The sequence below is a fragment of the Haliotis asinina genome, chromosome 1, assembly GCF_037392515.1.
Source record: "Haliotis asinina isolate JCU_RB_2024 chromosome 1, JCU_Hal_asi_v2, whole genome shotgun sequence".
Lineage (NCBI taxonomy): Eukaryota > Metazoa > Mollusca > Gastropoda > Lepetellida > Haliotidae > Haliotis > Haliotis asinina.
The window spans coordinates 14,027,790-14,094,517 of record NC_090280.1 but is presented as its reverse complement, the minus strand read 5'-3'; the positions used below and the strand labels follow the sequence as shown (position 1 = coordinate 14,094,517).

Genomic DNA, 66,728 nt, shown 5'->3' with positions numbered 1-66,728 from the left:
CTACTGTTGATATACATACTGTAGCCAGTGACTACATGCTGAACCATGTCCACACATCCCCCAGTGCAGGCCCAGTGCAGGATGTTGTTACCATAATTATCTAGTAGTGAAGCATTAGCTCGGTGTCTTATAAGAAAGTCATAGATCATCCCGTGTGCCTCCGATGCTGCCACCATGAGTGGTGTCGTACCATGCTTTTTGTCTCTGCTGTTAACGTCAGAAACACAACAGGCCATGATGCGTCTTACTAGCTCCAAGTCCCCTTTTCTACATGCATCGATAAGTGAGACGACCCCGGAGGTCTCCTGATTGTCAGTTTGGGGGGTCCGTGATCCCTGTGGGTATTTCTGCTTGCCATCTGTTGGTAGAGATGCTATCATGTAAGAATGACATTACTTTGTTAGCTTCATTAACTACAGAAAACATGTTTGCTAACACTACCCGTTTTCTAATGTAAAACGTTATTAAGTTGACAACAGAAGCGGCAGTGTTTTTATCTCACAGTGACGTCATCAAATGTAATGGGCATCGGTCACACTACTTTTCTTGTGAAGATTCACCAGCCTGCTCAAAAACCGTTCTGCTGACATAATATTGTTAGAATATATGAGTCGATTCTTAAGTTAAAACTAAAACTAAAAAAAAAAAGAATCGTAACTTGGTGTAAAACCATTAAAAAAAGCCCCCATCAATCCAGAAAAAAATATGGTATTATTGTCAATTGCAATTATTGTTTACAAATTAATACAAATCGTTAAAACTATTACTGTGACAACAGTCTAAATATACAAAACACCCGTGTCCTTTACTGAAGGGCAACAAATACATGGTATTGCTTCTAGACGATGGTTACATAATGAATGTGATTTTACCATTGATGTAGACACCAGCTTTCACTAGATTGTGCCAGTAATAACGATAATGCCTAAGGCCTTTATGAGCCCAAAGGAGATAACTTTGTGTTTATAAAGTACACCTTTATGACACCTACCAAGATGTAAATAGTACATTTTAGAGAGAGCATTTGCATGTTACATTTTGCTACATCTTATATAACTTCAATCAGGTTTCGTCAGAAGAATACAATTGGAGTCGAATTTCCGTTTTCAAGTCCTCATTGTTTGGACGGTCCTATATTTTGAGTCTGATAGAATCAGATTCATGATGACATGCATAGACTGAACCTTACTTATGCCAAACTGAAGTGTACTGATTTGTACAGTTGAGTGGACCTGACCTGTAGTAGGGGCCTTGGTCTTTCTTAGACAAACCGAACATAGTCATCTGTCCACCCATTATCTTCTTATGCCTTGATCATGCCTATCTGCCGTTCATTTACATAAAACACGTGAGCATGACTAACGACTGGGTTAGTGGTTGTATCATATGCATGGTCGCCCTGGAGTATCCGATCCCCGATACATTAATGTCTGCCTGATAACATAGAACTGTTGCAGAGCAAGACCCGAGAGCACACAGCAGAAAATGTCGAAAATACTAGCCACTACCTTTTACACACACAACATGTCCATATCGGGTCGACAAACATCTTAACCCCACTGTGCAAGTCTTGGATGTACAGCGACTGGTCGTGACCTTCAAACAGAAAAAGGAAGGACCGTGAGAATACTATGTGGGTTTGTTGTCTAACGGTACACTCAACAATCTTATGTCAGACTCCGGACCAGGCAATTCAGTGATTAACATCATCATCAAGTACCGATGTTCCGATGTAAGCAATACACATCGATCCCAGGACATGCATGAGCCAAGTCAGGGAGCCCCCAATACTGTTAGTCACCTTTCATGACAGGAACGACTTGATGGAGATCAAATCTAACCCGGTGTTTCTCCGAGCATTTTGGTCTGTAGGATTCTATAATGTAGAAGAGATTTATGTTCATGTATTACAAAAGTATAACCATATGCTCACTGGGTATCTGTCATTACCTCGGGAACAGCACGAATTACAGTATATACTAAAAGGCAAAAGACACGTAATACGGGAAGTGACCTTTAAGTATCAATGGAGTATTTGGCCCTATTGTTATGAGTGTACTTTCTGTATATTTTTGTTATTAATTCAGTAATAATTATCATTGGGTCACAATGTTTAGTGTTTTGAATAGTAAATATTATGGGTCACATTTCGTTTTAATATCTGGTCAACACTTTCAGCATTCTGATTTTCCGGAATTTACCTGCTCCTAGTTTTCGATGTTTACTTCCGGGAGACTTATTCTAGGGCATTCTACAGTGTTAACGATGTTTGTTTGTGCCCGAACTTTCTTGAATGACTTAGTTTATATATAAATAGGCTGGTTGCCGTTGTGACTTTGTAAACCTTGCTCTCGTAACAATAGAATTTGAACGTAAACAACTTGTCTTTGTTCTGTTTTGCTGGTTTACAAGGGGATTTCTTAAATTGTTGTCACGGTAAATTCTTAACCGTAACACTATGTTTTTCAGATATACACAGTGGGAGTCAAGTTGGAGGAAAACAGGAATGGTGGCCGTATAGTGTGCTTAACCAGGTAAAGAACTGTTTGAGATTTTAGGTTAGGAATGTTTTTGCTTGTGGAAAGGGCAAGTTCGCACAAACGCAACATTGAAATCGACATGCATGTGCATCATGCATCCACTCGGGCATGAATTTGACACACACACTCACACGCATGCTCGCACACACAAACGCACACACACACAGGCACAGACACACACACACACACACACTCACACTCCACACACTGCATAGAAAATACTCTACTGAAACCATGAATATTTTGTTAAGAAGTACACATCCGTATAATTATCTTCCATGATCTTTCATCATGAATACGAGTCGGATTTCTTTTCGGATTAACTTTAACTGCTTTATGGGGTATTCCATAAAAGTCTGATAGTCAATTATACATATATACATATGTACATCTCTGCATCAAGTATCTGACAATTGCATCCACAAGACAGCCTGATAAGGAGGTAACACAAATATTCCAACTGACAACTGTCCCCTGTTGAGAAATGATCACACCTTTTGAACATGCTGTTACGACAATGATTTCAGAGAGCGTTATAACTCAGAAGTTGACTGATCAGGTACCTAGTAGTCCTCAGTGAAATCAGCTTAATGGATATGTGGATGACATTTATAGAATTGACGCAATGGCAATTATTTGATGTCCAGTTCAGTTCTGTACTTTTTACGTTTCAAGATTTTAAGATAATTGACTTGTCTTTCCATTAATCTGAACTACTACATCAAAGGTGTGTCATCAGTATTTCATAGTGATTCATAAACACACGGTTATGGTATTATCTAAAAGGAACGATGGACTCAGAGATACCGGCTGGTTTTGGAAGGGTTTGCCAAAGTTACTTACGTTGGAGTGATTCTTTGACAGACTTATGATTCCAGCCTTCTTCTCGGTTTTCTTTAGTTCATCCCTCGGTAAACGACACGTGAGAGTCTCAATATCATATTCAAAATTCCAACAAGCTCCATGTTGAATGCATTTTAGCTGACACAACTTGACGCCAATGTTCCCGATAGTCATCGAACCATCGTCCACAGATTTAGTCGTCTGATCTACACACTGCCTTGTTTTTGATGTAGAAAATACAAACAGCAAAATAACAAATACTCGTAGGACCTGTTTCATGTCTGGTGACAATTTTTGTAGCATCTTCTGGTGTGCGGAGGCGATCGCCTTAGGCTGCCTTTGATCGACTACGATGGGGTTGCATGTTCATGTCATGTAAATATCGAACAAGAGACAATGGAGGGAGGCTATGTCTAGGACGAAAATGAACATAGTATTGTGAACACAAGATCAGAGGATACTTGTCGATACAGCTCCAGATTATTGGAAAAAATGCTTTCACTGACTTGCACAAACAAACCACTAACACTTTGTTCCGGGCTATCAACGATCAGCAGACATCACGTGACCTCACCCGGAGGAGGTATGTGCCAGAATAGGGAATGAACATAGGGCATAAATCACGAACTCTTTATTCACGTTTCTGACTACCCTTGACAAATGTTTGTGTCATTACTTTGACTTTGTCATTATTTTAACTGTTTCCTGCGACAATGTAGCAGATCATCTGCAAACACCAAACAGCTGTCAGGATCTCACAGCATCTCCTGAAACCCACAATGCATTTCATTTAAGTTTATTTACATCTTGATTACAAGTGGCTGACGACCGCATTTAATGCGTCACCAAGCGTACCTGTTTGGCCACTGCCGAACACCTTAGGTCTCAACACACACATCAAACCATTGAATTGCCGAATCTTATACCTGTACGCTACCAACACGTACTACTATACATATATACAATTGTTGAGCCTCCGAATTACGAAAAACTGCCAATGAATAGTAGTGTGACTATCGATAGTGCGGTAACTGACTTTATCTCTTAGTAAATATTCATGTTGTTTTGTATTTCTTTATTGTTCGGGTACAGACTTGCAGCAGCATTGAGTCTCTGTTTTAACTGTACACGTGATCTGGGTATCAAGTTTGTCAGTTATTAAAAGAAACTGAAACTACTATACTGGCGTCTCCTATTCTCGCGGTACTTACGAATATCAGCGGAAAAAATAATATTAACAGTTCTTTTCGTATATATGCTTGTTGTTTTTAAATGAAGAGATTCCCCCTCTAACATCTGCATCTATCAACAGCTTGATCCATCAAGTGAATTAGCTCACTTGAGCTCGATGAAAAACATGGTCGTCCGCCAATGACTTTTCGAGGCGTCTCCTATTCTCGCCGTACAAGTAACGTTATTAGGTGTAAGGAAGGGGAATCTTATCGGGAAGGGCGGGGGAAAGTTACGATTTTTCCAAGTTAGTTAAAACTCACGAATATTCGTTACACTGCAAAATTTGGATAATTCACAGACTTGGGGCCACTTCCTAGTTACCAGTCAGTGATGTAAACAACCGCTAAGTATCACGCATCGGCGACCTCGGCAGAAAATGTGTTTACCGCAAGAATAGGAGACGGTCCTATACAACTTGTTTTCATTCTATATAAACTGTACATTAATTTGGCAAATGGCAAAATGGCATCATATGAGACAAATCAAGGAGAAAAAAGACAATAGTTGGTTGCAATTGACCATCGCTATCGCAATAGCTGTTTCCCCTAAATAGTCACCCCTGCTTAATACCATTAGTCTAACCAGTACCATGAGCCATCCGTGTTACAGACCCATGACCTACCCACAAAATATTTTTCCACGTTAGATTTACGAAGGCTTTGTCTGAGTGTTGTCTGAGTACAAAACAACAACTGGATCTATTTCTGTTGCAGTTTGTTTAAGGTCAAACTCTAATTCTCATGGAACAACACCCTTCCGGTCTGTGCCATAACATTCTCTTCCCACAGAAGTTTGCTTGTTGTCAACGAGGGTGATGGAGACGCCATTTCATGACTATGTTCTGTCTGGAAGAAACATTTGATCCTCGTGTTTGGGGAAGAGGTTCTAGTTTTCCCGATGCATAAGGTAATTACACGACGCCTTACGAATGATTACTTTTGAATCAGATGGCAAACAGTACGAATCTTGAATCTTGAGTTCATCAGTATAAGGCAGAGATCTCAAGTTTCACATAGTAGCAGGTGTGAGAAAGTAATTGGATTGATTCCTTACACAATCTGGAAATTCCTTACACAGTTAAGTGCCTTTCAACATAAATTCTTAAATTTGCAATGCGTTGTGTTTCGTCAACTTCTGTTCGTAAAACCTTTTATTCTTGATGTGTAACTGCACTCCTAGAGCTTTCTCAGATTAGAAATGGGAAACCTTTTCTTAGCCATTATTGAATCCCCAGGTTCGCAGAGATGTTGCTAATCTCAGGTACTTTTGCTTATGACTGGTACTACCACGCCATAGATCAGACGCAAACGTTCTTACTCAAGCAGGACTAATATCAATACAGGATTTGAAAGCCATATAGGACGTGTAAATGGGGTTTACGAAGGTGCTGCTGGTGTAAGGGTTTGTGGGCTTTCACCTCTCATGACAAGAATGGGTTACTGAAGACCAATTCTAACAGGGATCTTCGGGTTCCAAACGCAGTTAGAGTTTGGATTACTGTTGCTGAGTTGAACGTTGTCATCTGTAGTGATTTATATTGATTTATGAAGTTAGTTTTAGAATACAAATGTAGATTACATCACATTTCTTTGTTGTCTGTTTTGTTTTATACATACTTCTTTACTGCCTCATTCATGATCACCCGTTTCTGTTTCCACGCATAACAGGTTTGAGCCGATCGTCATTATACACTGGAAATATACTACTCTATTCATCCCCAGTTGTGAAGATAAATATTAACTCACTCACTCATCATACGTAACTAGTGCTGAGAGTATTCCTGTCACTTTGTTTGCAGAGGTGATATTATTTGAAGCTGATGTTTCACTGCAAACGTGCTCATCACATTTCCATTACATGAATTATCATTGTCTCTTTCTACATTTGCTGCAGGTCCGGTGACTCGTGAAGATCCCCGATAGAATATTGGTCTTCAGTAACCCATATTTGTCGTAAGAGGCGACTAACGGGATCGGGTGGTCAGGCTCGCTGACATGGTTAAAACATGTCATCTGTTCCCAACTGCGTAGATCGATGTTGATATTGTTGGTCACTGAATTGTTTGGTCCAGACTCAATTATTTACAGACCGCCGTCAGGTGGAATATCGCTGAGTGCTGCTTAAAACTGAGCTCACTCAAATATTTTGCAGAAGTTGTTATCTAGATTATTATTTCATACTAGATGTCACAGTTATCATAAATTATGAAAATTGAATAATATTCACTTAGGATATTCCTGTGGAAACTTCAAGGTAACAATAATTCTAGTCTTAATAGGTTGTCCAGTTACATTTAGCCTTAAAGCTGAGATAGACGCTCGCTTTGCAGAGATAAACTGGCAAGAAGCACATTCTATAATATTTTACTGAACGTAACGTTCTTCAGAAACACATAATATGTTCAGTACAATTGAAGTTTCCCGAGATACAGTTAAGAGCAAGGCAACAGATTTGCCAATATCTGCAAAACTGGATCAGTATGCTGTTTCAAAGCAGGTTTGAATACAATTGGCTCCCCATGTCCATGACCCATATAACAGAATTGGCACCAAAAAGTGTCAAAAAGTAAACAAGCAAATTCATATTAGATAAACTTATGAATTTTAAAAGGTTCGAAAATGGAAAATAATGCAACGCCAGAGTATCAAATGACTCCCTCTGTTCCCAGTTTTAACGACTGTTTTCTTTGTACATGTACGTTCACGCACTGCATTTCCTTTTTTGACAGTTTTCTTTGCTGTAACTGAAGAAACCCAAGGAATCCAAGTTTTATCAACATCTAAGCCTCTCTTCACCTAATAGATCACTTGACTATGAAATGCGTAAATACAACATATGAAAAACGGAATCAAACGAACCCAGTTCACGTTAAGACTTTATGGCGCTAATGATGTATAGGTGATTCAGTCTCCTTCTGTGTTATACAATTGAACATACAACTATACACACATACACAGAAGTCCACTAAACATACTGTGACATCACTATTCGTCACACGAGTGAGTGAGTTAAAATGTATAGCCACATCGGCAGTAGTCACACGAGTGGTTCATACACACACCATTATGATTTCCCTCACTAACTGGCTAAAGACAATGTCTTTGACAACTTGAGGTCATTAAATTCACATGTTGATTAGATCTCCTTAATTACAGAGAGTACTCAAACTAATTCGTTATTAAATGTGATGTGTGAAAAAACCCACAACACATTGATTACACAAGGTGAATAGAACCACCAGTTTATCAAACAAATGAATCACAATATTATAGGTTAGGTGACCACATAGTTAAACATTTTGTAGAAAGTCATACACTGCACGATGTCCATAAAGCTTGGCTAGCATGGCTGCGGTGTCGCCATCGTTGTCCTTGGCATTGATGTCTGCCATGTTATGTGACAGGATGTACTTCACCATCTCCAGATGTCCCCCCATAGAAGCCAAATGTAGTATGTTTTCTCCAGTATCATCAACTGAGGAAATTCGAGAGCCTTTCCTCACAAGCAGGTCCAACATTTTTGTGTTTCCGTAATACGCTGCTCTCATCAACGGTGTCCTTCCATGTTTCCCCTTACTGTTAATGTTCACAAGGTCCTGTGACAGAATGTGCTCTACCATATTGGCATGTCCTCCCATGGAAGCAAAATGAAGTAAATTGTCTCCGTCGTTATCCACCAGTGACACATTAGCTCCAATTGACACGAGGTAATCAAACACGTCTGTGTGTCCATGATAAGCAGCCTTCATCAGGGGTGTTACTCCGATATTTGTTCTGCTGTTGATATACATGCTGTACCGTGTGAGTACATGTTCCACCATGTCCGGATGACCTCCTGTGCAGGCCCAATGCAGGATATTGCGGCTTTTATTATCCACTAATGATGCATTAGCTCCTTTTCTCACTAAAAGGTCAAATATCCGTTCGTGTCCCTTCCATGCTGCCACCATGAGTGGTGTCCGTCCTTTCTCCTCGTCTCTACTGTTGACGTCTACCACACTCAGAGATAGGATGTGTCCCACCCGCTCCAGGTCCCCCACCCGACAAGCACCATGAAGTGTGAGGCTGCTTGAAGATTCATGGCTGTCAGTGCTATTTGATGATCCAATGCAGTTCTGGTTGCCATCTGTAGATTTGACATATTGCTCTGATACAGTGACATCAATTACTTCTTCATTCATTATAACAAAGAGACAATAAAAAATCCGACTAACAACTCGTAAATAAGCATTTCTAAGCTACTAGTAGGGACTGTACAGTGAATATTTGTCAGTTGTACGGAAAACGTATCTAAACCTACTTGAGCTTTCAAGGTCTTCATATGTATACATAGCCAAGGAGTAAAATCCTGTATTAAAGACTGAATAGAATGATAAATACAACATATCTACAAGCGAAACACTTCTAAAATCACCCTGAATTCTTTCCTGGGCTTGTGAACGTATTCAGCGTAGTGCCTGTATTGATGGACTGGTGTGCATACACGATACTGACTGACTTCTGTGGGTTTGTGTTTCGGTGAGTGATCACTACCTGACCTGTCCCCATCATCAAGCAATATTCATGCATATCCTGGGAGGTAGGATAGCCTAGTATTTAATGGCGTTTGCGCCTCACAATGAAGACCCGGATTCGAATTCCTTACATGGGTACAGTTGTGTAAAGAACATTTCTGGTGTTCCCCGATGTGACATTGCTGGCATATTGCACAAAGTGGCGTACAGGACCATACGTATACTCACTCACTCATGCAATCCTTTACGGAGGAGACTATATATCAGGCCCGTCAGTTTTCAGGTCACCCCACGAAAATGTAAAATAATGGCAAAATGAAAACAATAACAAAAAGGGCCAAAACAAAACAAAGCAATACCCCCAAACAGAAGAATAAAGAAAAAAAGGAAAACGTCAAGAAGATTTGGCTGGTTCCATGTGAACCTTCCTCAGGTGAACTGGCGGAGGAGGCAATCACTAGGTATAATCGGTCTGGTCACACTGTAGTCAACAAAACCGAACATGTGAGTTTTTCAGGAATATCAAGGGTTTGTTATCTTATCCTTTTTATTCTCCAAATCATTATTTTCGTTCCCAGCAACACCATAGCTTGCAATGGTACTGTAAATGCCCGTCTGTTGATAATACAAGTATTGTCCTTGATGCTGGCCTCTAAAAGTGAACATGTAACTGAACAGGCATTACCTTGTACACAAACAGCCTTTCCAGACCGAGTCTCTACACATCTAAATCCGAGACCGCAAGTCTTGGCTGCACAGGAACTAGTCGGCAACTTCAAACAAGAGAAAGAACTATGTAAGATTATATTTCGTTTTTAGTATCATACGATTTACATTCTTATATATATGTCATGTATAACCACATGTATATGTTATTCTTCACTAGGTATTTTTCAGAACCTGTCAAGTAACTGAAATGAAAAATATCTCAGCAACGGTCTCCGTAGAACTGTGAAGGACTAGAAACTGTTACGTAATATACCATAAATGGGCTTTTGCTGAAGTATTTTTCTCAAACAGATTCAATTATGCTGAAAGGATTATGAAAACCTTTACCCGAATCACCTAAGGTGTAATCAATATAACAAGACTGTGCATATACAGTATTTGGGGATCCATATTTATGCAACTCCTAGTCATGCCCTTAGACAGCAGGTGTGGTTTCTCCTTGATTTGTTTTGTTATGCATTCGCTCAGTAATTCTATTTCAGAACAAGGGCCCATGCAGGTAGCATAAGTGCTGCAAGTCCCCATGGACTTTAGTAAGGTTATTTAACTTCAGTTATTGGTGATCTATAGCCCGTTTGTATTTGGTACTGTCTGTATTTATTTCATTTTCAGACAGCCTACTACTTTTAAATATATTTCTGAGAAACTCTAACCTTTTCCCTGTAAATTAGCTCGTTCTCGTCGCTCTATGGCAGAAATATTGCCGATGTGAAACTAAATGTTAACTCACTCACTCTCTTCAGAGCGTGGGGATATAGCTGAGAGGTTTTGCTTTAGCTTGAGGTATATCAGCAAGAACTATCATGCTATAAAGTGACAGATCACGTCCATGTCAGAATCAGAAAAGGATCCTGGGTAAATCTTTGAACGCATCTAAATGACAGTTAACCAAATTTGAACGACCTAACAAATTAAACCATGGAAACTTTCTCAAAAAAATGTCCGTCATCCGGAAGTCTGGATAACCGACATTATACCAATTTGGCAACAGTTTATTGGCATGACTCCCACGGCCAAAAGCCATGACCACACAATGGCAGTTAGAGAGCTGTAAAATGTAAAACAAGAATATGTGATATTTGCAGTTTTCTGCTCAGTACAGATTCTACTAGGGTTATCGGGACGGTGGGGTAGCCAAGTGGTTAAAGTCTTCGCCGACCCTGGGTTCTATTCCCCACATGGGTACAATATGGGAAACCCATATCTGGTGTCTCTCGCCGTGGTATTGATGAAAGATAGCTAAAAGCGATGTAAAAGCACACACACTCACTCCCTAGTACGTTTATGTACTTATGTGCCACCCTAATGTGATATGGCAGGGGTTCCAGGACAAAATATCATCAGTCCACAATGTCTCTTATAATTGGTCAGAAGAACCTTGCGCTCTATTTGGGACTTCCCTTCTTTAGTTAAGTGCAAAGACCTTTTCGCTCCTGAATTTCTCCCGGGATAAGAACACATGAAGTCTATACTACAAGCTTGGCGGTCACGATTAGCCACACTTCTTCGCCTTAACTAAGGGTACCTTAACGTAAGGTAGATTCATGCAACGGGACGTCAACCTTAGTAAAGGTAGAAGGTAAAGCGTGAGAAGATATAGTTGTTTTGAATAACGGGGCCCAAGCTGGCATCAATCCAAGAAAACCTATATGGATGGCATGAGCAGGACAATTCCAAACGGACGCCTCATTAAGTATAACGATATTCGATACTGTTTTTGAAGTTTTCTGAGTCTATTAAATGATTGACTTGATTTTACCCACCGGTACTACCATCATCATTCTTAGAACCCATGCTTGCCATAAAAGGCGACTGTGTTTGTCGTAAGAGGCGACTAACGGGATCGGGTGGTCAGGCTCGCTGACTTGGTTGACACATGCCATCGGTTCCCAGTTTCGCAGATAGATGGTCATGCTGTTGATCACTGGACTGCCTGGTCCAGACTCGATTATTTACAGACCGGCGCCATATGGTTGGAAAATTGTCGAGTATTGCGTAAAATTCAACTCACACACTCACTCATTTACTCATTCTTCTTAGAAGATATTTATCGTGATTATTTGCCAATTCTACTTACAATTGAATGATTGCTTGAATGAGAAATATATTGTTCTTTCATCTCAGTCTTCTTCGATTCACCTGTAGATAAGCGACAAGTTAAGGTCTGAATCTCGTATTCGAAATTCAAACATGCTCCATGTTCAATACATTTTAGCTGACACAACTTGATGCCAATGTTCCTGATAGTGACATAACCATCCATCTCAGTCTCACTTTTAGTTCCAGATTCCGCTGTGCTTGATGTTGAAAATATCAACATCAGAATAACAATTACCTCCAAGGTTTCTTTCATACAGTCTGTTAAACATCTTTGTTTCATCTTTTAGTGTCAACAGAGGACAAAAGGAGTCACCTTACACAGGGATTATGTTGTAAGACCAGGCGTTCAGGCAGAATGTAGACTATTAACAATACCCGTGCGGGGAGGTTGCTGGCCTAGGCAGATAGACAATGAGCTCCTTATTGTTGACACCAGCGTCCGGAGACTACATGATATAAAGGGTTAAGACAAGAACATAGAAGACAAGTCGATGACCGTACTGATGTTTCCAGCGATCTCACTGGATACTGTCACCAATATCCGGAGAAAACCGGTCAAGTTGTGGTCCTGAGAATCAGATAAGCATAAGGTTCAGAACACGACATAAAATCAGAGCATAACTCATGACACTATGTTTTCCATTGGCAACTTTTCTTGTTATGTTCGGTGTATTTTCAGTGTATTCGTAAATACAGGTATCAATTGTGGGTCATTGTCATAATTTGAACTCTTTACTGCGTCGTTGTAGTGAGAGAGTGAATAATTCTTACGCCGGGCTCAGTAATATTCCTGCTATGGCGGCGGTCTGTAAATAGTCAAGCCTGGACTAGACAATCTAGTGATCATGAACATGAGAATCAATCGGCGCGATTCGGAACCAATGACGTGTCAACCATGTCAGCGAGCCCGATCACCCCAACGCTCTTACAAAAAGCATGGGTTACCGAAGGCCAATATTGGAACCTAGACCTTCACGGGTCGCGTCGATGTACTGAATTACACGAAAGATCAAGTCGCCAATGACTTGTTTGCGATATTTCTGCAACACAATCACGCAAACCTCTAAAGTGACAAATATGCGGCTCCCTCAGCTGAAATCATGGAATCTCCCACACCTCAGATCACGGATTCTCCCACACCTCACATCACTGAGCCATCTGCCCCTCAGATCACGGAGTCTCCCACACCTTACATCACTGAGCCACCCGTTCCTCAGATCACAGTCTCTCCCACACCTCACATCACTGAGCCAGCTGCTCCTCAGATCACGGAGTCTCCCACACCTTACATCACTGAGCCATCCGTTCCTCAGATCACAGTCTCTCCCACACCTTACATCACTGAGCCAGCTGCTCCTCAGATCACGGAATCTACCACACCTTACATCACTGAGCCAGCTGCTCCTCAGATCACGGAGTCTACCACACCTTACATCACTGAGCCACCTGCTCCTCAGATCACGGAATCTACCACACCTTACATCACTGAGCCAGCTGCTCCTCAGATCACGGAGTCTACCACACCTTACATCACTGAGCCAAATGCTCCTCAGATCACGGAGTCTACCACACCTTACATCACTGAGCCAAATGCTCCTCAGATCACGGAGTCTACCACACCTTACATCACTGAGCCAGCTGCTCCTCAGATCACGGAGTCTACCACACCTTACATCACTGAGCCAGCTGCTCCTCAGATCACGGAGTCTCCCACACCTCACATCACTGAGCCACCTGCTCCTCAGATCACGGTCCCTCCCACACCTTACATCACTGAGCCATCCCTTCCTCAGATCACAGAGTCTCTCCCACACCTTATATCACTGAGCCAGCTGCTCCTCAGATCACGGAGTCTTCCACACCTTACATCACTGAGCCACCTGCTCCTCAGATCACGGAGTCTTCCACACCTTACATCACTGAGCCACCTGCTCCTCAGATCACGGAGTCTACCACACCTTACATCACTGAGCCACCTGCTCCTCAGATCACGGAATCTACCACACCTTACATCACTGAGCCAGCTGCTCCTCAGATCACGGAATCTACCACACCTTACATCACTGAGCCAGCTGCTCCTCAGATCACGGAGTCTCCTACACCTTACATCACTGAGCCAGCTGCTTCTCAGATCACGGAATCTACCACACCTTACATCACTGAGCCAGCTGCTCCTCAGATCACGGAGTCTCCCACACCTTACATCACTGAGCCACCTGCTCCTCAGATCACGGAATCTCCCGCACCTTACATCACTGAGCCATCCGTTCCTCAGATCACAGTCTCTCCCATACCTTACATCACTGAGCCAGCTGCTCCTCAGATCACGGAATCTACCACACCTTACATCACTGAGCCACCTGCTCCTCAGATCACGGAGTCTACCACACCTTACATCACTGAGCCAGCTGCTCCTCAGATCACGGAATCTACCACACCTTACATCACTGAGCCAGCTGCTCCTCAGATCACGGAGTCTACCACACCTTACATCACTGAGCCAAATGCTCCTCAGATCACGGAGTCTACCACACCTTACATCACTGAGCCAGCTGCTCCTCAGATCACGGAATCTACCACACCTTACATCACTGAGCCAGCTGCTCCTCAGATCACGGAATCTACCACACCTTACATCACTGAGCCACCTGCTCCTCAGATCACGGAGTCTACCACACCTCACATCACTGAGCCAGCTGCTCCTCAAGTCACGGAGCACAGAGTCACCTGCTCCTCAGATCACACAGTCTCACACATCTCAGATCACAGACCCCCTACACCCAGATCATGGAGCCTCGCACCTCATATCACGAAGCCTCATACATCTGAGATCTCATATCAGAGAGCCACCTGCTCCTCAGATCACAGAGCCTCTCACACCTCAGATCACAGAGTCTCCTCAGACCTCAGATCACGGTGCCACCGACACTTCAGATCTCTGTCAGAGTCACCTGCTCCTCAGATCACAGAAGACATAGTCTCCCACACCTTATATCAGAGAGCCACCCACACCTCACATCTCATATCACTGATCCTTCCACACCATTCTTAACATCATGGAGCCTCCTACGCATTTTTCTTGTTATTAAATTTGAAAGCCAGTTCAGCTTGTCTTCAAAGGGTATTTTTGCTGTATCAGTAAGATCGACATCATTCATTATGCATGGAACTGGGTGCCACATTTCCGCGTGGTGCATTAGTCATGGTCTGTCAGAAGACTAGTGACAATGTCCTGATTCACAAAATCTGCATTCTTTGGAAAATACAGAAACTTCAAGTACCACAACATTTACTAGAGAAAAGCGGTTCTTTGGAAAATATTATTATTCGGAAGTGAATTTTGATGGATCTAATATCACGTACAGTTCACAAATACGATATAATCCTCCACAACCACACTAGGTCACTATCGCATTCTTGACAGGAATTTTGAAGTTGATGGATATATGAGAAGAGTATATGGATGACAACTTCTTCCCTTATTGTTTATATAACACAAACTTTCAGGGACAGTAATTGCCCCTTCTACCAGAATATCCCTTCTTCAGGTATTCATGTATAACCTTTTCAGACTTGCTTTTCTCAACACCCACTTATAACTGCAAACACTGAATTATCTAATAATCTTGCAACTCGTCAGTATGTCATCACCTTTTGTTGGTTGGAATCAAAGGTAACACGATGGCTGATACTGCAGCTGAAGCAGCACTATACAAATCCGTGACATCACTTCTTATCCAATGAGTGAGTGGGATCAGTTTTACGCCGCACTCAGCCATATTTCAGCTATATGGCGGCGGTCTGTAAATAATCGAGTCTGGACCAGACAGTCCAGTGATCAACAGCTTGAGCAACGACCTACGCAACTGGGAACCGATGACATGTGTCAACCAAGTCAGCGAGCCTGACCACCCGATCCCGTTAGTCGCTTCTTATGACAAACATGGTCGCCTTTTATGGCAAGCATGTGTTGCTGAAGGCCTGTTCTACCCCGGACTTTCACGGGTCTCTTATCCAATACTCTGATTATATAGTAGTGATTAGATTTTACATACGTGATCTGATGTAGAAGAAGCGAGACACCCAAAAAGGAATTTATAAAGTACATGAAAAAAACCCTGCATATACCTATTGTCAGTCCATATTTGAAGAGGCCGCCATGTGACATTGAAAGGCGAGGATCCTCCGTTTTCACACCTTGTGACAAAAGAATCACGGTCAAGCATGTAGTGCTTATAGTTTAAAGTCAAAGGCCCTGCTATTGTGGTCGCTTTACTGTTCTTTGTCGACATTGTAAGGATTTGACTTGTACCAGTCACAATATCGACGAAGTGACTCTAAATTTGATCTTCCTCGTTGCAGCAACACTGTGATGAAGAGCAGGCCGAGGTAATGACAGTGTTGAGCCTCAACAACGATCTCGATCTCGATCTCTCTTTCTCTCTCTCTCTTTCTCTCTCTCTCTTTCTCTCTCTCTCTCTCTCTCTCTCTCTCTCACACACACACACACACATTCACTGACTCGCCTTTACTCAGAATGTTTTAGAGGGTGAAGGAAATATAATCTGGAATATATTTAACCAAAGTCTGTAAAGTACAAAGGTTGGTGGTTATGGTTTCACAACGCTTTAAAAAAAAACTTCAGTTGTATGACAAGTCATTACCTGAGTGTACTATGTGAGTAAATGACGCTTCAGGCTAAGGCACGTATGTTCCACTCAGTAAACGGTCAAAATACTCCATGGATGCCATGGAATGTTGCTGATTGCGGCTTATAAGACAAATATACACAGACAAACACGTATGCTATAATCTCATGCAGTTATGAACATATTTTGAGATGATGTGCATGGCGCTTACAAGAACATTCATGACATTCTCATTGCTGGATGGTAGAACGTTAGACTGGGAGCTGAACGCCAGTTCAACCAAAACAGATATTCTCCCCTTCGGAAACGTACTGTTGACTTTCTGTCTGTGATACGAGGCACTATCATCAGCATCAACGGATTCCAGGCCAAAGCGTCTATTATGTATGGAACTTGCTGTCGCATTTAAGTTAAATGCATTAGTAATTGTCTGTCAGAAGACCGTTGACAGTGTTCTGATGAAGATAAAAACAGTCCTCCTTTGGAAATACCATAGATAGGGAAAAAACCAACACTTTCGATACTTTCGCGACTGACCGTGTGACTGATTGATTGGAATAGCCATTTCTTGTATATTTGATATTTGTAGAATAAATTCAATAATGTCAGAAGATGCGAGTCTAAAGCCATGCGCATTACAGAAACCTGTGCAGTCTTCGTTAATTTCATGTCACTCATGTTGTGACCATTGATACAAACCGACTTATAAATGAAATAATATGCGGTGAGATCAGTGAAACCTGCGAGACCAACCTCTGACAATTCTTTTGTTCAGAGCAGTGAGTGAAGTTTTACGCCGCACTCAGCAATATTCCAGCCATATGGTGGCGATCTGTAAATAGTCGAGTCTGAACCAGACTGTCCAGTGATGAACAGCAAGAGTATCTATCTGCGCAACTGGGAACCGATGACATGTGTCAACCATGTCAGCGAACCTGACCACACGATTTCGTTAGACGCCTCTTACGACAAGCATAGTCGCCTCTTGTGGCAAGCATGTGTTGCTGAAGACCTATTCTACCCCTGATCTTCACGGAGCAATCACACAACGAACGATTGTTAAGTGGATATATTTTATTGCAGAGTACAACATGTTCATATATGACATCCGGGTGATTTTATATACTGTTCCTTCATATATTTCCACTGTTGATATCTAGCAAAGATGTATTAGCAGGTTCAAATTATCCAGTCACTGACACAATCTCACCGTACAACTCACTGTCGATACTGTGCTGCACGCGATAACTGTTCTTTGCACAGGAGCAAATTAACACTAAAATATTATTTATGGAACAATATGTTATCATTGGACATGGAAATGGAACTTATCCAAATTTTAATGTAATCTACTATCTGGATAAACTGACCATTAAAGAATAGTTAAATAGAAACGCTAAAAAGACGAATGAAAAATTGTAGTCCATGCATGGAAGCTAACATGACAAACAAATAACTCATTTTTGTAGTAGGCATGGTGTCGCATGATCTGCATTTGAAACCATGATATTATTTATCAGGTGATTGCTCCATCCCGACCACAGAATTAACATAAGTATCAATAATGGAGCCTAATGTCTGGGTAAGTGCAATAACGCAGCCTCCAACCTCCTCACTGGCTGTATCAAATGGCATTGGACGTTTTGGTATTGCCTTCCACTCTGGATATTGCAAGCTTCTGTTCTGGTGGATCTCTGTGGCGTATTCTGCGACCAATGATGTGCCACACTACTCTAAAGGACACTATGCTTGCATAACGACGGGTACATATGCTGTACCTGATGCTCGTCCTTTGTGGTAGCACGTGTAGGTATCTAAATCAATATATGGTGCGCCCAAAGAACCAGAATAATCATACAAACGAACATGATGATGATATCAATAAAATGTTATATGGCTATAAAGTTAATAAAGGCTATATAGACGCACATACACATGCATGTTTAGAAACAGACATAACATGAATAAAAACTATACTGTTATTATCGTATACTTGTACAAGATTGAGTAAGTAAGGCAACAGCGTTGACTATAAACATTGCGTGATAGGCAAAACAATAACGCGTTCAATTAGTCCATGTATCTACGTACTGCCCATGGGATCCGAAAATCTTCCATAACATTAGCCAAAATGTCCCAACTGCAATTGACTGCTAATGTTTAATGCTAATGTTGTACACGACATTTATGCGACGTGCATGTTGGATCGACATTTATGCGACGTACGTGTTGGAGACGACATTTATGCGACGTACGTGTTGGACACGACATTTATGTGACGTGCATGTTGGACACGACAATTACGCTACGTACGTGTTGGACACGACATTTATGCGACGTACGTGTTGGACACGACATTTATGCGACGTACGTGTTGGACACGACATTTATGCTACGTACATGTTGGACACGACATTTATGCGACGTACGTGTTGGACACGACATTTATGCTACGTACGTGTTGGACACGACATTTATGCCACGTACATGTTGGACACGACATTTATGCCACGTACGTGTTGGACACGACATTTATGCGACGTACGTGTTGGACACGACATTTATGCAACGTACATGTTGGACACGACATTTATGCTACGTACGTGTTGGACACGACATTTATGCTACGTACGTGTTGGACACGACATTTGTGCTACACACATGTTGGACACGACATTTATGCTACGTACGTGTTGGACACGACATTTATGCTACGTACGTGTTGGACACGACATTTATGCAACGTACAAGTTGGACACGACATTTATGCTACGTACGTGTTGGACACGACATTTATGCTACGTACGTGTTGGACACGACATTTGTGCTACATACATGTTGGATCGCGACCCATACATTGCACATTAACTGTAACAGATCATGTTCTTAACGGCGATTATTTTATCTTAATTTACATTTGCAGTGTTCGCAAATATATGAGTGACATTTTTCACATTCATTGTTATCTGACCCGTGAAAGTCCCGGGGTAGAATAGGCCTTCAGCAACCCATGCTTGCCATAAAAGGTGACTCAGCTTGTCGTAAGAGGCGACTAACGGGATCGGGTGGTCAGGCTCGCTGACTTGGTTGACACATGTCATCGGTTCCCAATTGCGCAGATCGATGCTCATGTTGTTGATCACTGGATTGTCTGGTCCAGACTCGATTATTTACAGACCGCCGCCATATAGCTGGAATATTGCTGAGTGCGGCGTAAAACTAAACTCACTCACTCACTCACTCATTGTTATCTGTTGTGACTGTCCATAGGAACAAATGCATCATTGTTAAATAAGGCCAACAAATCTAATGTTTCAATTCAGGATGAGGATGATTGTTTGGAAATATTACGTGCGCTTCCCGAAATGGTGTGTATTTCGCGCACCATTCTGAAACATTATTAATTTGGTTGCACCGTTTTTCATGCAGTATATGAACGGCGATCTAGTTTCAGGAACCAAGAAAACGTTATTGTCGGCTGAAAAAGGTGTGGTTTTACAAACAGTTTAAAAGTGAATAGCATCGTACTGCCGTACCACACAAAGGAAATTTACAAATCTACGACACTTTCCAATAACTGAAATATTGATCAACAGACATAAGAGCTGAGTTTTTCATTGCAATATGATACTGACAAAAGCATGAATACAAAAATATATAAATATATATAGACACATCTAACATATACAAAATAGGACAAAAGTTCTAACGATTAAATGCATTAATATCAAAATGTCATTGCAAAAGCTTAATTTGTATCATGTAGAAAAATGTACCCCTAATCTGTGTAATAACAATAGTAATTCACCACGGCAATTCTTTGACAAGTGGAGCCCCTATGTGACACCGTCTGTAAAATGTAGTATGTCAGTAAAAGTTCTCTTGAAAGTAAATTGTAGACTTTTTTCATTCAATAAGTATTTTTTACACAGATATCTCTGTATTGCAGGAAAATGACTTTTCAAGGTAGTAAGTAGGATTTGACACTTTACTTTACTTTAAAAAACAGGAATTGAAAATGATTATCAGTCAAAAAACAGGTTTTTGTAATAACAAGATTTTAGTATAAAATGAATTTTTTTTATTGTACAATCACACTAGATTAATATTGAAAACAAAATGCTACCAGAGAGTATCAACATTATCTCCAATAAAGACAGCATATCAAAATGAAATTTGAGGAATGGAGATAATTCTTGCCCACTGTTCCCTCAGGATAAATGCTTGCGTGGACAAAATATCATGAAGCATGACAAGAAGCAAGATTAATGGAAATAACTGCGTAGCATTCAAAGAATTAAACAAAGAAACAAAACAAAAAAACAAAAAAAACCCAACAACAACAACAACAAAAAAAACAGGCAAAATAAACCTAAACCCCGCATCAATTTAAATTAAAAGAAATACGCGCTCCTATTCTCATATCCTGCCGCATAAAGCAGACGTAGGGTATCCAATCTCTTTATTTTATGTCTCGATTCGAAATGCTAAGTTCAAACCCCTGTACGGACCCCTGATAATCAGTCGCCAGCAGTAAACAACTCCACAGGGATTCGTTTAAGTATTACACCTCACGTATTGGAATAAAATATTTTCTGATACAGTAAAAGCATGCTGACACAGCATTATTCACCTCAATCACCTAAAATGCTTTGCAAAACATTCATTAGGTTTCAGTATGCAAACATTAGTCTGTTATGAGCGCGTAATACTCTGCATCGTCTGTGTCTGACTTGACGATGTCGCTCATTCGAACACCCTCTCTTGGGATATATCTGTGAAGCAACAATGTACGTGAAATGAACAACCATGTTAAACGACCAGTTTACAACAACATGTACACGCTATATATCATAATAACAATTCCAATTATTATTAATGTAGATGACACAGTCAGTAAGGTTTTCTGTTGCCTCCCTTAGAAGTCATGGTTTATAATATTATGTTATCATATACTATTATTACAGTGAAGTAAACACAATGACTGGAATAAATTGAATGAATGAATGCATGAATGAGTGAATGAATGAATGAATAAATGAATGAGGTTTGACTGATGCTAGAACAGTCACTCTGGTTAGACACCATCTGATAAGGCTTATCCAAACCAGCCCAGACTATTGGGCGTCTTGCATGAAGCGCTGCCTGGTCGAATGTGAAATCTTCCCAACACTGAAGCCTTCTGCAGTACCCAGTGCGTCAATAGTCCCGTCGCCATGGCACCACGAACTATGGGGAGTCTTGGGATGCAAACATGGCGTTTTTTAAGCGACGTCAATCACATTTGTGTTAAGAGGGGCAGAAAATTCAAGATTTCTTTGGTTTTATAAAGGATATGTCCGCTTTGTTGGATTTTTTAACGTATATTGGCCTATTTCCACCAACTTTTGTAATTGCCATTTTCTAAGAAGCTGGCTGCACATTCTGGGACGTATCCAACATAGCCCGCTATATCCGAAACCACAAGCATTGCAAAGGCGGTACCAAAAGGAACAACAGCATCACGTCAGTTACACGGTGTGTAAGGTAACGCTTGGCAGCCACTGACATTGTTGGTTAGTCTCAATATATGTTTTACATAATCTACAATTCATGTTTCCCGAAGCGAGCTGAATTCGACGTCCTGGTGATTTCGACGATTGCATTACTAGCGCTATATCGAGGAAGTATGTGCGTGATCTGAGTGCATAAACAGTTTCATCGGTAGGGCAGATGCCCAGTTCCTGTCGTGAGACGTTTTATTGACAATTGAAATCAAGAAATCAAGTTATTTAAAGAGCAAATAAACAACAATATCATTTACCCTCGATCGTTAATACCACTTCAGATGCAAAATCAATTGTCTGTATAACAAAAAATAGCGAGCAAAATTCAACAAGATCAGTCGTCTGCTAGTGACAGGTTATGTATGAAACAGGAAGCCACGTGATCAAAACACTCTCTCACAGTGCGGAGGGAAAAGTGTGGCTCACCGTCGAAAACACATACAAAAATACCCGGATGTGACAAGCGACTGCAGTTTCGCTGATACGATGTTATAAACGCTATTCTTGTTGGAAACACATGATACGTTTTTGTGAAATAGATGAATATACCTTTATCACTCAAGGTTAGCAAAATCAAAACTTAAAATGATATTAAAAATATAAATTACGTTTTTTTTCTTATATCGTCGAAAACCCCTAACACTGGGATTTATATTTTGACGCAGAATCACACAATGTGAGAAGTGAGCAGTCTCGGGAAGAATGTGTTGCATTTTCGTTATCCTGACCGTGGTTTGTTCTTCTTGAGGACACTCCAGAGACTGTCTCTGCATATTTAAGTACCTATAAACCCTTTTTGACGATATGTCAATAACGCGACAAGAGGATATTTTTCAGAATGGAGTCTCAGTTTACAAGAAGGTCAAGGTCATCCATTTAAAAGGAGGCTGCTAAAAGATGTCACTGTGCTGAGGAGGTCCTAGATGACATCCTTCTTCGTTGTTGAAAGGGACTGAATGCTATTTATGGTTTACAGATTGAACAAAGAGCAACAGAGAGGTCAAGCAACTGTTCCACCTCTACACACTTCCCAGACTGCCAATGGGAGATCTTTCAGTGAGCGCTGGCTAGACAGAGTTTCTTTCATATTACATTTTATCGATTGCGAATGGGTCATGGGCGGGAAAAACAAAGACTTCTGCTTCTCATTAAGACTTCATCCTGAAAAAGGACTCGGTTGGGATGCTGATCTGTTGCACACACTGTATATGTACTCGGTGCAGTGGTTTTCCGAGAAGGCTGCTTCTCCAATGACAGACTCTAAGCTAACGTGTTGAATAACTTCACCTGGGTTGCATCAACTGCTATAACGTCTTCATGAGACATGATTTGCCGCACCAGTACGTCCTCAGCTACTTAAAACATGTGCATATATGTGTGCACAACAAACTCAATTATGAAGAGCCCCCCATTAATCAAACCCGGATCTCCCGAATTAATTAAAAGATATACATGTGGTCAAGCGGTCAAGACTGTGGACAACAAAGGATTATGAAAGGACAGGCACACAAAACTTATGTGTGACTTTGAACTTGTTTGGAGCATTTAGTTCTGAGCTCCAGGTTGCTTCAAATGAGATTTATGATAAACCTAGTGTCTTAAATTTAGGATTGTTGCGTATTTCAAGATAAGTATAGGTATGATCAAATTTTTTAATATCTCCTCCCCCATCCTTGACCTCCCCTGCATCTTGGTAGTTCCACCATTACCACAATTATTATTATTATTATGAAACAAGAGGATTTGAAAATTAATACTGCACCTTTCCTCCAATGAACCTGTCGACAAAGAGTAACGAATATATAAACTATCAATTAATATATATTTATGCGCAAACAGAATTTGAATTGCGGTTTAGAATAACATTTGATCATATTATTACAATTCAACATTTACAATATACCATTTAGCTTTGATAATATGACAGGCATTATTCACAAATAGTAATTATATTGCTACAAATCGTTGGGGGCACACGGACAACACCCTTTCTCTGTGCACTTAAAAGAATTTTAAAATCTGTTGGTATATGACCAGATAGTGGCAACAAGAATATGTGCAAACACCTAGTTTCGGGTTCAGCAACGTGCAGCAAACACGGAATATGTACTGTGACCACGTGTCCCGGTACACATATACAACACATTTGTTCGTCGATTTCACGAAGGCCGTGATCTGAAGCTGACATCAGCCATAGAACTAACCATATTACCGCAGCGTAAACTCGTTCATTCAGCTTATCCGTTTACACTGACATAAGTGAAATCTGGAATTATATGGAAATTAAGAAAAACAAATTTATAAAGAAAAACAACTTACGTTTCATTTTTTTGTATTGAAGGAGAAAGGCGGTGAATATTATTGCAGCACATGCAAGAACTGCTGTACACGCACCAGCAACAACGGCTGTTGTAGGTGATTGATCGGCTGCAAATAAAGCAGAGTATGTTGTACAGTACGTCCAGAGACATGTGGTCGTTCACTGGCACAGATATAAGGTTCGTGAAACCATTTTGGAATATGCCCCCACACAGACTGATTTTACCTATATGTATTTATTCTCCCCGTTGTAACACCTCTTACATTAGTCATTCCGTTCGGACAAGAGGGATGAATTGTATCGATGGGTATGCTATGCATCGTAGAAAGACGATCAACACTAACCCAACACCGTGACTTGAATCGTCTCGCTCCAGTCAGAGAGTGAGATTTGCTGTTCAGTCCGACACGAATATCCACCCTGGTCCTCCTTCCTGACATCTGTAATGGTAAGAGAATCATTCCTCGTCTGATACCGTTGGCCTCTCTCTCTCACACACACACACACACACACACATATATGTATATATATATATATATATAATCATATATAATATATATATACATCTGTAATGTGGAGAAGCGGTTACGGTAAGAAGACACCGCGTCTGAATGCAATGCAAATGATTAATGATAATTTTTCATATAAGAGATATATTATTCAAAGTAACGTTCATCGATAATTAGCTCAGTGGTACAATAAACTCCTTATTATGAAACACTATCAACATTGTTCAAACGAAACTCATAAATTATGTGTCCAGGTGACTATTCTAACCTTTGCCTTCAAGAGTGAAGCTATCACTCCATAAAGAGGTCAAACTTCCCTCCTTGGACTGACATGAATATTTGCCTCCGTAATATGTGTTGTAAGGGAGAAAGAGATGCGGTCCATCCATCCAATATCCTCCCCCAAGTTGCAGCTGGTGACGATTTCTCCTCCAGATGTAAGACAATGGTGGGCGATATTCCTTCGGCAGACTCTTTGCTGTTGAGGAGCAAGTGAATGTCATATTCCCTTGCACAACGGTTGGTTTGCTTGGACGTTCTGTGAGCAATGTAGAAATAGAGATGGCTTGTTTACTTAATGGTCACAGCGACACACAGGGGCATTACGGGTGTATGCCGAAAGTTTGTAAACATTAAGTCAACTGACACCAGAAGCACCTATCTATCAATTTGAGTTACGACAAAATGAATGAACCAAGTTTCTGTTCGCAGACTGACTATCCGTTCTAACCCCTGTGTTTGAGGGGAAATAGGAATAAGACTGAGGCTGGCGCTAACTGCACTAAACACATAACGCAACGCATATGTGTGTACATCCTGAACGAGGGCGAACCGCAATCTTTTCGTATTAGCTCACTACTTACTACATTGCTTTTCAGTCATAAATATGGTTGCTAAGTGCTGCTGGTTCGTATCAGTCATTTTACAGTCTTATAATACTGAGTACTGGAATTATACAGTTAACTTACTTTGTACAACAAGAACGGTGTCACACCTGGCTGGGATACAACGGTAGTGTCCGGCATCCCTTAACATCACATTGTACATGGTCAGCAGCAAAGCGCGGGAATCAGGGAATACAATGATTCCAGTTATCCTTATCTTTGACCAAGCACTCTGCCAGACGTGTGTAGTGCTGTTTATCGCTGACATCACTGTGTAAGATCTCGGGTTCTTTATCCGGTGCCATAGTCCGTCCAGGGGTAGCTTCCATACCATGGCGGCGTTCTCTCTCTCGCGTGCAAGTGTACGATTTTTGTACAGATCTGTTGACACTGGAAAAGAATTGATGTGGTCAGTGTTTGAGTTTCAGGTGTAGCGACTAAGATTATACTGTTGGTCATGTGATTCAGTCAATTGCATCTCAGGAAAAATACATGTGTGATAATTTAGACCTCGTGAATTAATTCTGAAACGTCGGTGTAGTTCAGACCGTATTTCAATCGGGATTCACAATGCTGGTATTATTGGATCGTGGATTGTATGTAGACTGGTTGTAACATTTAAGGTGCATTATTCACGGGGGAAAAAGGCGTGCAGTGTGCAGCATGGTCAAATACCATATTGTTTTAGGAAGTGGCATTTATATTATGCTGTCTCAACAACCGCATGATTGTAGAAATAACTTTTGTAGAAAGTAGATAACAAACATCAGCTCACGTGTCTTCCCGATGGTGACCGCATCGCTCTGCTCTGTGCTGAGGCTGTGATCCAGCACTGCTTCACATGTGTAACTGTCTGTGCCAGCCTCCGCCCCGACATCGCGGATTGTCAGATAGCCAATGTAATATCGAACTCTTGGGTCCCACTGACTGTTCTGTGATGTCAACTTATATCTATACCCCGTTTCCAGGACAACGCCATTTCTTCTCCATGAGAAGGAAGCGATGATGTGATGGTATCTGATCCGTATAACAGCAGTAGTAAAGTGGCAGGTAAGTGTTAAAGGTTCTCCAGGGGGTATGGTGTCGGGGCGGGCGATGTATGGATGCTGTAGGTCATCTGAGGAACATAACACAAGAGTTATTTCGCAGTCACATATTATGCTAATGCTAGTGAATAAGTTTGGTATTCAAACTCCTTAGAATATTGCTGAGTCAGTGTTAGATATTTTCAATGTACTTTTCAGACTATGTTGACTACCGAAGAATCGTAGAATATTCCAGATGTGTTACTATGGTTACTCATGATCTGTCTTTATCATTTTAACGTTAACATTGTTCTCAAAGGCCTTCATTAGTAAACAATAACGCTGAAAGTAGGTGAATTAGAAATAGGCAATCAAACTGTGCTCGGCTTGGTTGTCTCGATCCGCCCTTAAGAATGAGCCCCTGAGCGCTGTCAGTATAAAATAAACTCTCACTGTGTTGTAGTACCGTGATGGGTATGCTAACTGACCTCATCCTGGTCTTAAAGGTTTGTGTTTGTTGATGTAACTGTTGCTCATTTGATTGGTGTTTAGTTGTCGCAAGATACTGTAACTCGTGAAGATCCTAAGGTCTAAATCGCACAGCTTGTGTGACAGGAAACACATCACAGTTAAGACTTTACTGTATAACGCTCTGCGCCTAGGTATGCCCCCAGGAACGCTCACTCCACACACTCCCCCCACCACCACCGGTAATAGGGGTATATATCATATGTTAAATAGCATGAGCTTATATCCTGTCACTATATACAATAGTCATGATCAGAAGAAGTACTTACAAATTACGGACACTTCTTGTCCGCACGCAGGTATTCTTGACCCACTTGAATTTGGTGGACCGACATAGCATCTAAAGTACCCGTCATAAGAGGATTCCAGAGGGGGCAGATCAAAGCTGAATACGCCATTTCCGGACTGTGTGATATTACCGGTGAAATGTCCATTTAAGTTGCCGCACTTTGTGACTTGATTATAGTTGACAATGTGGAAGAAGCATTCACCTGACATCATCACCGTGAACTCCTTGACACCAGGGTTTGGCAGATTCCACGAAACAGACAGAGGTTCTCCACTGAGACCACATGTGGCAGGGACATCTACAAATAACGAATGGGGTATTGGTGGTCATTGGCACTTAATTATGCCAAAAACATTAAATACAGTGAGGGATAAAATATATAACAATGTATGTACAAACACAGAGGGTCGATTCAGTGGTGTATAAGATAAATGGTCTGTCCAGCATGCTTCTCGCTGTGTAAGTGTATTAATCCTGACCTAACGGGTAATATCACACGTGGCAATTAACTATTGACATATTTATATCACCAATAGCCAATAACATATTTGATAGTTCGTACACGTACTCATGGGTCTCCTACCCATATTAACTCTTTTACGGAGACATTTCAATTTAGGGCAGGTCTATTTCATAACTGAAAACAAAACATTAGCTATGAACTGGGTAGTTACAACCGGGCTAAATAGTGTATGGAATGATGGACAAACTTACAGTGGAGCCGTTGACATCTTTAGACATATTCCTGTCCGGAAACTACAAATACCATGACATTGCAATGCATGCAAGACGTACCCAGCACGTGCAGTTCTTTTCCACAGTGAGCTATTGTTGATCCCCCGTGGTTACATGTATACCTGCCGCCATCATCCAGGGTGACATTCACCAATACAAAACTGAATACGCCATGTCCCTCTGAGGTCACGTTTCCGGTAAACATCACCCGCGACGTGCAGGGGGCGATGTTGTCATAGTTACTGACTTTGAAGATGCAGGTGTCTGATTTTAGAATCGAAAATTCCCTGACCGGTGGATCCGGCTGATTCCATGACAAAGACGCATTTTCCCCTTCGCGAATCACGAGCCCTAGAAACAGATACACACACAGAGCTATTTATTGGTTTGTTGTTTAACGTTTCTCTCAGCAATATTCCAGCTATACGGCTGCAGTATTTAAATAATAGTCTGGACCAGACAATCCTCCAGTGATCAACATCATGAGCATGAGTATCGATGTATTACAGTGCATATATTTCCTCATATATTTTTATATTTTTCAAAAATAATTCTTAACTAAGGAAATCCGTATAGGAGCAATTACTATGCATAGTGTATTTTGTTTATGACACAACTTGTCAAGCAAAGCGTCAAGCAATTAGCAAACGCGTCCATGCCAGCCTTAACTCATTAATCACAGATGAAGTTAGTGAGCTGTGTCGGCACTGGCCTTTCTTCTCGGCTACATCCCATGGTCAAGCGCAAATAGGCAGGCCCATCTCAGCAGGAGCATCTATACCACCAACGAGGCCGTAATCGAAAATCAACTTTACCATCGTACCACCCTCTTTGTCTTGTCGTAAATGCCATGACCACGTACTGCCAGATACTTGGATTAGCAGCTGACACAAACCGGCCATGCCTATACCATAAAGAAAATCAAGTCCTGTTAGGTAATCATATCCTTACCACCTACCTCGTATAGTAAACCTTGTCAGCAAAGGGTAGATAACGCATATGGAAAACTCCAACATCGGAGAAACTTGATAACGACAAACGGGTAGAGCTGTGGGTTATAAAATCCTGGGTTCTCCCATCTCAGGCACACTTGCTTGAATAAACCCAAGGAACTCACAGCTCTCTCCTTTCTTGTTTCAAGGTAAGAAACATTTAAACCTTATTCTTGTTTATGTCTAACTTGCTATGTCTTTGTAATTATCGTCTTAAAAGGCTAGAGTTATATTGAAGCGCTCCTACGATATTGAAGCACTTTTCAGTACAAGTGCTGGTTCTACATTACTCCTTAGCCACTACCCAGAAGTATTTATTTAAGCACATTGCGTCGTGGGCTCCTCAAGTTTTATGTTTTTCATGTACAAACGAATATTTCTTTTCTATCTTTCGACACACAGCTGTACATGTATAACCCTAGTCTTTGTCCAGTTTTTATTCAATTTGCTTGTTAGATGTGTACATACAGGTTAGATTCGTGTTCAATAGCCTAGATGCTTGTAGTTTAGTCGCAAAATCAGTTCCGAGAGTTTATACAATTATTTCCAGAAATGATGACTTTATATGTAGGTCAGTTATTCCGTATTTTAAGAGACTCCGTGGATCAAATAATATTCGAGTAGATTTGCATCAAATACGCGTTCACAGAACAGGTTACAACAGTCAACATTTGTATTTTGATGTCTCATAAACATGAATAAGTATTTCACTTAGGATTTGAACCGTTCAGTTCCACGTGCTCTTGTATACGATACAAAACAGTTTATATGTGAATTCAAATACCGTAATCATTCGAAAATGGCATCGTCTTCTCTTCCTATTTCACGAAATCATACTTTCAAACCCGCATAGTTGAGCATGTAATTTCAGCCTTCTTTCTGTTCCTATCTAGTGCCGTATTTTATCAGAGCCATCCTAGAAAGTTGTAAAGCACAAACATGTACATTCCGACATCTTTAAGTATAGCATTACAGTATTACAGGTATTCTACGTTATTGATAAAACTCCGCATATATCGAAACCGCTCGTTGTCCACAGCAACATCTGTCGGAACACATTTACCGTAGTCACCCAAATAATTCATGATAAAACAAATTAGCATTACTCTAGCTAAAACTGTACCTTCTCCCCTGTAGTTACATATATTACTTAGTTATGTCACGTACCGTATTGTATTGAGAAAACATTTGCTAACAATGTAGTTAGAGTGCGTCTTGCCATACCGGAGTTAAACGGCTTATGTCCAGTCTGTGCACTACATGCCGTTTACCGTATTTGCTCAATGCATGTATTTTGATAGTTGAAAACTACTGTCATTAATCGTAAAGCTTTACCGTAGTCAATGCATCAAGCGCGACCTACCATAACGGACATTAATCCAAACCGTAGTTAATGCAATAGGCACTACATACCGTAATTATCGTGGACCCATTACCGTAGTTAGAATATTAGGCGCTACACCCCTGATACTCATAAATCGTTACAGTAGGTATCACTTTACCCGCAAGATTAGGTTATGTTGTATTATTTGTATTATGTTTCTGTAAGCAGTTACCATGCATACTTTGTTATACCACTCACTGCTTAAATTACTTGACTTATACTGAAAGTGTATTAAGGTATTGATTGTTATGCTTAAATTACTTGACTTATACTGAAAGTGTTTTAGGATATTGATTGCTATGTCTATTATTTGTATGTCATTATTATGTATCAATTGGTGTTTTGTGAATGCCATCTCGACACTTGCTTGAATAAACCGAAGGAACTCACAGCTCTCTCCTTTCTTGTTTCAAGGTTCGCTCCCAATAGCTAATTCCCCAAATCGAGGCTTGACAGCCCCTTTAGCCTACTGTGGGATCAGTCATTAGAACCTGATCGCCAACAGAATAGGAAGGTTCCTTGGCTCTGGTATCCTGAAGACCCATGCTTTTGTCCTGTGCAGCAGTCCTTTGCAAGTGATTTAGCAACATTTAGATTTGACAAAAGGTCTTGGAGATAACCCTGTGCATCTTTGCCAAGAGTGGCTTTTGGCAGCAAGGTAGTGTGAAAGGGGAGATGCATTTCCTTTCCAAACAGGAGGTAGTGTGGCGAATACCCAGTAGACTGACAAGGGTACATTGCACATGGCCATCATTACACATGGAATGAGTTTGGCCCAGTTGGTTTGATCAGGGTCAGCATACGTTTGGAGAGACTGTTCTATTACACTATTCCTCCGTTCACACATCCCATTAGTTTGGGGGTGATAGGACGAAGTAGTAGATATCCAAGAGTTCACAGAGGGCATTTACCAACTTGGAAGTGAACTGCCTACCTCGGTCAGTAAGAAATGTACGAGGGGCACCAAATCGTGAAAACACTTCATTAAACAGGATTGATGCAACCTCAGAAGCTTCTTGAGTGCGCATTGGGAAGCCTTCAGTCCAGCGAGAGAAGGAATCAACGACAAGGAGAACACACTTGTAACCTTCTTTAGTCTCAGGTAGTGATCCAAGGATGTCAACATGGACACGAGAGAATGTGTCTTCAATGGGCATAGGTACCATTGGAGCTGGCTTGGCACCTGTCCTTCTTTTGGATCGTTGACAGGCATCACAGGACTTGATATATTCTTCAATATCCTGCTATAGACCTGGCCAATAATACTTAGTCACTATTGTTTGACGTGTGGCATCTCGTCCAAAGTGGCAACCACCACCTTTGGAATCATGGTAAGCAAAAAGAAGCTCTTTGCGACAGCAAACAGGGATAGCTAGCTGTGTGACCATGGGAGGGCGGTTGTTTTTCTGACCTCTATGTTTTGCAAGATAGAAATGGTACAGAATACCGTCACGAATGTCATACTCCTGGGAGAGGCCTGTAAGACCCTTTACTTGAGCGTCTGTATAGGTGGAAGGAATTTCACCTTTCTCAATGTAGTCAATAATAGGACGAAGGTCCAATGACTTACGCTGTTTTTCTGCCAAGCCTTCATCATCTAGATCAGTTCCTATAGTAAAGACCATAGGTCCAGGGGGAGGTGGCTCTGATTTGTAGTCAAAATCTACAGATATAGACGATGGCATGTCATCTCTTTGCGTGTCGTCTGATGAAACATCATGTGATGGAAGTGGTGTAGTTGTAGACTTTGTGTGATTTGTATGCTGTGGAACTGTGTCTTTTGAGGACCGTGTTGATTTGTCTGAACTTGGAGCTATGCTTTTTTGACCTTGTTGATGTCTTTGCGATAAGGCTTTGGAGGATGTGGACATCATGTTGGCTGGTTTTGAATTAGCATGTGGATGAAAAGTGACATTTTAGCGTGTAGAGCTCTTGTTGCCTGACAAAGAATGTGCATATGAGCGAGTGGAGGCAGTCGAGGGTGTAGGTCTCATGTTGCCTGCATTTGGATGAGCATACTGTTGAGAGGAGGCAGTCGAGGGTGTAGACCTCATGTTGCCTGCATTTGGATGAGCACACTGTTGAGAGGAGGCAGTCGAGGGTGTAGACCTAATGTTGCCGTCTGAGTGTGGAAATGACACTTGCTTGAAAGGGATGCTTGACTGGGGTGTGACATGTAAAGTTGGAGTGGGCAAGAGTGGTGATGAAGCAGTGGCAGCTATTTGTGCATATGTGCGTGCTGGAGTGATGGATTTTGTTGAAATGGGTGGGGAAGGTATGTCTTCAGTGTTGGGCTCGTGTACTCGTGGCATGTGGGATGCGAGATGCATTTATGTTAGCTTTGCCCGGTCTGTGTATAATTTCAAAGTCATATTTTTGCAGCATCAGGGACCATCTACTAAGCCGACCAGAGTCATGTTTTGTTTTCTTTAGCCAAGTAAGATCTGTGTAGACGGAAAATGAACCATTGGCAAGATATACCCTGAAGTTTTTTATACCTTCTAGGACAGCTAGGCATTCTAAATGCGTTATACCCCAATTTTTTTCTGTAGCATGGAGAGAGCGACCCCCATAACAAATTACACGTTCTCTGCCCTGTGAATCCAGTTGACCTAAAATATATCCTATTGCAGTTTGAGATGCATCAGTTGTAAGTATGAATGGTTTTGTTTGGTCAGGGTATGCAAGGATAGGTGCAGTTGTTAGAGCTTGTTTCAGCTTTTCAAATGCCTGCTGACAATGGCTGGACCATTCAAATGACACGTCTTTTTTTAGAAGGTTAAACAGTGGGGAAGCAATACCAGAAAAGTTGGCTACAAATTTGCGATAATATGATGCCAAGCCTAGGAAATGTCGCACATCCTGAACATTTTTAGGAGGTGGGATTTGTATGACTGAGTCTATTTTTGAGGGATCAACATGGATGCCATCTTTACTGAAGATATTGGCTTTAAGGTGAGACCTGCATCTTTAATCTTTTGAAATACTGCCCTGAGGTGACTCAAATGTTCCGAAAAGGTTTTGGAAAATATGATGATGTCATCAACATATATTAATATGTAACGCCAATTCATTTCTTTAAGTGCTTTTGAGATTGTTTGCTGAAAGGCCATTGGGGCATTCTTGAGACCAAAAGGGAGGCGATTCCATTCAAAAACGCCATCAGGTGTAATGAATGCTGATTTGTGTTTTGTATCGGGATGAAGTGGTATTTGCCAAAAACCACTAGCACAGTCAAGAACACTAAAAGTTTTGGCATGGCTATCACCTACAGCATCAACAACATCTTCAAAACGTGGTAGAGGGAAAAATATGGGCTTGGTGACCGCATTCAGACGTCTATAATCTACGGCAAAACGGTAAGAAGAGTCACGTTTCTTAACCATGACAACAGGGGAGTGCCACTCTGAAGAACTAGGTTGAATGATATGTTTCTAACATTTCTTGTACTTGTCTAGAGCATTCTTTCCTAATGGCTGCATTTTGTCTGTAAAAGGGGAATCTAATGGGTCTGGCATCACCTGTGTCTATTTTGTGATGATGTAAGTGAGTGTGTCCTAAGTCTGACCAATCTGTGGCAAAAACTGACCTGTGTGATTGTAGAAATATGTGTAAATGTTCTCGTTGTTCTTGTGTGAGATCAGCATCGCTGAGATCAAAATCAATGTCTTGTGAATGTTATGTGTTAGCACTTGTAGTAGAAGAAGGAGTGTCCGAATCAGAAGTGTCAGGGAGGTCAAGGACAGATGTAGGGTCAATCGCTGAGGCAACAGCAATGACAGTGTTTGAAAATAAAGTGACATGGCTGTCACCTGCATTAAGTAATCTCATGCACGCTGACTTAGGGTTGTTTGTAATGACACATTTGGCACCTTGGAGTTGCATGTCATTTAGTGTTGGAATGGGTTCCAGGAGAAAAACTTGACCTTGTTGACAATGAGAAATTTTGATTGGAATGTCAGCTTGAGAGTGTGGAGGAATAACAACAGATTTGGATGGTCTTACATAACCTCCATTGATTGATGCCAAAGAGACAGACACAAGACCTTCATGTATGTGTAAGCACTTTGAGGGTAGGTCTATGGTAACTTTGTTGGACTCAAGGAAATCAATGCCTAAGATGAGAGAGTGATGTAGGTTATGGAAGACGTGAAAGGTTTGAGAGAGATAGATGTGACCTATGTTGATGTCAAGAGAAATAGAGCCTAGAACAGAATGTTTTTCACCTCCTACACCAATGATTTCAGTAAGGTGAGATGGGTCTAAATGAAAGGGGTTGATACCTATCTTGTCTAAGTAGCTCATGCTGACACAGCTAACTGAAGCACCTGTGTCAACAAGAGCTGTGGTTCTGACTTGTCTCACCTTAACATGAACAGTGTTCTCTGTCAAAGGTGCCACAAGTGAAACACAATCTGAGTCTTGCCTGACCCAAGAGTGCTGAGAATCAGGCACGAGTCCCTATTGTGAGTGCCTACCCTGAGCATAATATGCACGCAAACAAACTTTGGCATGGTGACCCGTTAGACCGCAGTAACTACAAATTGTGTTTCTATGGGGGCAATTGTGAGGAAACCGTAAAAACTCACCACATCCGCGACATCTGCCTCGAAGATGCTGTGGCGTTGACAGTCGTCTTTTGCTGGAGTCTGGTTGGTAAGGAAAGGGTTGCTGCTGTGTTGGGCTGTATGGCTGAGGATGGAGAGCTGAGGCTGGATACTGTTGTGTGGGTGGTGCTGGGGGGTACGGCTGTGGTGGTGGCTGGTACTGTTGTGGTGGCATCTGGTACTGCTGTGATGGTGGTACTGGATGGTACTGCTGTGGTGCTGGTGTGGGTTGGTACTGATGTGGTGGTGGCTGGTACTTTGGTGGTTGTGGCAGTGGCGGTGGCGGTGGCGGTGGCGGTGGTGCTTGGTATGGTTGTTGTGACTGTTGGTGGTGTTCCCGGGGCTCTTGCTGCTGTGGACCAGCTGAAGGTATGGCTGACTGTACAACACAAGCCTTGTTTGTTGTGATCAGAGTGGCCACCAAGTTAGTTAACTGCTCAACTTGTTGGACCAAACTAACCTCTGCTGTGCTGGGGGCCTGCGACTGTACGGCCAGCTGGGCCTGGTGACGAACCTCGTCCAGGGTTGCAGGCTCCTTTGTGTACACCCACTGCTTAATCTGCGGGAGTAGCCCATTGATTGCAATAGCTACTATCACAGATTGAGTCAAGCTGGAATGTAGCGTTGATGACTGCACCCTGGTGATGAAGTCTTCAACCTTTTCATGCTCCTTCTGCGCCATGTGGAGAAGACCCATGTCAAAGGCCGAGGAATGCCGGAACCGTTGATGGAAGGCTGCCTTCAACAACTGCATATCCAGTTGTGTGGTTTCAGGTAGGTCTTGAAACCACACCTTCGCAGCCCCGCCCAGGTAGAAGGGCAGAATTCTACAGGATCTTTAGTCAGAGTGTCCATGGAGGATGTTGAAGTTGGCAAAATCTGCCCACCAACTTTCAGCATCCTGCTGTCCATTGTACTTGGGGAGGTGTACTTGAGCCATCGCTGTTGAATGCTGCTGGGTGTTTTGAGAGTAGCTGGCAAGGGACTGTGAAGTGATGTCTGACCTCGTCTTGTATGTTGATAGAGGTGGTGATGGTGTCGTCAGGCGTAGTGTTGTGTCAAACTGTGGTGGTGTGTTTGCTAGTGGGGACTCTGGTGTATGGTATCCTCGCAGTCTCCTCTTGTAGTTTTCAGGGTTGGCTCCAGGCATCGAGGATCGAACGTCTCCACCAGTTAAGACAGCTTGTTTGTGCCGGCTAGGGCAACCTTTAACTTTGCTAGGCTAAAGGGGCTGTCAAGAATCGATTTGGGGAATTAGCTATTGGGAGCGAACCTTGAAACAAGAAAGGGGAGAGCTGTGAGTTCCTTCGGTTTATTCAAGCAAGTGTCGAGATGGCATTCACAAAACACCAATTGATACATAATAATGACATACAAATAATAGACATAGCAATCAATATCCTAAAACACTTTCAGTATAAGTCAAGTAATTTAAGCATAACAATCAATACCTTAATACACTTTCAGTATAAGTCAAGTAATTTAAGCAGTGAGTGGTATAACAAAGTATGCATGGTAACTGCTTACAGAAACATAATACAAATAATACAACATAACCTAATCTTGCGGGTAAAGTGATACCTACTGTAACGATTTATGAGTATCAGGGGTGTAGCGCCTAATATTCTAACTACGGTAATGGGTCCACGATAATTACGGTATGTAGTGCCTATTGCATTAACTACGGTTTGGATTAATGTCCGTTATGGTAGGTCGCGCTTGATGCATTGACTACGGTAAAGCTTTACGATTAATGACAGTAGTTTTCAACTATCAAAATACATGCATTGAGCAAATACGGTAAACGGCATGTAGTGCACAGACTGGACATAAGCCGTTTAACTCTGGTATGGCAAGACACGCTCTAACTACATTGTTAGCAAATGTTTTCTCAATACAATACGGTACGTGACATAACTAAGTAATATATGTAACTACAGGGGAGAAGGTACAGTTTTAGCTAGAGTAATGCTAATTTGTTTTATCATGAATTATTTGGGTGACTACGGTAAATGTGTTCCGACAGATGTTGCTGTGGACAACGAGCGGTTTCGATATATGCGGAGTTTTATCAATAACGTAGAATACCTGTAATACTGTAATGCTATACTTAAAGATGTCGGAATGTACATGTTTGTGCTTTACAACTTTCTAGGATGGCTCTGATAAAATACGGCACTAGATAGGAACAGAAAGAAGGCTGAAATTACATGCTCAACTATGCGGGTTTGAAAGTATGATTTCGTGAAATAGGAAGAGAAGACGATGCCATTTTCGAATGATTACGGTATTTGAATTCACGTGTAAACTGTTTTGTATCGTATACAAGAGCACGTGGAACTGAACGGTTCAAATCCTAAGTGAAATACTTATTCATGTTTATGAGACATCAAAATACAAATGTTGACTGTTGTAACCTGTTCTGTGAACGCGTATTTGATGCAAATCTACTCGAATATTATTTGATCCACGGAGTCTCTTAAAATACGGAATAACTGACCTACATATAAAGTCATCATTGCTGGAAATAATTGTATAAACTCTCGGAACTGATTTTGCGACTAAACTACAAGCATCTAGGCTATTGAACACGAATCTGACGCTTTGCTTGATAAGTTGTGTTATAAACAAGATACACTATGCATAGTAATTGCTCCTATACGGATTTCCTTAGTTAAGAATTATTTTTGAAAAATATAAAAATATATGAGGAAATATATGCACTGTAATAGATGTATGAAACTGGCATACAACAAGTATGGGTTTACACCGGACCAAATCTAACCCGTATCTTCACGCAGTGTATGTTTGGGGGACCAGATTCAGTGAAAATTATATCCTAATTGGTTATGGTATCCATAAATAAACAAGAGGTTGTTTCATAAGGTTACCATGAGATATAATAGGCCTACATTCTCCGTGAGAAAATTACGATAGAAACAAAACTTTGTGAAACTAATTTCAGTGAAAACTAAACATAACAAACGGACTGAGTAGCATGGCGTCAACGGATTTCCGAGCTGAGTGTATGAACTACTAAAAGCTCATCTAGGAAATGTGCTGCCCGGGCTCTTGTCCTCGATTCCTCGAGATAAAGTAAGATTTTACTTAACATTCAAACTTATTTTGACAATTTGCATCTTTAACTCATCTGCATTTTTAAAATAAAAAAGACCAAACAAATTCAGACTTTACTTTATTTTGAGAAATCATGGCCTGATGTCATCCTCTGGCCCCGATTTCTCGAAAGAAACTTAAGTCTGAGTTTTGATTTAAGTTACAGCTTTTGCTCACATTTCAGTAAACCCAAGTAAACGCATTCCCAGAATGAGCTGAAATCAGCATTAAACTCAAACAGAGTGGAAGACTTTACTTTGATGGATGGATTACTAAAGTTCTTTGGGATTTTCTTTTCTTTTGAAAAGAAAACCAGTCGAGTTAAAAATTCTTTGGTTTCAAATTGTTAAACTCAGCTAGAAATTCGAGTAAAAAGTTACGTTTAATCGAGAAATCGGAGTCTGTGTGATCTGTGAAATCCCCAGTGTGAGCCATATCCTGTGTCATTTCTTGTCTCATCCCCTGCGCCTTCTCCTTTGTCATCTCGTTTGCCATCCCCTTTGTCATCGCCTGTCAATTACCTCCTCCATCCCCCTGTGTCATTCCCCTGTCGTCTCCTGTGTCATCTCCTGTGTCATCTCCTGTATCATCTCCTGTGTCATTCCTTGTCTCATCCCCTGCGCCTTCTCCTTTGTCATCTCGTTTGTCATCCCCTTTGTCATCGCCTGTCACTTACCTCCTCCATCCCCCTGTGTCATTCCCCTGTCGTCTCCTGTGTCATCTCCTGTATCATCTCCTGTGTCATCTCCTGTGTCATTCCCCTGTCGTTTCCTGTATCATCTCCTGTATCATCTCCTGTGTCATCTCCTGTGTCATTCCCCTGTCGTCTCCTGTATCATCTCCTGTGTCATTCCCCGTCGTCTCCTGTATCATCTCCTGTATCATCTCCTGTGTCATTCCCCTGTCGTCTCCTGTATCATCTCCTGTATCATCTCCTGTGTCATCTCCTGTGTCATTCCCCCGTTCCATTCCCCTGTCGTCTCCTGTGTCATCTCCTGTGTCATCTCCTGTGCCATCCCTCTATCGTGACCATGTCGTCCCCTGTGCCATCTCCTGCATCATCTCCTGTGTCACCCTCCTGTCGTACACCTGTCGTCCCTTGTGTCATCTCCTGTGCCATCCCCCTGTCGTCCCTTGTGCCATCTTCTGTCGTCCCCTCGTCGTCCATTGTGTCATCTCCTGTGCCATCCCCCTATCGTCCCCCTGTCGTCCCTTGTCCCATCTTATGTCGTCCCCTCGTCATCCCTTGTGTCATCTCCTGTGCCATCCCTCTGTCGTACACCTGTCGTCCCTTGTGCCATCTCCTGTGCCATCCCCCTATCGTACCCCGGTCGTCCCTTGTGCCATCTCCTGTGTCATCTCTTGTGTCATCTCCTGTCGTCCCCTGTTCCATTTCACCATGTCATCTCCTGTTTCATCCCCTTTGTTCCAGTCTTTTTTTTTGTCTCGCCGTGGTAACCGGAAGTAACATAGTCGCATACACTCTGCAACGCTTCCTGCTTGTCGGTGACTTCTGACAAGACCGTCTATGGTTGCTAGGTTGACACTGAAACAGATGTCCCTACTTCGAGCACGTTCCCGTTCCTGAAAACTCACTTGTGTCATTGTTTCATATCTCTTCTATCCCGCTGATGTATTTTGCTTTAGGGGCGGTTGGGTAGCCTAGTGGTTAAAGCATTCGATTGTCACGCCGAAGACCCGGTTTCGATTCCCCACATGGGTACAATGTGTGAAGCCCATTTTCTGGTGTCCTGTAGATATGCGGTAGATATCCGATATATGAAAATTCACAAATCAGATGTTAAAATACTGGTTAAAGATCCTTGGAATGCACAAAAAAGAATAACAAAACTAGCTTATTACATGCTCGTATTTTTAGATGAAAGGGGTAAGACAACATGGGCGTCTCATACTAGAAGCCTTATATTTTCTCATTGTTTTGGATTAGTGTGGCTAAATCATATAGTTTGTAATATCAATCTATTTCTTAAGCAATTTCGGGACCAATCTGTTAGCATGTATCATCAAGAATGACATTCTGGTCTAGACAATAGTTCAAGATATCAGCTGTGTAGGTCACATAAGAGTTTAATTCAACCAGAACTATATCTGTCTGTATTGACATCTAGAAATGGCAGTCGCACACTTGTCAGTTTTCAATTCAGTTTATTTGACTTATCAGTTATGTAACTCGACCAAAGAAGATAAATTTCACCTCGCTTTTGTATGCCCACTTTTTGCTGATTTAAGAAAAATATATCCCAAATAACTACCTATTAGAATATCCCCCAAATGCCTTTGTTTCCATTCTACCCTCCAAAATGAAAATGTAATACGCAGCTGTGCCCTCTATATAAAACATGATGTTATCCTTAGAAGCAGTATCTTATCTCAACTGCAATTTCTTTCGTGAAATGTCTGTAACACAAACGACTGACGGGATCGGGTGATCCGGCTCGCTGACATGTTGACACATGTCATCGTGTCCCAACTGCTTGGATCTATGCTCATGCTGCTCATCACTGGATTGTGTGGTCCGAAAGGCAATTATTTGCAAGCCGCCGCCATATAGCTGGAATATTGTTGGTGTGGCGAAAGATTAAACCCACTCACTCACTTAACTCAACAAAATGTTTTGACATAATGACTTAAGAAGCAAACAGCACGACTACTAAAGTTGCCCTACCTTCAACAGTGGGACACAGTACAACCGACGTTATGGCCAAGAAGAGCAAGCCGTGTGTCTTCATTGCAGCACATACCGCCATACTGCGAGGCTAGCTGTCACTGACGACTAACATCGTTATTTCCCGTTTATTACCACAGGTTTCAGAGTCGGTCACTAATCGTTCTTTGTATTAAGCATCCTTGTTCGAATTCCGGGTTAGAATGAGAACAAGGGCTGGTAGACTACACACTAGGATATGATGAATAGGGTGGACAAACTCGTGCTTGCTGCGTGTCGTGGTACCAATGTTCATAGCACATATTGGCTACTCAGTACAGTAACAAAATTGTTGAGAAGACAACAAACAACAGACACACGCATGACGTGACAGATAAACTTCAGGCATTTATTGCATTAAATATATCGTGTGAAATTAACAAGGGAATTCTCCTCCAGTCTACACCCATCCTCTCCTTGGAATTTTCCCTCAGCGTCCTTTTGGATGGTGCTATATGAGACTGCGACGTCTGTCTTTACCTATAGTTAAAAACGTTATACTGGACATCATTTAGAGACAGTCGAGCTATACTGGTAGTATATAGTAGGCTTCTCTATGCAAAGGTTAGGACAAAGCACTGATATGCTGTTTGGACAATCTTGCAATGATATACGACCTTCGGCATTGTAATTGCAATCTACATTTGGTCATATAGTTGTGAGTTGTATCTAAATCAATTGTTTTCCTGTTAGATCAACCGAACAAGTGCATGCACGTGTCTTCTCACAAGAGTATTCCAGTGTCATCCGTTGACAAATGTCTTTCCGTTCTTAATGTCGCAGTGAGTACGATATGTAATCATGCATAGATGTTTGGTTAACTACCAAAAGGTTTTATTCCTAACGACATCAATACATACACATGCTCTACAACTGACATTACACAAATGAGATGACTCAGTCACCCCAGCTCGTGACTCTAACTGCAATTCCATTGCACAGTGCATGCACTATGAAAACCCTATTTGGACTTTTGCCATCACAACAAGGAAGTGTCTATTTATAAGCACAGCAACTGTTCCATAATGACCAGTGAGCATTAAATTCAGACGCATTTCAACAAGGATCCAGCAACAAGGAAACGCTGTGTTTTCAGAAACATGGTTACCTTCCCGGTTGAAACACAAATACCTCTCATATTAGAACATCCGACCTTTGGAATTATGACTTTTTTATTTGAAAAGATCGTCCGTTTTAGTCATAATATAATTCACCCGCTGTCGTCCGCCACCCCTGAACATGTGTCAGTGTGACCGTTGCCAAAGTGATAGCACGAATGCTTTTTCAACGAACGCCACCACTAGATGTCAGCAGTGTTTCTCTGTTTACTGGCTTGGGGATTCAGTGCTCATACAAATGTAGATCACCTGACAAATACAAAAACAAAATGACAGCTAAGATCAACAAATTATTTCAAAATACAAGAAATATGTTTAAAGCGTTGAATTGATGACACACATATTTGTTATTTTTCGTTTATTATGGCAACGTCTGTATGTACCTGCGTTTGGTTCAGCTGACGTCTTACTGTTTGATATTCCTAGATATTCATAGAGTGGTTTTGACCTTACTTGAAGACCTTGGTACTCCGAAATACCTGAAACAAAATATGTCATTAGAAAAATCTCCAAAACTATTTTGGTGTTTGCAGAGATTGAGGTTGCATGCGTTAACATTAGGTCACTACCGGTATGACCAGCGTCTGGTCAGATTTCCTGTACGTGGTATAACACAAATATATTATACTAAACGACCTTCCGTGTAATACAAGTTTTATTAAACGAGTTAATGCTTCGGTATCAAACGAACAAAAGCTTTCGTTCGTTTGATACTAAATCTTTCACAAGTTTAATAAAAGTGGCATTTCACGGAAGCAAGTTTTGTATAATTATTCTGTTTATTACTCTCCATCACAGGTGGGCAGAAACTGCGGCTTCACTGCCTACAGTGTGTGGACTCTCAGCTCTCCATGAGTCAAGCAGTCAAGGAGGGTCTAGTACCATTGCGACAGCGGCAATAGTATTGTGACGTCATAACTGTGAATCATGATGACGTCATACGTCTAGCGGTGGTACAGCAGTGTAATACTGCTGTAAAAATATTACCCTGTGGTATCCTTTACGGGAGAGTAATAACAAATGATATTTAATTAACTATGCGCTGATTCCAAATGTAGTCGTATGATTGCAAAACAGTGTATGTATGACTTACACTCCGTGGGTAACTTCTGCCCCGACTTCAGTTGTGTGTATATCTGTTTGTCGCAATCTTTGTCTTGAAGGTCAGAGTAGATACTCGCATCTTTGGAATGATTCAATGAAAACGTTATACGTGTCACATCAATAGAAATATGTATATATGTACATATTGGCATGTGTGTGGGCAGTTGAAAAGGGATTATGCATAATTGTTGGCTGTGTAGCACATGCCAGTGTGGTAAATCGCTTAAGCGTCGTAGTCAACATTATTCTAACAATTGTATTGCGTTATATATTCAGCCGTTTGAAGCAGCTGAAGATGTTTACAGGCTGCGTCACAGCGAACCGGGTACAGTGTAATATGGTGTATATACATTGTATTCACACTTCATTAGCAATCATACCTTGAGTGTTTCGCATTGCGTCTGATTGTGACGGTCCTTTACTCTTGAAACAAAATGGCTTTCAGTTACGGAAGTAGTTTATTTCATATATTGTGTGTACACGTGCATGTTGTAATTTTTCGACCACGTCTTGTCACGGGTGCGCTTGTGGACGGTACATGAAACACAGACAAGGTCAAACTTTATGGATGAACCACTTCTTCGTTCGTTCACCCGAACAAAAATGTTGTTCATCTACATAGTTTGTCCTCATCTGATTCACCAACATCTACATATGCCACTCAGAGAAGTTACATGAAATATACTTATGACAGATACTGAAACATCTTAACAATAAATCATTACGTGATTCTTACGTGAACATTCTTGAGATGATAACAATCTAAAGCACACGATAACAGTTAAAAATAATGCAATATATCCTTATGATTGTTTATACACTGGTATCTGAACGTTGGTTACCATGCAACGAGCAGTCGGTACTGTGTAGTGTGTATTTATATCCAATCTTGAAATATAAACAGAATTATAAAAGAGTTAATTTTGAATAAGTAATATCTAAATAATGTTAAACCTTGGGAAAGGATTATGTAACAACAATAACAACGAAAAGGAACCAAAAGATATCCATAATTAACTGATCTGCTTTACATGTAGTTATTACACCCTGAGATATTACCCGCAAAGAAGACCTACCCGGTTTCCTTAAAACACTTGAGAGACTACCTTGACGGTGACTGCACTAGCTATTAGGAAAAGCACACCGACAGATATCCCTGCTATGACGGCTGGATCTGAAACAAGATGAAACATGACGTCTCCTTTGCTTAGATATAATTATTGTAGCCGTAAGTACGTGTCTTTTCATTTTCCAGCCCTAAAATTATTAATTAATTATTGTTAATTATTAAATGTCTATTTATTACAGTCAGTTACTTAATGTTTCTGAGGATGCGCTTCCCTCTACATATTGCTAATCATCAACCAGCGATACATAACTGTAGGCGTCCCTTGTTAAGTTACCAGGTTTGTTTTCTTATCACTTGTGTAAATCTTACGTAACAGGTGTACTAGTATGAGGCTCTTTCGTCACGATATGGTTGACATATTGCCGATGTGACTACAATTTAAACTCACTCACTCACTTTCATAATTTCTTTGATGGGCATTTTAGGATTTGTTAAGAATGATGACTATTTTTATGGATAAACAACTTCTTTTATTCTATGAAAACGTGACAACGACATTAGAATATATGTCGCCTGTCACAGAATAAATGAAGTTGAAAGTCCATAAGTATTGTAACCATTATTCTACGCTTACTTACATAAAAATACGGTACTTGTGTCTTAGCATTCAACCACCTGATGAAGGAATACGCATGTACTCCTGAATGTTGGGTACCTCACGCTAAAGAAGTTGAAGTTATCATTGTTGACTGAGTGATACAGTTCACAGATGAATATGAATATAAAGTGCCAATAACTAATTCTTGCATTTACGAGAAAGCGACCACATGAATCGTTATCATGCCTTGTAACTGTGATTCTGTCCTCCCCTCAACAGGCACAGTCTCCGTAAATGTTCCTTGCAATGATTCTCACGTAGAATGTCGTGGCAGAATCGAGATGATTGAGAACAGCACGGCGGTACTTCCCTCTTCCTGTTTCTTCGAAAGACCCTCCCTCAACCCAGTGTCTCTTGTCTTTGCTGTACTCAACAGTAAAGATCTGAACCGACCCTCCATTGAACTCCTGTTTCCAGGCGATGATCATTGATGACGAATCCGTACCATGTACTGTGACATCGGAAGGTGCAAGGGAGGGCCTGTCGTTGGAAATACGTACAAACTCATAGTGGAACTTACTTGTGGCATTTAACATATTTACATATAGAAAGTTAAATCTCGTGTTGACTCTTTATGTGCTAACTGTATGGGTTCACGTATACATTACCTTGTCATACAAGAGAAAGAGATTCCACACTGCTGCCCACGGCGTTGTTTGCGTGAACCTGGTACAAACCGAAATCTTCTTCTTGTACGTTTTTCAGGTTTAGAGTGGATGTCACTGTGAAGGGCGAGGTACTAGTCTTTTCAGACAAGGATGATAGATTTTTGTGGTAATATCCCCCTGGCCTCTTCCAAAGGATTGTTGGACGAGGATATGATAGGATTGTCATCGAAAGTATGACATTGCTACCGTGTGATGACACGTATTTGCGGTGTAGAGGGGACATCTCATCGGGTCGGGGCGAACCTTGAGTTGGAAAGAGGATACTTGTATAGGATACAGTGAAACTGTGGATTGTCTAGACTAAAGAACTACCTCTGCTATTTGGTCTGAACTAACTCACAGTAGTTGATTTACTTTTGTAAAGGACATTCGTTATGCCCAGTGTCAGTTTAAGAACTATTGTAAACCAAAAGTCACTGTGTTCTGTAATCTGATTGGTTGAAAAACATGATCAAACGGTGTTAGATTCCCGGAAACTGCAAGACTATTCACTACGTATTGACCTCGCAAACAGTTGTTTTGTTGAGTCATCAACAGTGGTGACGTCATTCAAATCATATTGTGACGTAAAGTCAGAATGACGTCACAAATGAGCAACTCCAGACGCAACCATGGGAACCAGCTGAAACGTCCTGTTGATGACACTTCACTGCTGTACCCGTACTCGATGTAAACGAATGCAGACAATAAAACCCTTTGGTTTACTTTTCTGTTTACAATGTCGATAAACATCATGTGTTGGCCAATTTCCGGGTGTTATTGAGTATTTGAAGCACGGGAATGCATTTGGAACCGACGGCGTCAATTCAGGAATGTTACCATTAAAGATATGATTATATTCTTATTTTGTACAAAGATTTGTGAGGGTCTAGTGACAAAAACACCCATTACTACTGAAATCAGTGGCTAGTATCTGGAATCAGCATTGCCATCAGGCATCCTCACACATTAGCCTTCAGCAACACATGCTTGCCATAAAGGCGACTATGCTTGTCGTAAGAGGCGACTAACGGGATTGGGTGGTCAGCCTCGTTGACTTGCAATTGGTTGACACATGTCATCGGTTCCCAGTTGCGCAGATCGATGCTCATGTTGTTGGTCACTGGATTGTCTGGTCCAGACTCGATTATTCACAGGTAGCGAACATATGGCTGGAATATTGCCGAGTGCGGCGTAATGCTAAACCCACTCACCCCTCACACATCAGCCATTATGCTCCCTTTATAAAGTGACTCCACAGAGGGTAACGTCTTAATTCTTTGCTGTATGTACTACGCGCTATCCGGTTTGTTTTAACGGTTTCCTCTTGTAAGAAGTGTGCTACTCATCGTCTGTGATCCGGTGAGAGTCAGATCTCACTACAAGGACTGAGGGTGCTGGTAGCTGTACACACATATGCCCAGTATTCTAACAATGATACTTACACTGTACATCCACTGTCATCTCCCAAGACTAGGACTGTAATAAAGCTGTCCCCACACACAAACTGAGGGTGTAGGTAGCTGTACACATATGTCCAGTATTCTAACAGTGATACTTACACTGCACATCCACTGTCACCTCCAAAGAGTCAGATCTCACTACAGATGGTCCCACACAAGGACTAAGAGTGTTGGTAGCTGTACACACATGTCTAGTATTCTAACAATGACACTTACACTGCACATCCACTGTTACCTCCAAAGAGTCAGATCTCACTACAGATGGTCCCACACAAGGACTAAGAGTGTTGGTAGCTGTACACAAATGTCTAGTATTCTAACAATGATACTTACACTGCACATGCACTGTCACCTCCATAGAGTCAGATCTCACTACAGATGGTCCCACACAAGGACTAAGAGTGTTGGTAGCTGTACATACATATATCCCTGCCTGTGATCTCTGTATGTTACGGATGGTCAGAGTAGATCTTGTCTGAGGAGTAAAATGGGCATGGTTTTTCCTTGTCCATTTCATCGTTGCAAAAGGATTTGAATCGATAGAACAGGCCACACTGAGATTTTGGAATTCTGTTACAGAGGTTGACGTAATAACCTGCACCGTTGGGCCGTCTGAAAGTAAATTGGGCAAAATGTTATTTGTTTGTGGTTTAATTTGGAGTTACTGGAGTGGCACTGTCCTGGTTTGTTTCTTATCTCAGTTATCGACAGCAGTCAGTTATCATAAACAATCATTCATCTAAGAAAACCCCATTATCCTGTGGAGTACCTCAAGGATCCGTTCTAGGACCAGTGTTGTTTACACTTTCCACCAGAGATCTTGGAGATGTAATCAGTACACATGATGTGAGCCACCACTTCTACGCAGATGACACTCAGCTGTCTGATTCATGCTATCCCAACAAATGTGTGAGCGACTGTCAGAGTGTACTGGTGATGTAAAGACATGGATGACGACAAATTTGCTCAAACTGAATGAGGCGAAGACCGAGGCGTTGCTTGTCGGCACTAAGAAGAATCTTCGTCATGTGATGACCAACTCACTCACAGTTTGCAACATTGTCATTCCATTTTCGAAAACGGTTAAAAATCTTGGGCTTCATCTAGACTCTGATCTCTCTATGAAAGCTCATATAAACACAGTTTGCAAATCCTGTTACTTCCATTTACGAAACATTAGCAGCATTAGAAGCTCCCTTACTACACCAGCAGCTCAAGCCCTAGTGCGATCGCTTGTTCTTTCTAAGATTGACTACTGCAATAGCATATTTTATGGACTTTCTGAAAAACTATTGTCAAAACTCCAAAAAGTACAAAACGACTTGTCTGCAAAGTTCCCACAAGGATCCATATAACACCTGTCCTGGAAACCCTGCACTGGCTACCAATTAGATCCAGAGTTGAATTCAAGGTCCTGAGTCTTGCCTACCAGTGCTACCATCATACAGCTCCAGACTACCTAGTTGAGCTAGTCACCAAGTACAATCCTTCTAGAATATTAAGATCAACAGACCAACACCTTCTCATTGTTCCCAGACAGAAATTACAGGCATTTGGATTTCGCTCATTCGGCTATGGTGCTCCACAGTCATGGAATCAACTCCCGATTGAACTCAAAATGTCTCCCTCCATTGACTCATTCAAAAGTTCACTCAAAACTTATCTTTTCAGAAAATATTACAATGTATAGCTTAAATTTCCTCAGATTGTTTTTCACCATCGTTCCAGCATAACCTCTGCCTTGCTTTGTAAATATTTGCTTGGATTCATTCAATGTAGCGCTTTGAGCATGCTTTATGTGTGGAATTCAGCGCATTATAAATACACATATTATTATTATTAATGCATGCTTAGCTATAATCACTGAAACAAAGTATGTGTCACCCAGACACCGTCACATTTCCCTTTTATTATTGAAAAAACAGAAAGCATGTTTCAAACATATCCCAACCACAAAACGTTATTGTTTTATTGGCATACTTGATATGCATATATCTTTAAATTAACATGAAGATAGTGTGGGGGACATGTCTTCTTGTTCAAAGCGAAATACAGATTGAAATGTCATTTAATGCATCGAGAAAATCAGCCCATGACAACCATTCGATGTAAGGTATTCCTGCCTAGCACATGTGCTTACGCGCATTCATCTCACTTGAATAATATTAAAGTGTACTTCTTAATGTATTGTTAGTTACATAAACAAATGCATCTTCCAATAACTCTTTGAAGAAGCTCTTTGTTACCTACATTGTACATCTGCAAAAACAGGTGATGAAGTGTCCGACACACGCCTCGCAATACAGACTGTTCCTGGTGATAGGACTGAGGTCTAGCACTCTCCCCGTTGCCGATGGAATTGTAACACCCCGAAACGCCCAAACATATGACGATATCCGATCTCCATTTGATGACGTCGCTTGACATGTGAATCTGACATATTACTGCCCCACAAAAACAAACTCTATAAGGTCGGCAACTGATAAACCCGGTAATTATGGTAGCTCTCGGGAGATAGTCTAAACCAGAAGAAGTTACATTGGACAAAAGATGAAAGATGTATGGCTTCATGTCCTAACATACTCATATAGTGAGTGGGTTAGTTGCTAGTAGATACATAAGGTTTATGGAAGCAGTGAGTGCACTAAAACAGTGTAAGGCATTAAGGTGCACCTACATCTACAATACACAATAGCACGATGAGGTCACTTGTTTAATTCACTGAAAGTGGCAATTTTGCGTGAAAATGAGCCAAGTACATATGCAATTTGCCCAGTGTGAAAACGATTCGTCCGAATCGATCCAACACTTGGACGGACGTTGGGAACGTTAACGTTCAACGTTTGTAAGGCGTGGCATGATATTACTTGGTTGTGACCTGTAAATGATCGAGTGTGGACCAGACAATCCAACAGCAACGTTAACGTAACGGGAATACGATGACATCTGTCAACCCCGTCGGCAAGCGTGACCACCCTGTCCCGTTAGCCAAGAAGCAGAAAAATGCATGAAGCAGGATGATTATGCCAACCTGTCCGAGACTCCCTTCTAGAATAGAGAAAGGCTACAATCAACCAGTGGGATATTGTAATGTACAATATCTTTCATAAAAACATGGGAACCGTACCTGACGACCGCACCGGTATCGAACAGGTACAGATGAGTACAAATGCTAAAGTCGATATATCTGGGAATCTGAAAAAGAAGAGAACTGCGTTTTTAATCTTCCCAATCCTTACTGATTTAATAAATGTTGACTGACAGAACTTTCTATGACAGATATACACATATACACACAACACACAAACACGGTCAGACAGACATAAATACACACACACACATCGACATCCAGACATTCATCCATCCACAACGTAGCTATGTGGATCTCTCTCTCTCTCTCTAACATATACACATATACACATACGCTGTCACAGCGTATAAACAATGTTACCTGGCTTCCTTTCTCCATGTTTTATTGCTCATCTCAATTTATTGGTCTTCTCTACAGTGAGTCTGAAGCTCCGTATATAATTGTAGATCAGGAAATGAGTACCCAATGTTATTTGATGACATTGTATGCTACACGAATGTTCTACATGCACCCTCTTTTGAGTAACGTACCTTTGTTATATTCCCAGTGCCCAGGCTGTACTTACTTACAGCAGGTTCATCTTTCATACATTGTGTACCCATTAAGACCTCTTACACAGACGTTCGTAGACGTAGACGGATCTTGTAGCTTGTTTTCGAGAGCAACCATTTTCTACTCAGAAAATAATCGACAAGTAAAAATTTTAGAGATAAAAATACATGAAATATTCCAGGCCTCGTCGGGAGTTTTCTGATATATACCTTCTCGTAAGGGACAAGATAAACACGCCACTATGCAAATATCTGGTATACACATTACCTGTAATGTTAATGTTAATGTAATATGTAGAAGCCTGGACTCGCATTACAACTAAGTTCCTTGTTTCTTGTTGCTGCTTTCTTTTTCTACATATGGTGGGGAGGTTTTGTCAAAGCTGTCAGCAAAAACCGATATTTTCAGTAAAATCTGTTTTCCATGCTCACTATCTTTGAGAGTCGCAAGTCATATGTAGGTAAATAAATTTTGAAAAATATTTTACTTTCGTTTTTAGAATATAAATAATTTTATTTTGCGTTGCTGAATTTGAAATAAATAAACATCATGGACATTGTAAAAAGAAATATTTTCACAGAAGAACTGAATAAAATAAACATTTGTTGGTTACAATTGTACAAAGTAGCCGCGATCTTCGTACTGACATCAATGGCATTTTATAGGATATGTGGTTCGGGAAATATCTTTTTACTTCTATCCATTTATATATTCTTGTAACTACAACATTCATTGTATAAGGATTATTATTAGATATTTTTTTGTTTCTGTGAATCCTTCAATCTTACATTTTGCCTAACATTGTACTATTACCCCAAAAACGTTTCAATAATAATTTGGATTTAATAACTTTTTTCCAGCAATGACTAAGTTTGCAATATGTTTACCACTGGATCATCTTGCCTAGGCTCAAAGGTTTGCACAGAATTATAATCACATGGGCATATTTGTTTAGCATTTTAGGCATATAGTGAGATCGACACCATTTGTGAGTTGTGAGAATATTTACTCTATTTAAGTGCTGAATGAGTTATCTACCCTGTTGAATACTGAATGAGTTATCCACCATTTTGAATGTTGAATGACTTGCCTGCATCAGTGAGTACTAAGGACTGAGTCAAGTACCCCAGTTAGAGCTAAATGAGCTACCTGCCCTGAAGAGAACTGAAGAGTTGCCTACCCTGCTGTGCTTTGTAGATGGAGCTGTTGGAGAGCGGCTGCATGACTTCCTGCTGCGGGTGGTGATGCAAGTTGGGAAACCAACGACATGCCTGACAGTGGATATACAGTTGATCCCTGTAGAAACAGATCAGCATGTAAATCATATCACACCAGATACAGCAAGTACTTAAGTTATTCTTAAAAACAACTACATGATGTAAACTGTGGTCTGAATGACACTCAAATATTTACTCATAAGAGTCATTGAAACTCTTTAAGTCTTCTCTTATATCAGTCAGTTAAAAGGTATTTAAGGCAGATTTATAAAAGAATCTAAGCATAACGAGGAAATCAGGGTAAACTTGTTGAAGACATTTGTCTCTGTGGTGAAAACCATGAACACTGGATGGACAGTCTAAGCATACTTTGTCTCAGTGTATTTGGTTACACTACACCACTGAGTCTAACAAAACCTAGTAAAAGGTCACGTCAGGTAACCTTTGAGCAACCAATGACAGTCCAATCAAATGCGAGACGGTTAAATAGATTTAACCAATCAGACAACGGCTACTATTTAGGGATTGGAGGGACTTTCAAAATATTCAGGTCACCGACACAGATCTCTCAACAAACAAAAATCAGCATATAACACAGTTATTTGACCTGCAGTATATACGCTTTGGGGTTTCTGATGACATGGTTACCATTAGCTAATATTTCCGCAAGATAACGTCCTTGAATATTGTAAAAAACACTATTTTCAGTGACTGTTTACTCACCGTTGTCACGGCTGTATGTACGTGTGTGCATCACCCGGAAGCGATTGTACGCTAAATAGCATTCGGAATCGTTCGGGTACGAATCGTTTCGAGATGAAAAGTTCAATGTGCAAATGTGCACTTTCGCGATTTGGTAAGCTGTGTTCTGATTGGTCAATCTCAAATGTTACCTAACGCGACCTCCCATAAGGCTTTGTTAGACTCAGTGGTGGAGTGTAACGAAAAGTACTGAGGATAAGTTTACTTAGACTGACTGGATGGATGAGGTCAAATAATCTCTCCTTGAAACCAACATATCCAGATGCTGCAAATTCAAGATATACAAGACTGGTATCCCTCGGCCTCTTAAACAGGTACAATGAAAAGGGCCGTTGCAAAACAAACCTAAAAATTAGCATGCAAATAAAACTGTTTTTATTTGAAACAGTCAGGTCATTTCTCCCTTTCTTTTCTACAAGAAACCATCTACAAAACAGTTCTGCAAGATTAAAAAAGCAATACTAATGAAAGAATTGATGTCTATGACCAACGGGAGATAACGACCTGCAAGCAAAGCTGATGAACGTTTCAAGCAAATACTGTTTGTATAGTCAAACAAAATATCATTTATGTAAAACAGATTTCTGTACTAGCTTATACACAGTGATCAGTGTTGAAAATCTCTTGTCATGTCTTGTACTGTAATGGTTTTGAGGGTCCTTGGATGCTAACAAATCCTGAAAACCAACCTTAAGTTAGTCGCTGCTTAATGTGAAAGCTGTTTGATTACTGGACAAAAGACTGTTTTCTTGTAATAAAGATTATTTTCTCATAATACTGTCTGCATATGATAATGGAACAGGGATTTGGTGTCCAAACTGACTGTCCAGTCTGCAGTTAAAGCAAATCTTCTCTTACTAGCATTGTTTATAAGTGATATAAATTTAAGGAGCACCTTTAGAATTCAGCACCACATTTTCTTGTGAGGACATTCCCAGCCGTAGGTCACATGTCAGTGAGACAGGCAACCAGTTTGTGAGAACCCATCGGACGCGAACCCGCGACCTTTGGATAGTTAGTCCGACAGCTAACCGACTGAGTTACATCAACGTTGTTGCACCGTGTGCAAATTTAGCTAGTCATTCCTGTGACGTCACGGAAATGAACGGAATGAGTCGAATTGGTTGCGGACTATTACGAAGGTTACGGGTAGACTTGGTGCCTCGTGCTTTCAATCTACTGACGGTTGCCGAATGGTCCCGATATCATTTGGCACGATCGTCCTATTCCGTAATCTACAAGATACCATGCTGTGTTGAATCAGCCGATATGGTTTGAACTGAAAACGGTTGTTGACGTTAGGCGTCAGACGTTGATTTCAAGGTGCATGCATGAATGGTGTTCTTGTATAAAAATCATTGTGTGCTTTCGTGACAGGAAAGTGTTGTAGGGAACACAGAAAGGATAATGTGAATCGCGCTAAGGAATGAGTGAGACATGGGCATGTTTGGTGAGTTGGACTTCGAATTATTATTGAAAATATGTAGATCTAGAGGTGAAAGTTGCTGGAGGCCGATTTCCATCAGTCCAAAATTTCGACATTAAACCATTTCATCGTTTATTTAACTTCTGACGTTTTTGGTCTCCCGTCTTTCTTTGTGAACAAAGTATTAAAAATGGAAAAGGAAAACAATTGGTACTCATGCATTTACCTACTACATTGCATTAGGTCCCTAACCCTAAACTTAAAACCTAAACCTAAACCTTGGAATAATTTTAATAAATAGAATACGCTCACCGAACCGGCACGAAAATGGCTGACATATCCAGTGTAATGAATTCTTAACGCTTCGAGAAATAAATATTTCCTTGTAATGGTGAAAATTACTGAATGATAAAGATATATATGTATATTAGTTTACAGTTATAATTCATTTGATACAAATAGTTACGTTTGAAACCGAAATATAGAATATATTTAGATTTTTTTACATTGACCAAAACTGCGAATAATAAAACATGGCACAATGTGACCAATGTAAGTCATTCTTACTAAATTAAAAAAAATACAAAATATATAAATACACAAAATATAATACCTCAGCACCTCTCAATACCAAGAAATGTGAGCATATTAGTCAAAAAAGACAAAATATTTAAAACTGGTGCTTGCAAAAAATTGCGCATCCGTCGGGAACTACTACTGGAAACTCTCCACATCGCTGGGTTTCTGTAATGCCATGACTCTTTGAGATGAAACATCAGTGAGCGGAGCTTATACGCACTCGCTCAGCTTGACGACCTTGTTGCTATGCCAGCGTCATAGGGCATTGTTTCAAGAACGTGCTTTTGAACAAAATCACTTGCAATTACGTAAAATAGTATTATGACGTGTCTTTAAAGTTTGTGGTGCTGTATTCTTAAGGTAGGCCAAATTTACATGTTTCAGGATGTACATAGTAGTGTTTGTTCATATATGTTTTTTCATTAAGGTAAATAAGTTGGACATACACATAAAAAATGGAATTCATCTTCAATACAGTTTAAGTTACACATTTGACATATTCTATCTTCTTTGTTGATTCCTTGATACCTACCAGTTTTTTATAAATAGGTTATGTGCGGAGCAACGGAATTTTGCTAGTCAGGTTGTATATTTTCTTATCGTTAAAATTGAGAGATAGTGGTCTGTATATATTGTATCCTTAATCATTTTGTAGTAGAAACATTTACTCGATAATGAGAGAGAAGTTGACCGATTTTGAAAAAATATATCTTTAAGTCTTTGCATAACTGCACTGATAAAAAGAGATTGCGATTCTATAACTTGTTTTGCCACACATCACAAAAGCTGATCGATGATAACAAATACTTTATGTGAGTTACCCAGTTTTCTTTCCCATGACTATCATAAAATCTCATCATATCATAACATTTTCTTGGTAATCTATAGGAAGGCATTGCTAATGTTCTTAACCAATATCTGACAATCTTCATATTTGATTCTATATATAACGGATACCTTCCACATTCTCCATACACCATACAATTTGGTGTCGATAACTTAACTCCAAGAATTTCTTACAAGCATATAAGTGAACTTTTTCGATGACATAAAATGATTTAAAGCTTCCATACTTCAGCACCATATAATAAAATTGGATTTATTTTTGAATCGAATATTTTGAAGAATTACATGTATTACAAGTCACCTAAAACATGTATATTATGTCAATAAGTATTTTCATTGCTTGCAAGGATGCCTGTGATGTATGAATTGTCCATGACAGGTGTTGTGTAAAATGTACACCCAGGTACTTATATGACGTAGTTGTTTCTAATCTGACTCTGCCGTACAACCATTTTTCATTTTTAGCTAATTTACCTCCAATTTGAAAACAACAATTTTAGTTTTTCTGTGGTTAACTGATAGTTTCCAATTCTTGCAATACCTCTCTAATTTGTTAATTTCACTATGAAGACCTTTAATTGTACGAGAAAATTATATTATATTGTCCACAAACAATAAAAGAAATATTTGAATAATACCTGGGTGCAACTGGATACCGTTAGAACAATTTTCTTGAATTTGAATTGCCAGCTCATTTATGAAAAAGGTAAATAGCAAAGGGCTAACTATACACCCTTGTCTCACTCCTAAATGGCTTACAGAGGTACCAGATAATTCATTGTTATTTCTGACACAAAGTTTCACATTTTCATATATACTGCGAAGTAGTTTTCCCATTCTGCTATTGACACCTTGTTTGTCTAGGAGACTCCATAATTTATTTCTATTAACTGTATCAAAAGTCTTTGTGAAGTCAGCAAATAAGGCGTAGAACTTTTGTCCTTTTTGACTGAGATATATCTGGATAATAGAGTGTAGAACAAATGTAGTGTCAATCGTGGTGGAAACCTTCCCAAAACCAGCCTGTGATTCTGATATTTTGTCTAAAGTATCTGCCCATTCAACCAGTCTTCTATTTATAATGGATGTAAATATTTTACTAAATATGCTTGACCACGTTATGCCTGTGTAATTTTCGCGATTATTCGGGTCACCCCCTTTATGGATAGGAACTATTATGCCAATGGACCATGACTTGGGAAAGTACCCCCTTTCTTAAAAGGTGTGGCAGTAGTAAATCTGTAGAGTGTTTGAAAAAGTTTGCAACAGTAAAATCTAATGCTGAGGATTTATTAGCTTTTATTTTTGTATTTTATATCTAGCACGTAATGCCACATTTCTTCACAAACATTTTCTATAAACTTATTCAACTTCAAAGCTTTCCAAACATAGCTCATCTGCTAGCTGATGTAAACAATAAAAATAATCACGTGACCAAGAGAAGGATCCCTGCTCCATAGAGTCATCTCTTAAGGTTTTTTTTTCATGTTCCATTTCATGTTTTCCTTTGATTAACTCTACATATTTTGAAGTGGAAATTTATGCAGACGAAATGTGAATGTTCTCTTAATTCTAAAAACATTGACCATATTACAATTTATCAACTTTGTTATTACTGTAAACCTACTTTGGCACTTCCGATTGGCTGTTTATAGCATGTGAGATTGTGAAATGTGCCATGCACCCGTAAGTTGATCAGTAGGGAATGCCACGAAAACATGACGTCACCAGAGTTTGTGAACAGTGGCCTCCTGTCGTACGGACAACTATGAACTTCAGAATGACAAAAGTGTTTTATTGACATTAAATGATACGTGGATAAGTGACTAAAGTCTAGGTTATGTTCATGTGACTTGACAGTAACAGCGATCATATTCATAGTTGTAAATTTCTTAATACCAACTAACACATGACGTGAGGGTATGACAATGAATAGTATGGATTACAAGTTCTTTAATCACTGTTAATATTTACAACACAACGTTTCTGGCACTTCTTGAACCCTTCATCAGATGAATGACAAAATATATGCTAACAAGCAAAATATATATACACGTATTATGTAAAGGGAACAGTGAGATAGTATTACAGATTGAGATGGAGTTACCCCTGCACCGGCCCCTGATATTTGACCTGAACCGACCCCAAGAAGTAAACATTTCAGCACTTACATATAAATTAAAGTTCCTTTAAGATAAATGTTGAAATTTATATTATTCACAATAGAGGACATTTTATGTAATCCTTGTAAGAATCCTTGTAACGATCGATTGCAAAAACGATGCTGTGTTAAACTCTAATAACACGTGTGCTTACATTTAGTTGTATCGTATCCACAGAATTGACACATTAATCCAATATAAGATTAGTTCATAAATCCCACATCATGAATTCATGTTTCATCTTTGTTCTGCCAAAGTTTCCAGGAACGTTGTCCTTCATATTTTCTCACGTTTCCATGTATAGAAATTTGTCAATATTTTCAACACACCTTAACCACCTTTCACAGTGTGAATTCTGCTAACATTATGAAATTAAAACATTCCTCAGCTCCAAAATTAAACTGTTATTTTCCGCACGTCTCACTGAGCGATTAAAGCGAATGTGTTGTTTTCATATTTCTTTGAACGGATTATTGAGAACGAATTAATGTACCTGTTGTCTTAAGCATATGCTCTTATTTGACACTGATTGTGTTGTATGTTCGGATTGTCATGAGCAAATTAATTTACTTGTTGTCTTATGCATATGCTGTTCCTTTTCACTGATTGTGTTCACTCACTGTCAACTTACCGTACACTGTTATACATGTATATAGCAAGTAGTTTCTGAAATGAAAACACGACACAGATCTTCTTCTACATGATTCAATATTGTATCTTCAGGGAGACTGAAACATGTAGGAAAAGATCCGTGTCGTGTTATCATTTGAGAAACTACTTGTTATAGATGCATATATATTGTAAAATATTTGAAATCTTTATCTGTCTGAATTGTCAATTGTGCCTATGTTTTAGCTGAACACCCCTCCTGCCCTTGTGGCCATTCCACAGAGGACCCATCATATTATTTTCTGGTGTCCTTCAGACTAAACAAATACTTTTACACCGAAGAATTTGACTTCAAAACTATTCTGTACACTGATTGCAGATTTAATGACATTGATGGTAATAGTCTAGCAACATCAGTCTATAATTATATTCAAGAAACAAATCGATTCTCAAAATATAAAATCTAACACCGATATTTAACAACCTTATTAAGACTGATCTGTCATCAAAGGAAACTAAATATTTAACAACCAACCAAATGTCTATGTTTATATAACACAGATGATTTGAAATCTTTATATGTCTGTGTTGTCAGTTGAGTCTATGTTTTATTCTTCAAGATATAAATTGTAATCTTTATCCATTAAAGATAAATATCATAACCATCGATGCCATTAATTAACCCACTGGCCAGTTCGGGTGTGGGGCCGGTTTGGGTTAAATATCCAGGCGCTGGTTTGGGTTATATATCCAGTACCCGTTTCGGCTTGGTCCCTGTTCGAGTGTATTCGTTGAGATGTACAGAGATCATTGGGATTAAGTGATGTATTTTGATATGGATTTGAAAGGGATTAAGCCGTATGATTATACTATAGATGTAGAGAGTGTTTTGCAACAAGAAGGGTTGGATATACATGACAGAATTGATTAGAAACCACTTATAGAAACAATGATAGGAAAAACATCAGAAGCAAAATGTTGCCAGTGGCAGTTACTATGTTACCTGTGAGTATGACCACAGGATTGTGGATACTATCACATATAAATTGTAGGGTTGTGTCAGTGCTATTTGCAGTATTCTCCACATAGTGGTTCATTTTGCACTTGAAGTCAAAATGTGATAATCAAGAGATTGCTTATCATGCTTACTCTGTGCACTTATGTGTGTGACATTTGTAGTCTAGGAAGGAAGAGGTTTTTACATTCATGATAAATTTTGCCTTGTACAGTCTCCTAGTTTCCCTGTTCTTATTTAGTATTTTGTTCTGACTGATACGAAGTCAATACTAGCCATGTTGAGTATTTATCACATAAGTTTATCGCAAAAACTTAACAACAGTGAAGTTTCCTGGTCGAAGCCCACTTCAAACTTGCAGAACCTCTTTCATCCTGTGAGCTGGAAACACTTAGGGTGTTTATGTTATCTTAACTCTATCCTCAGCTCATGGATCCCCTTCTCATGAAGCACTTCCTCGTGCTCATTACAATTAGGTACCTATGTCTGATCTGACAGCCCTGCATGATTCTTGGGGATGACAGTTCGTGGGGTAACCCAGTGGGTAAAGCATTCACTCATCATGCCAAAGACAAGGGTTCAATACCCCACATAGGTACAGTGTGTGACACCTAATTTCGGTATACCCGGCCCTGTTGTGGTATTGCTGAAATGTTGCTGAAAAGTGGCGTAAAACCATTATCACTCACTGTTAGGTTTGGTCACTACTGGTGGAATCACTATTCCATGTCCATCATTCCACATTTTGATCCTTAAGGTTAGCATGGGTAGACACTCCTACACAATTCCTAGGGTTTGTAGTGAGTGATGGTATGGTGAACTATTTCCTTAAAGAATGAATCCAAAATAATCTGAAGAAAATTTGTGAAATATTGATCTAGTTTGAGGTCTAGGACACATGTATAAAGGTCAGGCATCATGTACCAGTAAACGAGAATGAATTATTTATATCACTTCTTTTTTGTTTTGGCTGATTAGATAAGTCATCGACTTGTTAAACTAGCTTAGCTAAAATAATATAACAGGAAGAAAAGTTGTTGAATGGAAGGGTTTATCAGGCATGATAGGAGCATTAGATACCAAGTTTGATGGATAGGTATATATAACACTGTCCAATTTAATGTTAAATTGTAGTCTTTTTCTGTTAACTGAAGCATACATGGTTAACATGTTTAGAAGTTAAAATGTGGCCGTGGTAGTCCTATAGAATGTGTCTGGTGTTTCAGGAAGCAGCGATGGAGGAGGAGAATCGGATGTATCAAATGCAGCGCGAGAAAGAGGACCGTCTGAGACGCTTCCAGGAGGAGGTGAAGAAAAGAGTTCGGCATTTAGATAGGCTGAAGAAACAACAGCAGGCACAGTCAATGGTTAATGCTGTAAGTGTGATGAACTGACAGATAAAAAGTTGCCAAATATATTTTTGAGCAATGTTGATGTACTTTATGGGGAATAGGTATGTTATGTATGTGTTCTTATTTCAGATTGAGCGAGAGCGACGTATAGTTAGACAAAGCACATTGTCAGCTCAGCATCAGTCGTCCCGAAAAGACAGCTGTTCAGTGAGATTACACCAAGGTTTGAGCATTAAGTCCCGAGCAACACCAAACACACAAGGTATGGCAGGGACTGCACTCACACTAACACTAAAGGTTACTATGATATGTCTTTATAATGCTGATGGCTACTGTAAAATGTTTTTATGACACTGATGGCTACTATAAAATATTTCTATAATGCTGATGGCTACTGTAAAATGTGTCTATAACACCAATGGCTACTATAAAATATTTTTACAATACTGATGGCCACTGTAAAATGTCTCTGTAACACTGAGGGCTACTGTAAAATGTCTTTATAACACTGAGGGCTACTGTAAAATGTCTCTGTAACACTGAGGGCTACTGTAAAATGTCTTTATAACACTGATGGCTACTGTAAAATGTCTTTATAAGACTGGTGGCAACTGTACAGTGTCTATAATGATGTGACTAATAACAATGGTGACTAATAACAATGGTGACTAATAACAATGGTGACTAATAACAGTGGTGACTAATATACAATGCCTACAGTTCTGGCAACTAATGTACAATGTATAACAATGGTGACTAATGTACAATACGTCTGTGCAGGAGGCTTGGCACACAGTGAACCGTCAACTAGGACACACGCATTCTCGGACCAGACAGACCAGGTCGGTATTTCCATACTGATGTCTCTATGATCCACCCAGTCTTACTCAGGCCATCTGAGCCTGTGTAAAAACACTTGTCCGTGTGTACTCGTTCTTGTATTTTATTTAGGAAACAACACTTGAACAGGTGCTCTTCTAAAATCCATCATGTGTCAATAATAAATGCCTCAGAGTATCGCTAGTTGGTGATTCACAAATTTAGAAATGCCAAGTTCCTTCAGCCATGACGTCTGAGGTATGGATGACCTTGACCCTTGATCAGTGTAAAAAGTGACTTGTTCTCAAATGTGTGTGGTTTGTTTTAGGTGCATGAGTTCACAAGTGAAGCAAGACGAAAGCTTGGGGGTAGACAAATACTGACAGACAACTTCATCAGTGATGATCTGCCAGGAGGAGTGTGGAGGGTGTCCCATACAAGAGATGTGAGTTCTTGTGATATATACTCAGATGTGTGCCTGTGTGTGGGGATATGAGTGAAGTTCATTTGTATGAATCACAGGAGATGATGATTACACAATGCCATCTAGAAATTAGTCATTTATAACATGTTATATTTGGGATTACACTTTCTTAGTAAAGTATAAATTCTAGTACTCTTTTTGACCTGACTCCCATCCAGGACTTGAACCCACACCCTCAGAGTCAGGCACCTAATCGCCAGCACACACCGTCAGTTGCCTAACCCAGTTAGACACTGTGACTCCCACAAAAATGAAAGTCGGACAACTGGTAGTCTAGACTGCAGGCCTTGTGTACCCCTCTGATAAGTATTAGTTGGTATGGCGCCCACGGCTGAAGGCTATGATTACACAATGCCTTGTAGAAAGTGTTCATGTGTAACATATGTTATGCTGGGGATTACACTTTCCTAGTGATACTTTCTTGAGTTGAATCCCACAAAAGATGAGTTGAGATGATATTCAGTGTGCATGGGTAGAGATATGAGTCAGTGTGTAAGGGTAGAGATTTGAGTCAGTGTGCATGGGTAGAGATTTGAGTCAGTGTGTATGGGTAGGGATGTGAGTCAGTGTGTAAGGGTAGAGATTTGAGTCAGTGTGTAAGGGTAGAGATGTGAGTCAGTGTGCATGGGTAGAGATGTGAGTCAGTGTGTAAGGGTAGATATTTGAGTCAGTGTGTAAGGGTAGAGATTTGAGTCAGTGTGTAAGGGTTGAGATTTGAGTCATTGTGTAAGGATGGAGAAGTGAGTCAGTGTGCATGGGTAGAGATTTGAGGCAGTGTGTAAGGGTAGATATTTGAGTCAGTGTGTAAGGGTAGAGATTTGAGTCAGTGTGTAAGGGTTGAGATTTGAGTCATTGTGTAAGGATGGAGAAGTGAGTCAGTGTGCATGGGTAGAGATTTGAGTCAGTGTGTAAGGGTAGATATTTGAGTCAGTGTGTAAGGGTAGAGATTTGAGTCAGTGTGTAAGGGTTGAGATTTGAGTCATTGTGTAAGGATGGAGAAGTGAGTCAGTGTGCATGGGTAGAGATTTGAGTCAGTGTGTAAGGGTAGATATGTGAGTCAGTGTGTAAGGGTAGAGATTTGAGTCAGTGTGTAAGGATGGAGAAGTGAGTCAGTGTGCATGGGTAGAGATTTGAGGCAGTGTGTAAGGGTAGAGATGTGAGTCCATGAGTAAGGGTAGAGATGTGAGTAAGTGTGCATTTAGAGATATGTGAGTGCATGTGTAATTGTAGAGATGTGAGTCAGTGTATGGGTAGAGATGTGAGTGCATGGGTATGGGCAAAGATGTGGTGACAGAAACACTCATGCTGATCAGCACATTGTATGTGATCCTCTGCATTGTAGCACCCATCATCTCGACACATGGCAGATGGAGATGTCCTTGACCTTGACAGTGACAACAGCAACACTGAAGACACAGATGACAGAGATGATGATGTTGATGAAGAGAAGTATACTCATGGTATGAGTGTCAACACGTCAGCCCTGGCTAAGGAGTTCTGACCCTAACTATGATGGCCGGAGAAGATGGACTTGATCACAGACAGTGTTCTAAACATTTCCTACATTTAACAAACACTCTGTCCTTTTTCTGATTTTGGAATGATGAATTGTCATTCATTTATGAAAGTTTTTCATACTCTTCTGTATAGATTATTGGTGGTAAGATGAAGGTTTCTAGATTTTTATTAGCTGTTGACTGAACTTTTGAGACTTTTCATAACCTTTTTTGATCAAATTGAGAGTACGTTTTTTCAATTTCAATCTGTTTCTGTCAGATGAGAATGAGGAGGAAAGTGAAAATCGATGGCGGCGCCAGATGAAAAGTGTACACTTCGATCTTTCACCCCCAAGGGCAGAGACAAGACAAGAGAGGATCCAGCGACGCAGTGGTGATTGTCATGCATTTGTCTCCCTTTGGTTGTTTTAACCATGGTTACAGGCTATCCCAGTAAATGTAGATCCACTGTAATAACAAGTCCACATGGGCTACAAACAAATCTAGAATATACAAGTTAAAGAAGTTAGAGACATTGTTAAAAATGCTAGATTCATTCATAACAAATCTGTAAATAACATAACAAAATTGTAAACGAAGGAAGGTCCACTTCATGAGACTCAGTAGAATCTGAGTGTGTCTCTCCTTCTCCACTCTCTCTTTTTAAGAGTTGATAAAGCATTTTTTTGTCATGCTGACAGGGGTTCTATTCCCCACTTGAGTATGTGTGAGACCCATTTCCTGATATTGCAGGAATATTTCTACAAGTGACATAAGACTAAACTCACTCTCCTACTCATGCATGTATGTCTTGCAGTGCCAACAATGACAGGCACAGAGCTGCACCGCCCAGCCCCGGTTGTGTCTGTCCCAGACATCTACTCAGGGGTAACGATGGAAGAGAAACGACGCCGACAGCGGAGTCAGACTGCCCTCTACCGCCGACTTTTCATGGACCAGGAGCGTGAGCAAGTAAAGGAGAATCTTCGTCGGCAGGAACATCGGAAACGGATTCAAAAGTAATAAATCTTGTCTATGTAGCTGATTTTGGACACATGGAGTCATTAACATTACAGATGGTTTTATTTGTTTAGATGTGGTATGTGATAGATGTTTAATCATGACTACATCTAACTTGTGTGTGATGCTGTCTGAATCATTCCTGATCTGTGTCCAACTATATATGTGCCCCATCTGACCTGTGACTATGTAGGGTATGTTTGTGTCTGTCAGACTGAAGCAGGACAAGGAGGAGGCTCGCAAGGAAGAGGAGGAGTTGGCATTACGCATGGTGCAGCCCCGTGACCCGATGACTGGGGAGACGTGGGACGAAGCATTCCTCCGGGATCAACTGGAGCAGTCTCACATCCGGGACACCCTGCAACAACATGAGCACAGCCAGCGGAGACACAAGGAAATGGAGAGGTAAACCACTGGCTGCATATGGCCTATCGAGGGGCCTGTTTGTTGAAGTCATCTCAGTGCTATGGCAATCATGACTCACTGTAATGACAGGAAATAGTATTGGAAGTAAGCTAGTACGTGATACTAGTAAGTAACAAATGTAAAAAATGTGTCATGTGGTTGTCTAATCTGATTAATGATTATTACTAGTCATAGGAATACCTGACCGAACATGGCCTTGACATTGTGGTATTGGGAAATACACGATCATTAGCATTCTCTACCCACTGAGGTTACTTAAGTCATATCTTCCCATGTACCTGTTTTCTAATATGGCTATATATCCCGGTTTTCGTAAAATCCACTAGCAGCAAAAAATCGCTACAAAACTTATCTCCCTTCTTTCCATCCAATCAGAACACGTGTTACATTGACCTCGATCCAATACGTCTGCCCCGTTGGAGTTAGTTGATCAACATGCGAAGCATAGATTCACTATTTCATTTCTAACTGAAAATCAGAAACCAGCAGAGAATATAGGAATCAACAAGGAGTTTTTGTTGATGTCAAACAGAACGCATTTAATGACTAGCTTGCCCATTGTCAATAAGGGCAATGGAGATGCCATCATCCGAGTTCTGTTCAGAAGAAATGTTTGTGCATCATGCAGTGGAAGATGTTGTAGTTTTTCGGAAATTACTGAGGCTCTGCGAATGATCTGTTTTGAAACAGTATTACTGATGGCACAACTAACTCTGATTGCAACCAACTTGTAGAACAGGGCCCTGGTTATGTAAAATATGAAAACATTTAATGAATTAAGAGTTCCCCTTCAATTCTACATTTTCCAGAAATGTCTAATTATGTTTGATACTTCAGATGCAACTTGTGATGATTATCTTGCTTATAGCAGCAGTTATTTATATTGTGTGGCTGTTTCAGATATGTAGAGGCCTTACGCCAGAACCTGCGTGAGAAGATAGTGAAGAAAGGGGTACAGTTACCTCCCTTGTGTTGCTGTGGCGACACCCTGTGGGACACCAACCCTGACACTTGTGCCAACAACTGTTTCTTCTACAAGAACCCTAAAGGTCAGTCCTTTTCAGTTGTGTCTAAATATGATCAGCCTAAGTGCTGCCATCTGCTTAATGGTAAAAGGAAATGTTACAAATTCTGTCAAAATTTTGCCAGTATTGCACTGGCAGACAGAAGGCAATTTCTATTCCTGCTGACACCTACCAACATATACTGTAGAACTGATGTTGTCAGTTGCAGCCAGATTGGTTTAGGAACTGAGGTCGTGCATGGTAGAATTGTCTTAAGGTACTGTGCAGAGTTGCTTCCCTTGGCAGGCAGGATCATAGGTTTGAAATCCCAATTTGAGAGTACACATGCTTGTGGGTTACACAACACTGCTGTATATGAGAGACCTACATCACTTGTGGCTTGGCTGCACATAAAACTGATACATCATGATATAGCAACAATACCATGTTTACTGGATGTCATGTTCACAAACAAAGGGAAGTATGTTACCAGAATGTTGAGTACACTGTAGTGGAGCTTCTGTGTAGACAAACTGGAAAA

The 66,728-nt window shown here is 40.5% G+C and overlaps 4 protein-coding genes and 1 pseudogene across 4 annotated transcripts in view; 2 read left to right on the top strand and 3 right to left on the bottom strand.

The window, feature by feature from the left end:
* Window positions 1–7,905: 7,905 nt before the first annotated feature.
* Window positions 7,906–8,796, bottom strand: LOC137295410 (ankyrin repeat domain-containing protein 50-like). The gene has a single exon (XM_067826810.1). It carries the CDS (start codon window positions 8,794–8,796, stop codon window positions 7,906–7,908), a length of 891 nt encoding a protein of 296 aa, XP_067682911.1.
* Window positions 8,797–13,058: 4,262 nt separating this feature from the next.
* Window positions 13,059–15,010, top strand: LOC137295337 (uncharacterized). Its single transcript, XM_067826682.1, has 2 exons — window positions 13,059–13,709; window positions 13,802–15,010. The coding sequence occupies exons 1-2, from the start codon at window positions 13,059–13,061 to the stop codon at window positions 15,008–15,010; spliced, it is 1,860 nt and encodes a 619-aa protein (XP_067682783.1).
* A 2,653-nt stretch (window positions 15,011–17,663) lies between these two features.
* Window positions 17,664–41,332, bottom strand: LOC137283623 (uncharacterized). The gene is made up of 10 exons (XM_067815258.1): window positions 41,230–41,332; window positions 28,504–28,794; window positions 27,689–28,006; window positions 26,642–26,983; window positions 25,951–26,256; window positions 25,251–25,520; window positions 24,818–24,913; window positions 24,473–24,580; window positions 23,916–23,931; window positions 17,664–21,382 (listed from the first exon to the last, which is right to left on the bottom strand). The coding sequence occupies exons 1-10, from the start codon at window positions 41,309–41,311 to the stop codon at window positions 21,295–21,297; spliced, it is 1,917 nt and encodes a 638-aa protein (XP_067671359.1). The 5' UTR covers window positions 41,312–41,332; the 3' UTR covers window positions 17,664–21,294.
* A 3,243-nt stretch (window positions 41,333–44,575) lies between these two features.
* On the bottom strand, window positions 44,576–52,239 carry LOC137295242 (kin of IRRE-like protein 3; annotated as a pseudogene).
* Window positions 52,240–60,349: 8,110 nt separating this feature from the next.
* The window catches only part of LOC137295138 (coiled-coil domain-containing protein 15-like), a 6,893-nt gene continuing 514 nt past the window's right edge, over window positions 60,350–66,728 (top strand). Inside the window, exons 1-9 of the mRNA XM_067826489.1 lie at window positions 60,350–60,379; window positions 60,813–60,962; window positions 61,068–61,145; window positions 62,086–62,202; window positions 63,584–63,701; window positions 64,018–64,131; window positions 64,555–64,756; window positions 64,971–65,162; window positions 66,084–66,232. Of these exons, the coding sequence (XP_067682590.1) occupies window positions 60,350–60,379; window positions 60,813–60,962; window positions 61,068–61,145; window positions 62,086–62,202; window positions 63,584–63,701; window positions 64,018–64,131; window positions 64,555–64,756; window positions 64,971–65,162; window positions 66,084–66,232 (1,150 nt within the window). The remainder of the gene's footprint in view (window positions 60,380–60,812; window positions 60,963–61,067; window positions 61,146–62,085; window positions 62,203–63,583; window positions 63,702–64,017; window positions 64,132–64,554; window positions 64,757–64,970; window positions 65,163–66,083; window positions 66,233–66,728) is intronic.

Bases quoted from the DNA above. Each gene is read 5' to 3' on its own strand.
- LOC137295410 (XM_067826810.1), bottom strand. From the start codon at position 8,796: ATGAATGAAGAAGTAATTGATGTCACTGTATCAGAGCAATATGTCAAA.
- LOC137295337 (XM_067826682.1), top strand. From the start codon at position 13,059: ATGGAATCTCCCACACCTCAGATCACGGATTCTCCCACACCTCACATC. The intron at 13,710-13,801 runs GTCCCTCCCACA...GCTGCTCCTCAG, and splicing joins CACCTGCTCCTCAGATCACG to ATCACGGAGTCTTCCACACC.
- LOC137283623 (XM_067815258.1), bottom strand. From the start codon at position 41,311: ATGGCGGTATGTGCTGCAATGAAGACACACGGCTTGCTCTTCTTGGCC. The intron at 28,007-28,503 runs GTACGTCTTGCA...CGTTATTTGTAG, and splicing joins AAAAGAACTGCACGTGCTGG to ATGTCCCTGCCACATGTGGT. The intron at 26,257-26,641 runs GTGAGCTGATGT...ATTCTTTTCCAG, and splicing joins GGTCACCATCGGGAAGACAC to TGTCAACAGATCTGTACAAA.